At 39.0% G+C, this 72089-nt stretch overlaps 1 protein-coding gene across 1 annotated transcript; it reads right to left on the bottom strand.

Annotated features, from left to right (window-relative positions):
* Positions 1 to 53403: 53403 nt before the first annotated feature.
* Positions 53404 to 71201, bottom strand: NMBR (neuromedin B receptor). The gene is made up of 3 exons (XM_054196164.1): positions 70786 to 71201; positions 56491 to 56839; positions 53404 to 53805 (listed from the first exon to the last, which is right to left on the bottom strand). The coding sequence occupies exons 1-3, from the start codon at positions 71199 to 71201 to the stop codon at positions 53404 to 53406; spliced, it is 1167 nt and encodes a 388-aa protein (XP_054052139.1).
* Positions 71202 to 72089: the final 888 nt, after the last annotated feature.

Raw genomic sequence — 72089 nt, 5'->3', positions numbered from 1 at the left:
TGGCAAGCTTCAATACTGAAAGAAACTACCTGCTGGTTACCTACTGGAAGAGATTAGCTGCTGTTGATTTAGATCTTTCCCAAACAGATGCTATTTCTTCTTTTTTTCAATTAACATTTCCCTGTTTTATTTTTTTTTTAATCTCATGACAATATCTGTAAAACATTTACTCTGTTCTCAACCTGATAGATTCAGGACCTCTATTTTTACCTCTTCTCTGAAACGCTTTTGGATTTAGTTACAATTATGTTATTACTTCAACTCCAGCAAAGGCTTTAGCTTTAAAAAAGATTGCAGAAAGATAAACTTAAAGCTGAGTGAAATCATACTGTCAGGGGTCATGTCTGTAACCAAATCTTTAATCTCAACTAATTGACTACTTTACGGTCATAATTAATGGCACAATGGGTGAGGAAAAGGAACAGTAAAAGAAAAATAGATAATATCTATCTGTACAATGAAATGGATATCCTAAAGGCAATTTAACCATATGCTACTTGCTATGTAGAGAAGCAGTGAAGTATGCTTTGTTTAAATATGTATTTTGTAAGAAAAAGCTCTGTGAAGCATTGAAGTTTCGGGGATGCTACAGTTTATGGGGAACCGATGATTTAAGACCCTTGTCTTAGATTTCTAGAATGACACTTGAAAGATGCTTGTGATCTTATTCTGTGGCAATAAGGCTCAAAACAATACATTGCTGAAGTTCCACCCCCCGGTGCTTCATTCGTGATAGGACAGATTAAGCACCGAGGGCAGAGATAACAATCAAGAGTTCTGTCATTGGAAGTCATTATATGTCAAATAGAGGCACAATTCCCTACAGATCTCTGCTCATACTTATGGGAAAGCCACAGTGTATGTTTTTCAGATGGTTTCCATTAATACTAGCACAGGGGAGCACGGATCTGTTTGCCATGCTTGTCTCATTTTCTTTGCAGCACGAAGCTCCTGTGATAGATGCAGCATAACATTTTCCTGCCTGCACAATGTCTGACCAATTGCTCGGGATGCTTTGTGCAAAACTGCCGTGTCAGATGACAAGGCAGCCTCCACACCATTTTCTCTAAACAAGAAGTTATCTATCAGTGCACAATTGCTAGATGTAGCTACAACACTGAAATACACTCCTAGTAGTTTCCAAGAAAAATGTATAGATCAGGAGTAACTGAATATGCTCATTAGGCATCATGAGACTGTTAGCAATTACATATGGCATTGTAGTTTTCAAACAGATGCAACATTCAGTAAAGAACAGAGTAAGACAATGCATTAAAATAGATCACACATCATCTTAAGATAAACATGCTCCACTTTCAAAGAGCTGCACAGAATTTTAATGAGGCAGCTGCCACCGCAGTGGGATCATGTGGTAAGGAGCCGTTTGACAGTCTCTGGGAAGAGGCAGGAGTGTTATTAAGTCATTTTTTTTACCGTGATCACTGTCTTTTACTGCATCTATTGGGAGCCAAGTGAGGAAATTTTTGACTAATATAGAAAAGAACTCAATGAATTTACAAGTCAGAGAGATTATAAAATTATTGCTGGAAAAGTGTTGGGTCTGGGAAGTAGATTATGGAAACTGCTTTAACTGGGAGTCTTCATACTGGGATTACTACAGTTTTTTTAATTTTGACATCTCTTTTCCTCCCTTCCGTTGCAGTCAGCAGACAACACCCATTTTCTCAAGTTCTTTCCTCCTTTTTCAGCAGAGTCCTGACACCAGGTTCGTTCAGCCTGAGAGGGGCCAGTTCTGAACCGGCTCTCCCAAGCAGGTCTCCCAGGCTCCCTGGTCCCCATTTTCCCTCTGTGTGTCCCTCTGTGACCACTCCCTGATTGTTGCTGTAGCCTCTGCCCAGCAGTCAGCAAGAGCACCTTCCTACCCTCACTGGCACGTTGGAAGGGTCTTGCTCAGTATAGCAAGGGTAAGGCATTTCCAAACTTAGAAAGTTATTTTCCTTCCCTAGTTTGAGGTCCTTTTCTGACTGCAACGACACAGAGTAATAGTGTCCCTGCATCATTTTTACATGAGGAGCTGCGTGGCTGCTCTGCACAGTGGTGGGCTTTGCAAGGTCTCTGCAGAAGGGTGGTGTCTCCCCATAGTTAAAATGAGGCGACCAGCTGAATTTATGAGAGAAACAAAAAGCATAGAGGAATTAATAATCTTACGGACTATGACAGAACTTAATTTATTATTAATGCAACTCTTTTAGCCTGAAGTTAATCCTTATATTTTAGGAGATAGTTAGAATTCTATCAAGGGGAAAAAAATAACCATGGGGACTTCAGGTATGTCACTCTGCCTGTGGACTCATAACTCATAGGATTTTTAATTTGGTGTCTCTCTGCTTTCCTCTCAGCTGGGAATAGAAGTTGGTAAATTAATCTTCTTTTTACTACACAAAGTTCTTTTGGCAGGATTATAGATATAGATATATATATATATAAAAATATATATATTTTTCTGTTAAGTTCTTCATACAACCTCTACTGCTGTATGCTGTTTGTATACATACAACCTATAACTGTGCCTACTGTTTTATTTCAAGCCCTACTTAGAAAAAGATTACTTTCAAACGTAGCTAACATTATTGGATTATAAAAATAATGGAGTCTTTTATTTTGGCCTCTATAGGAACTGTTTTAATTGAAAAACACTTCTGTTATCAATGGTCTCTGAAGTCACTTGTGTGAAGCTTTCAAATATAAGCATCTTAAAAGCTTTAAAACACTGTCTTTTACTTAATCAGTAAAGGATTAGAAATATATTTTTATCATTACTATTGATAAAGAAAGATTTAATTAAATCCCTGCAACTGTTGTAAAGGAAGATTTTCACTTTAATTCCTGTGAAAAGTGTTTCGGGAGAATTGGGATAAGTAAGATTGCCCGGGATTACTGTAGTAGTCTCAGGACAACAATCAGGTATTTTATCTCCTGACTAAGAATAAATATAACTGCAAACTACTCCTAAATGGACAGAAAATTTCATTGACAGTGAAAAATATATAAGAAAAATGTTTCAAACATTTAACCTACTTTGGTATTGCTTGGCTCCAGCTATAGGAACATGTGACTAATTCAAAATATTTAATATTTGGATATCAAAGTTTTCACTGCTGTGGGCATGTCACCATGCTAGGCAGCCAGCGTGCTTCTGAGAACATTACTACAAGCACATCTGCATTCAGTAAGTAAAATCTTTTCAAAATCTGGCCCCAAATTTAAGATTTCTAGCTGCGTCTGAGAAGTTCAATTCCTGTTGAATTTCAGTAGGATCTGGGCGCCAAATTCTTTAACTTCTTTTCCTTGTTTCCACAGCTTTAAAGTGATGACAATTTTTAGCACTTGCACTCTCTTTTTGTTTGTTTCTGGTCTGGTATTAAGGAAGGGGGTTTTTTTCATGGTACTCTTTAATGTAGGCAAGTCCTTGTGAGATTTACCAGGCTTCAGTTAATAATCATTATTCTACTACTACATGCAACATGTAAACAAGGCAGCTCTTGATTTTTAGGTCATAATACTTGCAGTCTCACAACTGAAACACCAGCAGTTCATAGGAGAAAAATGGATTAACATTAGCTGGGGGTAACTTGGATCAGTGGTATCTTTACACAGGATAAAACACCAGATGGGTATTATTACTGATTGCATAGTGCTATGAAATTTACTCCGGGAGAAACAAATTACCATCAGTCTCAGTTAAGCCAAAGTACATGCATTTCAACATACCTGAACATCCATAACAATTTCTCTGTGTTCTGGAGCACCAATACTCCAATGTCCATTTTTTATGTAAAACTGTAAATGTAAAATACATTCAACCTTCCCCAAAAAAGTCATCCAAGGGACAGACTAAGATATTTTTATTGATGCCCTTATCAAAATCTACAGTCCCCTAATGCTTCAGAAGGTTAGAGAAGGTTCAAAAGGCTTGAGAAGCAGAATAGAATATACAATGTCCACTCACAAACTTCCTCAAAATAAGCTTTGGGAATACCTTGGCTCAGTTTCAGGTATTCAGGCTTTTACAAATAAGAAAAAAAGATTTACTTTACACTGAACTTCTTCAGCACTCCTGTATTGGTATGTACATTAACATCAAAAACTTTGAAGAATATTTATCTCCAGCTACTTCATCTCAACATCTGTGTTCATTTTGAAATAATATAGAAATGCTCCAAGCGTAAAGTAACAGTAGTGTATTACCAGTGTAATATAAGCAGTGCAATATAAACAGCCATTTTAGCTATTTTTAGATAATACATTTTTCCTTTCCTTTCCAGATACGAAAAATTCTGCATAAAACATTAAGTACTTTTAAATTATTTCTGTTCTCCTCTGCATAGTTCTAAATATGATGAAGAACAGACTTTCAAAGAGACTGAGTGAAATACCTCAGTTTAATCAGAGCTCAAGAAAGCCATTTGTGTTAAGTTCCTTTTCCCATTTTTTGTTCATTTACACTCACTCATTGCATTTTATTTCAGATGAGGTTTTAATGCTTTTGGCAGGGCAGCTTACAAAGCCCAGGGAACAGAAAGTGTTGAAAATAAAGCAGCTACGGCTGTGTAACAAGTTTCTTGAAGAGATTAGAACATGGAAGGACGTGCTGGTGTGGTGGGTTGACCCTGGCTGTATGCCAGGTGCCCAGCAAAGCCACTCTATCACTTCACCTCCTCAACTGCACAGGGGAGAGAAAATATAACGAAAGTCTCGTGGGTCAAGATAAGGACAGGGAGAGATTACTCAGCAATTACCATCACAGGAAAACAGACTCAACTTGGGGAAATTGGTATGATTTATTACCAAGCAAAAACAGAGTAGGATAATGACAAATAAAACCAAATCTTAAAAGCACGTTTCCCTCACCCCTCCCTTCTTCCCCTGCTCTACCCCCTCCCCCAGAGCGGCACAGGGGGAAAGGGAATGGGGGTTGCAGGCAGTTGATCACACGTTGTCTCTGCCACTCCTTCCTCCTCAGGGGGAGGACTCCTCACACTCTTCCCGTGCTTCAGCGTGGGGTCCCTCCTAGCAAAGACAGTCCTCCACAAAGTTCTCCAATGTGAGTCCTTCCCACAGGCTGCAGTTCGTCATGAACTGCTCCAGCGTGGGTCCCCCATGGGGTCACAAGTCCTGCCAGCAAACCTGCTCCTGCGTGGGCTCCTCCCGCCACATGTCCTGCCAGGAGCCTGTTCCAGTGCAGGCTTCCCACGGGGTCACAGCCTCACTGTTTCATTACTTCTAAAGCTTTTGGTCATCTTCTCCAACAGAAATACATCTAAAATGAATAAATAAAAAGTAATATCCTTCTGCAGCAGCAGTAGCCTCAGTGCTGCACAAACTATCAGAATTAAATTCTCTGTGGTCAAACTCCTTTGACCCAACTGATTCAACCTGAGAGGCATTAAGCTTCATGCTCTCCTCCTTGCCAAGGACACTGTCCTCATTTGTTACAGACATTTGTATGTAGAAGAATGCAAATAGAGATAATATCATGTCCTTTACTCTGAGTCAAGAGTAACACTTAGGGCAGAAAGGGCATCTTTCTAGCTACGGAGATACAGCTGCACAAATAAACACTGCTCTTGCACAGTGTGCTCAGGGTCCATTCTGTACCCAACAGCAGACATGGGATGACATGCCAGAGTACTTGCCACAAGAAGATTTGCACAAAAGAGACACCAGTCTGGCTCTTGCTCTGGTTTCTCTGCATGTTTTCAGATCCACCTTATTAACAACATCCAGAAAGTATCCATGAATGCATCTTTTGCCCTCCCACCTGAAAGAGAATGGTATAAAACTTACAGGGAATGTAGTTTACTGTGTCTGGATACATGCTGTGAAGGAAAGACAGAGAGCAGGGATAACATACCTGATTCTTCCTTTTCTTGCAATGTGAGCCAAATGAAAATCAGGCTTGTTGTGTTTTGAGGAAGGAACTCTCTAAAAATGAATATTCCTAATGTTTCAGGATAAAAGTGTTCACTCCACATCCAGGGAGAATTACTATGATAGTTATTACCAGTTATATTTTTATTACAGATTTGGAAGTAGCAATTAAAATAAGAAAAATATAACAATAGGCAAACACAAGCAGCACTGTTTCAGACTAATACCATGTATACATAGGCAAACACTTAATTAGTAGATATCTATAGTACACTGCAGATTTATTGCTTGAAAGGAGAAAAAAAAGCCAGAGTATCTGAATAAGGAATCAGTAGGCATAACAACAGTAAATAGAAAGGTGTGGGGTGTTTAAAAAATATTTCAGATTTGTACTTGGAAAGAAGCAAGGAGATTTTGTTTTATGCTGAATGTTGAAGTACTTTTCATTATATTAATAATTAAGGAAAGCTTTGATCCCCTATGTGGATGGTGGAGAAATAAGGGCACCCAGACAGGTTATCCAGAGTAGCAAAAGCATTGGCTGAGGAGACAGCAAGTTTGCTGATGCCTATTTTTAGTGAAGTCTGGAATACTGGGCAACTTTCTGGCCAGAATTAGGAGTTTATTCAGCAGTTCTGATCCAGATTGACCCATGAATTACTTCCATCTGGGCCAGTGCTTTTTCTCAGGAAAGGAAAGAGAACTCAGGCTGTCAAGCATCATTAGGTTCCCAAGCAGCCAACACTCCCCAGGTAACTACATGCCAAACTTCAAGAGCGACACAATGTGCTGCTGCTGTCTAAAGGGGACTTGGTCTTGGGGGTGACGACTGCTGGTATGGGATTCTCTACAGAGAAAACCCAGATCCAGCCCTTGCAGCAGCTGAAGCTGGAATAGGCAATATTTATGAGCTCTTTTCAAGCATTGTGCAGTCAGTCTGTAAGCCTGTTGGTCCAGCCATCAAGCCTGTAAAAGATCCAAGAATTCAAATTATCTCATAAAGAGTTAGAGAGAAAGTATATGATGAACACGAGTCAGCACAATCTTATGGAAACAAGATTTTGTCAAACAAATGTGATATCTTTCGAAGACATTTCACTTACAGTGGATAAAGGCATAATAGAGTTACAATATAGGTTGAAGCAAGACATTAATCTGAGTGCTGTGCAACAGTCTGATTAAAAAATGAGGAGTAGACACAGCAATCTGAAGCGTAAACTTAATGGATTAAAATTTATACATTTAATGGATGACAAAATGCCATTCTCAAGGGGGAATCTTCATAAAATAGATGTTTTTCTAGCATTTACAGAGTATGATAATAGACTGAAAGCTCTCAGTACCTCAGTGATGAGAACCACATAAAGGCAATTCAACAATATTTGCAGATGACACAGAGCTGACAAAGTGGTAAATACTGACAAGGAGATAGCAACCAGAGATTGCTATAAATTGCTTGGCAAACAAAACTTGCTTAAGCACAACGTTTCGGTATAGCAAATGCAAAGTAATAGATTTATAACAGGAACAGTATTCTGTGTCCTAGAAAGCAGCATACTGTTAACATGTAGCATTACTTCTGCAAAATCAGAACTTCAATGAGACAACAGTAGAGTAATATATCTACTTGTGGTTCCCATAAACTTAGAAGGGTGGTAGAAATGAGATAATGCTGAGAACAGCCTAGAAAAATTAATGAAAAATTGGAGGAAGTACATATGTCTTTAAAATTAAAAAGGAAGATGACGATATTTGTTTACAATGTGTATATTTCTTTATAGGGGGAAACTACCAGTAACTAAACAGCTCTAGTGAAGAAAGGCATAATAAAACCAATGATTGAAAAAAACAAATTAAAATTAAAAATTAAGCATTACTTCCTGTGACTGTGATTAAACCATGAAAATCATATACCAAGGGTAATACTGCAACTTCTGTCTCTTGTTATCCTTAGACAAGACTGTCTGTTGTTTAAGAAAAGTTCTAGCTAAATATAGTGGGATGAACTCAGCATGGGGGTAACTTTTTTAACAAGTCAGCCTCATTCAAAAAAACAGCAATTCAGGTAATCTATTGTCCCTTCTGCAATAAATGATGAGCATCTTAAGATCTCAAGGTCATTCTGCACAAAATTGTTTCTTTTTGCTTTTCAGTGTGGAATTTTACCCTTCCTTTGTGGTAGATCTCATCTTAGTTCCTGTCCAGTGCACAAGGCATACAGTGCAGCCTTTCCCTCAATATTGTATAGTTAAATTTTTAATGCCTGGTCTGGTGCTGATGCCTCCTTCTACTACTCCATTTAGTTTACTATTGAAAGGAGAACCGGTCCTTGAAAATGCCTGCACTGAAACACTTGTCCCTCCCAGGACAATCTGGTTATGTTTCATGACTTTGTGTTTAAAGCTGGTGAGGAGCTTGATACAACCTACAGATGCATTTCACCTTTTCTTATCAGTTGTCTTCTTTAGCCTGACCATTATTATGCTAGCAACCCATAGTTATCAGCTCCAGCACTGGTTGCTCACTTTAATCAGCTCTAGTGTTTGGTTTGTCCTGGTTTGAGCGACACAGGACTGATTTCTCTTGTAATGCCTGGGAAAACTGCACTTTTAGGATCCCAGTGTTTTCAAGCTCACCAGGTGCAGGGATGAGGAGGAGCGAGACCTGGGCTCTTGACCCACGCTGGTCAACAGGATTATTTCATACCATCGTCACACTCAATATAAATTAGAAAGTTTGCTATGAAGTGCTCTCTCTCTGTCTCCCTTGATGGCGGCAGTCCAGAGAACTTCTTGCCCTGTTGCCGGACTGCTGAGCCCTTCCCCTCCTCCCGAAGCGGTAGTGCTCGCAGCATCTGACGTTTGCTGTTCGCTGCTGGGAGTGGACAGCTTCCTACTGAGTATATTCCTTCTGTATTTTATATTGGTAACAGGATCAATACTGGTTCTTTAATATTATTAATGTTAATTATTTAGTCTTATCCTATTAAATTTATTTGTATTTCAACCTTCATGTTTCCTTGTTTTTCACCAATTACCTTTACCGGATGGAGAAGGGTCATCAGGTCATCAAATAATTGTCTAAACAACGATAAATCACTGTGAGTTCCTCAAACCATAACAATAGTACCTGCTATCCTGACGCTGGTTGTTCTGCATGTTGCTTGAGCATCTGGGAGAGCTCTCCTTCAAAAGCATGCAAGCAGATCATGATGTGGAACTGATCCCTCCTAAAGCCAGATAGTGAAGGAGGTGCTAGGGACCATTCACACTAAAATTTGCCATCACCCTGCAGTGTTGTTTTTTTGCCTTAAATAGACCTTCTTGCCTTTTCATAGGTTCAGTGAGTAGGTATGTCTACATCTCACTATATTGAGCAGTAGAGTAACGTTGCCTTCAATAATCCCGGCAATTCAATGATCAGTATGCACTAATAACATTTCAGTGTGCACATTTTGTAAAACTGCACGTGTATTGCATCTTCCCACTGGAATTTTGTGAACCATGTTTGTTTTCACCACCACACTGCAAAACTCTCATTGAATGGTTACAGTATAAAACTAGATCAAAGAAATCTTGTTGTGTTGTATGTATTTTCAAAAAGGCATATTTTTTTTTTAATTGCTGAATATCTTGATTTATGTGTATGTTTCTTGTCTGTCCTGAGAACCAAGATGAAGGGGGAAATGTGAAATAGAAAATATGGAAATATGGGGGATTTTAGACACTCGATGGACAAAAAATAAGTATAAAAAAAAATGGCCTTGTTAATTTTTATTAACCTGCTCAAATGGCAATAGATATTTGTTTAACCCTACTTATCATCATACAAGTCCTCTTTCTTCTGCTAAAATGATATACCTCAGTTCTTCTACCTCAGAGGTTTTTTTGCTCTTCATACGTATATGAACCATTTAATTCAAAATCATCTGATTTTTTTATGAAGGTATAACAGATTATTTCAGGGCTTTTTCAATTTCTTCCTTTTGATATTGAAATAATTTCATTGAGTTACATTTTAAATGAGAATGATAGACAGAAAGAGTGTACTATCTGATCCGTGATGGAAACTGACTTTACAGCTGAATTTACATTTTGGCATTCTGATGTGCTGAAGATACTATGGAAACCTGGAAAATATTGGTATCCTTCCCATGAATTTCCGTATGGAAAGTTATACAGCCTGTGGTGCTTTTTTCAAGTTTCAAGGGAATCACACTACAACTTTATGCTTTTTTTAAATAATACTGATAGATGTTTGCATTTGATTGTTACTTTTCTCCTATTCAGCACATGTAGATTTAACTGTAGTTCAGTCTGGAAGCTCTAGTAGAGCAGTGACTGTTTCTACATCTCCACTTCTCTCTTTCTCAGCGCAATGGGACCTTGGCGTACTGCCAAGGTGCACCAATACACCATAAGACCTCAATGATTTGGCTACGGTAATACATACAGTAAGGATATACTGGCTCACTGGAATATTTGATTATCTACTTTGGTTGAGTTCAGTAGTTTAGTAACTAAATGATCTGTGATAGTGATCCATACTGGCATTGCTTTCCACAAGTGGCTTTATTACTTTGCCACTCTCAGTTTATAATGATATATATGGCTAAATTGGTGGAGTAAGAAATACGATGTTATAATTACTTTTTAAAATTAACCTTTCAAGTTGAATTGGTATAAAAAAAGGATAAAGCATAAGTGGTTTTAGGTCTCATATGTAGTTAATTAATTAGCTATTCAATACATCAGCAATGCTTTTGTTCAAGAAAAAAATAAGGAAATTATTATAACACTGTATATAGAAATACAGAGTCAGCTGAAAGCTAATGAAAAGCGTTCTCACTGATGCCTAGTGGCATAGTCTTTATAATTTCATGTTGTGGCCTAGGTTTATTGGAGCAATACTTTATGTAACCATTGCAATCTGCAAGAACTTCTTTGAAGATCCATTTAGTGCAATGAAAGGTCATCTTCACTTCTATTTTCTGCCTGTGGTTTAAATAGATGTGCATAGATCCCTGTGAAGCTCTGAGAATTGCAAGCTAACATGGGAAACGGCTGCAAGACTGACATTATTGTGCCTTTTAAAGTTTTAAAAAAGTCCCCTCCTTGACATCAACAAACATTCTGGCTGTGCTTGTGTTAGTCAAAAGCTAAGCAGATGTTGCTTTCTGTACTGGGGCCAAGGATTATATTCCCAGCATATGAGGCAGATACTTGTCAGAGGTAGGTAGCAATTTTTAAGCAGAACTGGAACTTCTTAATGAGATATTGGCCAAACAGAAAATCTGTTGGGAATGCGATGTTGGACTATGTATTTATTTGCAGTTGTTATTTGAAGTAAATTCTTATCTAGAAGTAAAATTTGCTTAAAATCTATTTAAAATAAACCCAGCTAGATAGCTGCAGAACAACTCCATTATTAGGTTAAAACTACAAAATTTAGCTGTTCCATTAAACTGTCTGGGTCACTCAGGAAATCATGTGCATCACTCTCAACAAAATGAAAATAAATGCACTATCAGTAATTGTATCTGTGTTAATTAAAAGATTAGAGAAAAATTGTGTAATCATGATGACACATGCAATGAAATCATTCTAACTGCCCAAAATTTATACAAGTCCATGTTGTGGAAGACAATCAAAATGGAAATGAAGAGGTTTGTAGTATTCATGGATTATTAAACGCAGTGATTCTTTCAGATGTCCAAATAAGTGACTAAGAAAAAACAGCAAAAACCTTAGCTCTGGTCTGGATACAGTATATATTTGTGTAGTACCTGCTAACCTGTCATCACGCATCTGCAAGTACATAGCCTCTAGCCTGAAGCATTTTTGTGTGCGTGCTGCTGTACCATGCTACACAAGAAGAGAAGAGAGACAAATTTACTGCCTTAGATGATTTCTACTCAATATCTTCACTGCTCTCTCGGAAGTCACGTTCCAAGGACAGTTTTCAAACTATCTTTTGCTAGAATTATCACAGAAATTTAATCTTACCAAACAATATCTTACAAAAATTGAAGGTGATCTATACGATCTTAGTTTATCCTATGTGTATTAGGGCACAATCGATCATTTATAGATTTGTCATTTATGTATTATATCATCTCACTTAATTTTTTTTTCTTCAGGACTCTTGGCTCATTCAATACTCTAACTAAAGACTTCAGTAGCCTTATAAGGTATGAAAAGGATTTATAACATAAGAAAATACATTGAGTATGTTCTTTGCCACCTACAATAATTATTCTGAAAATTGTATTCATTCAGTCAAAATGGGGACCTATATTACACAGTACATTACTGTCATTCAAAATTTGGAATGACAACATACAGTTTGGCTGCTTTCCAGAGGCAAGGCCAGACGAAGCAGAAATATCTTACTCAGCTCACATACATGTAAGGTGGATCTCAGCAAAGTTGACGGATCTACTGTTCATTGTACAAGGATTTATTTTTCTAAAAGGCAGTTCTACCCGTGAAATCACATTGTGTGCTGTTCTAAGTCATGGAACTAACTCAGGCATACTGAATTGCCAAAAAACCTTTAAAAAATTCTCAGAAAAGTGATACTTCCTGTATCAAGGAAGTATCACAAGACAGTTTTGCCACCACAACTCGACTGCATAATTTGTGGTAGTGGGGGAGAGCATCTGTCATTCACTTCAGTGGCCACCCTGGGCCAAACCATGACACCAGTCATCTTGTAAAAAAGATCTCCTCAGTGGATTCCATTATGGAAAAAGGTACAGTGATAACTTCATATACTCAAAGGCAAAGAATAATGTGTTTTGCAGTGATCTCTCAGCTGCTTTTCAACCCTGAGGTGAGGAGTAAGCAGTATATTCCTACATCTGGACAGCAGACACAGCATGTTCTATAAGAGGCCTCTCGAACTGAACAGCTTCACTCAAAGAAAGAGCTCAGAGGGGATATTCAGCAAAGTAATTATAAAGAAACTGAGGAAAAATAAGAAATACAGGGGCTTTTTTTTGTTGTTTCATAAAAACAGATTGTCTCTCCTGCCCTTCCCTCTTACTAACAGTGCAGCGTGCCTTTAACTCCAGAGAGGTGTGAAGAGAAGTCTGCTTCACCTTGGCACAGCACTGGGATGCTCTGGCTCTACCCCAGGCTCTTCTCCGACAGTGTTACAATGCTGCCTTTCTTTCACCCAGAGAATAACTCATTTTTGCTATGAAACAATGGTGTTTTATAACAGCGTGATTCAGAAACAGCGGAAATGTGTTTGGGACAGTTAGGAAAACCACACTGAAAAGAGGAGCCCTTTAATCCTGAAAAAGAGTATAGAAACAACAGATTTTACTTGTCGTGATTTAGAACACTGTTGCATACTTCTTGTGCAACATAACGTTACAGTGAAGGAGGAGACTTGAAAGGATTGTGAGGTTGGTTGCCAAGCTAGAGAGCACCGCTGAGAAGTGAATTAACGTTAAGGGGAGAAATCACATAAACCTTGCGAACAGACCACGCTAATTGCATAGACAGCAAATGACACACTCGTTTGCAGATTAAGGATGTACGTAGCAGCCACCTTACTGTGCCAGTCTGAGTCTATGCAGGGAGAGAAAGCCAGAGCAGGGTCTCTGCGGTCTCAGTGTGGCTCTCCCACTGGAGATGCCTGGGGGTGCAGCCCTCCAGCGGTCGCTTACATGTTACATCTCTGCAATGACTGGACCAAATCCCACCTCTCTGCCATTTATAGCTGAACTACAAGTTGCTCGCTCCACTGTCTCCATTCCCTCTATGTATTTCATGTCCAGTATCAAACTAGACCTGTTTAATGGCATCCACATTAAAGTTACCAACGTACCATCTTTCCTTTAGTTGCTGTTATTGGTTAGCAGTAATTTCACAAAAGGTGGCCATGGTTGTTTCGGTAGAGGATAAAACCTATTGATTATGGAGAGAAATCACCATTGTCAACTGCCTTATTTGTTTGGGGTTTTTTTGATAGAGCAGTTCTGCTAAAAAGTTTTGCAAGCGTAACCCAGAAAAAGCAGTTCAGTCTTTAGAGTTTTTCACAACAGTTGGGGAAGAATTAAAAATAAGTTAGTGGAAGCTGTCAGGCAGAAGTGCCGTGTGTGCCAGGAAAGACAGGGGGCTTGGAATAACTCCAATTTTGTCTAGGTGCTATTTGAACTAAAATGTGCTCTTCTAATCCATTTTGCCAATCTGCGTAGATTTACAAACGAAGTAACAATGGATATTTAAACTGTTTTCAGGGGTGTTTGTTTTGGTTTGGTTTTTTGTAGAAATCCTAACGAGCTGGCTTCATGGAAAAAAGTGGGAGAAAGGAAACTTCTCTACAAATAGTACTGTACTGAATGCTGCTACTGACTGCGATCCAAGAATCTATGAGGATTAGAGACTCAAGCCAACAACCACAAGAGAATTGTGTTTTTGGCTCAGGAGATGGAGCAGTTAGGGCTCCTTAATATAGTAAGCACAATGAATAGGTAGGTCAGTGCATTAATCTGCGTGGTATGTCTGAGATAAGCCATGTGGGTTTATGGATTTGCCAAGCTGCAACAGTGGGAGGATAGATGGAGTGAATAGAGGGGCAAGTGTATGAGTTGGAGACAGATAGTCTGGAATAGCAGCTTAAGGTCAAAATAACTCTGGAGGGAAAGAGGTTGTCTACAGCTGTCAGGTCAAGAGTGGACCTGCTTCCTCAAGTGACCTGTTTTTCATGCTGATGACATGTCTATAGGTCAGGATTAAAATGTTCACCCTGTGCTCATGAAGAGTGGCAGATAGCTGGTCCCTGGCAAGCCAAGCTCACTCATATCCACAGAAAAAAAAAATCTACTGAAGTTTGTGCCAGACCATTGCTTATGCGTAAATGTGTGAATGACTGGAGAGTCTAGACTTGAGACCAAGATCAAATATGTGCTAAGTGATAAACTTGGAGTTTCCTGGGCATGTACCTGAAAAATCTGGTGGGTTTCCAATTGTTAATTTTAATGACTGGGGACTTGATGTGCATTTGTGGGAAAAAACAACAACAACAAAAATAGAACAAGTCCCAGACAGTTCCTGTTGCAAGCAGCTACAGCAATAACCCTTTTGGTGAATGGATTGAGTTCCATCGTAAAACATTTGAAGACTTTGTATCTCTATACCAAAATGAAGGTCAACTTCTTTGGCAATTAGAAACCTTCTGCTGTTTTACAACATAAACTCATTGGCCAATACATACAAATCACGTGTTGTCTTCAGTGACATGTAGATTGGTGTAGGTTCTGTATTTTTCAGAAATATTTTGATTTACTCTAAGTTAGTGTCTTGTTTTATGAAGCAAATTTAGAAGCATTGCAGCTGTATTTTATTGATCATTATGCCTTTTTTAATCTCTACAGGAAAAGTCATGTAGCTAATTCTATTATTCAGATTTCTACTACTCTGATGAAGATTTGCACTTTTTTTCTGGTTAGTTTTTTTTTTTTCCCCTGTTGTTTGTTACTCTTTCATGCATTAATGTTTCTTGCATATCTGATTTTCCTCTTCTCAGGTATCGACATAAGTTTCCAACTTCTTACTTTAGTAGAACTCCCCTATAATCATGTCAGATCTGAAAGGATCTTGTTCCAGCACTCACGCAGTGTTCATTGCTTAGGGTAGTTCCCACTGTGAACATAGTCCAGTGTTGAACACCAAAACCTCCCTCATACTCCTGATACTTAAACCATCCCATCATTCTTTACCACTTTCATTGCCTGTCTTTAACTACAAGAGAATACCACCAAAGATCACCTGAATCTCTGTCTGGGAATAGTGACCCTGTATCTAATTGAATAGGAACCTTGAAACAACATTTCTCATATGGCTGATAGGAAAAAAACATGGTAGTAAGGTAAAAAATAAAATGCTAGTTAGCCCCCTGCTCCCTTCCCCCCCCAAAAAAAAAGTCAGTGAAGCAGGCAGACAGCCGAATCCAAGGATACCATATGGAAACTATGAAATAAAAGAAAACATTTTTTTTAAAACACATACAGGAAGAAGAATGGAAAGAGCAGGACAGAAGGCTAATACCAATGTCAGGAACAGGCAGATTTATGGGAAGAAACATAGGTCTATTACCAGAGGAGGTCCAGGAAGGAAGTATTTCAGCCAGGGGCAAGAACACCTATTTATGACAGGGAATGAAGAATTCACTCATTGTAATAAATTTCAAGACAAATATTCTTCCAAGGCTCCTATTTAATTTGAACAAGACTGACAATTCCCAGACAGAGATTCAGGTGGTCGTCAGTGATATTGTTTAATTAACCCTTCAAGGAATTCCTGAGAGAAGTAAGAAACAGGATTTTTGTGCCTGACTGCCAATGCTACCTGGAAGCCACCTGTTGTTGCCAAAGTACTTTATACAGCGGACATCCGTATCATCATTCCCTATGCATATGATGAGAGACTATGTGAGATTATAGCTGCAGAAATCCAAATCATAGTTTTTTCATGCTCCCTTGATATACCTTCTGTGTGATCTTTATACTTAATAATGCTGATGAAAATGAATCAGGTTTCTACTGGTTTTGAATTTGCGCTATGAAGAATACAAACTCATTTTCTCTCCTTTTCATGAGACACCCAAACATAATGTAACATCCGCCTCCTCCTCAGATAGCTTTCTCTCCAGAAATCAAATTATATCCATTTTTTACTGATTACATTTCTAAACTCGGCACCCTAATATGACCATTATGCATGCTATTCTATTTGCTCTTAACTCTGCCAAAAGCAACAAGTATCAGTTCGTGTAATGTGTGACATGAACTGTTAATTAGGCTCAGATGTTCAGCTTTAGTTTTCCATTTTGAAGCTATTAGGAACACGCTAATTGTAACACAGCAGGTAAATAATAATCTGAAACTCTATTTCACAGCAATTACAAGGAAGCCAAGATAAATTTGTGAGTTACAACCGGATTTAAAAAGTATAGTGGGTTTAATGACTGCTTATACACATTACAAATTTTGACTGTTCTTAATAGTCAAACACTTATTAATCCTAGTACAAGTTGTACAACAAAAGAGTGCATTTTGATGAGAAGACAGGGAGATCTATAAAGTTACAACATTTTCCAGTTCCACATATACAGGACAGGGTAACAAGTTTTCATCTTTGGTACAAGATGGAAGTATCCCACAGATGACACTCGCAGTTCTCTGGTGCCATGCAAGCACAGCTGTGACAATAGCTGGTGGAGCACCCGCTGGAAGGAAGAAATCATATGCAGAGGTTTGACCACCTGGTGACAGTTCTGGAAATGTGTTAGGAAATATCAAGATGACTCAATATCAGCACCTGTCGGAGTACTGATTGCTCTCATAGCAAAGTGCTGCAGTAAGACTGTGGCACTGATGTGGAGTACCACTGCTCGCTACTGGCTCTAGCAAATACAGTAACCAGCACATTCAGAAGTAGCTATGTCCTTCTTAAGACTGAGCATTAAAGCTGTTTTTGAATTAGTTGTAAACTGAAACTTCCTGACTTTTTTTTTTTTTTTTCATTTTACCATCTAAATTCTGCCCAAGCTCCCAGTTTTTTCCTACGAGATTGTTTTAAGGAAAAGAGACACAGCTGTAATGGTTTGGGTAACTGCAATAATTTAAACTCTCTTTTATTACAAACCAGCCTTGGCCCTGAACCAATATCCTTACAAGATAAGCTGTTATCACTACAGATGAGGACATTTGTATCTCACCATACCTGAACAATATGTCCTGCAGCAAAAAAAAAACCAGGCAAATCTGTAGCATGCAGACGTTCCCTCAGGTCCATTACAAACAGAGGATGGTAAAGCAGAGGAAATATTAAAAACAAACAGAAAAACAAACCCCGCCCCCCAAACTAAGAAATGTTTCATAAGAGGCATCGTATGAACTAAATACCAACTTTTCCTGAAGGATTCATTTTTGGGTAGCTTGGACTCTTTGAGGTACCTTCTGACAGTTTATGATACGTTACTGACTATTGCCTGTACCTACCAATTTTTCATCATTCCCACTAAATTTTATGTTGTCTTTGATGAATATCATTGGCCAGACAGCCCAGGCATGATAAGAAACTATCTCAGTACTAGACCATCTTTAAATATATAGTGGGCTGGCTAAGGGCTGGCAGGGCCAGGAGTGAAACATTTAGAAAGATGTGACCAAGGGATATAAAGCTCTTTGTGGGGGTGGACCTCAATATACCTTAATTAACAGCCACACCTCTGACATTACCCATGTCCCAGAGTGAAATATAACTCAACATGTTAAGAAACAGGAATTACTTCTCATTTGTGATGTCTGACCTTTGAAAGGAGATTTGGAACAGGTTTTGAGGTTTTTTTATTTCCTGAAAATTTTGGAGTGTAACATTTGCAAATGTTACTTATTTATTCCTTATTTACTCCTGTATATGAGGTAAGTGTTAACACATTTTCTCTGATTATCTATATGTAAATGTCCTTTTGAATTGCTCTGAAACTACAACTAATTCTCAGTTTTCCTTGTGATGTGGATCTTACAGGGGCGGTTTCTTTGAGTCAGTATCCCTAATACGCCTCTTGCCTTGCAATACCCAGCAAAGCAAAACTTCCCAAGTGTGCTCAGAATTTTTTCTCTGCTAACAGATACAAAGTGAAACATTTGCCTTATCAGTCAAATTCAGCAAAGGTAATTTCTTTCTGCTTCTTGAAATGGTTTCTCAATAAAGAGTTGTAGTTCACATAAGTGCAATATGGAGTAAAGCACAAAGCGCTCACAGCTACATAGGATTGTCAGCATTATCCAACTCTGTTGACATGGTTGAACTGAAATCAGATACTCTGACCTCGTCCTTGATGGTTTGATACATTTCCCCATGTGTAGGCATTTAAAATGCAACTGGAGGCCTGGTACAAGACCTTTCCATGTCTGCTCAGTGTGACCCAACGCTCTGCACCTTAGTACCTTCAGTCAGGATTCCTGACTTAATTTATCCCCCATTCCCATCAGTTTTCTGAAGATCGGCTCCAGGACACCTCTGTAGCAGAAAGTGGGATCGGGTAAATGGAAATACGTTAAACTATCCCTTCCTTTCCCATTCTTTTGCAATAGTATTGGTAGCGAGATGCAAGTGCAGGTCAACATCACTGCTTTTGCCAGAGGATGTTGCCCTCAGTCTAATACTTTCATTAGAAAATATGTTTGAAGATTAGATCCTCTTTATTAAATCTGTTCCTTCACTCATAAAATTATTACAATACATTAAACATGTTTTAAGAAAAGAAATATTGAAAAGACTCTCTTAAAATTTGTATCAATGAAATTCTGAGAGAAAATAGCGTGAAACAGGTGACACAGGAGTTGTAAAAGTGTAACAGGGCAGAGATAATGGAAGTGAAGTATATAATAAAAGGAGGGAGCCTTTTTCCCCTCTCCTGCAAGTGATAGAGCAACTAAAAGGAAGTAACAGAGCCTGAAAATCACAGACCAAGAGCATGAAAAATGGAAACAGACAGAGGAAATTATTAATTTCCTGTACAACCAGAACAATGTTTTCAAGATACACAGTAGGTTTACAAATGAAAACAACAAAGGGAGATAAAGTTTCTAGAGACCACTTTTTTCTTGAAATACCAAATAGCACAAATTCTCTGTATCTTCTGAGATAAAACATTTCAAGAAAAAACTTTGTGATTGGGCTAAATTTAGCAAATATATTTCCTTGTTCTTTTTTTGTACAATTAAGTAGCTCTGTAATGTACAACAACATTTAGACCAGAAGATATATCATACTAACAGCTTTTCATGTGGATACTGAGAACAGACAGCTAGAATGCTCTTTGCATAAAATTATGTGTGCTTCTTTATGGTAGTTATGTTATTTGCATTAAATAGCAAGTTAAGGATACATTATATTAAATTATATAGGACATTATTAACACATGAATAAAACATGCTTTTGGTAAGGTATAGTATAGCAACACTTTTGAGGGGTAAGTGTCCCTAAAATTTAATGTAAGAAAAGTGCACTCTGAGGAGCAGAACACAGTGGGCCAACATACACTGCTACAGCTCTACTCACATCAGTGACACTGACTTACATCAAGTGAGGGTTTGGAATGAAACACTCCCTTTTCCCGTTAACAGTCACCAAGTAAAGCAGATGTAGATAAGATTTAGGGCCACTAAGTGATGCGGTGCAAGACAGCTGATCGGTGGCCCTTTAATCTCCTGCAGCTTGCGAGCAGCTCCAGAGCAGCTCCCACTCCACGGCAAAGTCACACAACTAGCAATGAGATTCTGGTGACAAAAGATTGCCAAGTAGCACAAATTCTCAGCTTTGGGAGCAGCTGAGCCAAGGACAGGCTAATGAGTCTGATATCAGTGAATGCCTTGACGCCCACAGGGACCTGCAGGCACACTCTGTAGAACCCGTGAAAAACATAGGTCTTTTAGTTCTTGGCTTTGATTTTAGGGTCAGAGTAAATTGCCACCGGAGTGTAATGGACAGAGACTCAGGTCAGTGGGACAGAGACTCAAGGCAGACAATTTGTTCAAGTTTTAGATTTTAATTCTCTAGCAACACTGGAAAACTTACAAAAGACACTCTAACCTTTATATTCAAGAACTGAGCACTCAGTCAGTATCAGCTAAAATCAATATTTCTCCTTCTTGCTAGGACTTTGTCAGAGATAAGACTGCAACTAGTGCAAAAGAGGATAGGAAGTGTAGGGTTTCTTTTTCTATTTCATTGTACTTCAGTACTTCTGAATGTTAACTTATTTTGATGAACAACTAGAAATTTTAAAAGCAGTTGCAAATTAATTTCCTGCCCACAGCGTAATGGCAGATAATTCATACAGACTGTAGAACCTCCTACTAGTCATGCTTGACAAGCAAGACATGATGAGTTTCTTCTGCTTCATTTCCCCTACAATTTTGGCATGAAAATGAGGGAAAGATATGATGTGATTGCAATGTGTATACAAGAAAAGAACAGGGAGGGACTGAAATTTTTCTACTTAATTACAAACCACAGACTGACATAATGCTGAATTTTTGCCTATTGTAGATTTTTTTAAAAAAATAAATTGAAAATATTTTCTGTTTAAAAGGAATAAAGAACATAGAAATAAAGACATAAAGAATATATAGATGACCATTTTCTCTTTACTTGGGATAGAAGGGATATCATCTATCCCTTATACTGATTACACTGTAATGACACTGAGCTGTCTTCTTCAAAGGATGCGTTGGCCCTAAACTCACCCTGTCTGGAGTACTGGAGCCTTAACCTGTGTGTAATATTACAAGTTCATTATAGAACCAAACAATCTGTCCCAAAGAATATTGTGAATTTTAAGCTAGACTGCCACTCAGTCCCAGCAGATTCTTGAGTTTACTTCATAAAGATAACAAGATACGAAGTTCAAGCACTACTATTTTTCTGTGGAACACCTTAGCCACTAAAGATTTTTACTCATGCATAAATGCAAAGATTTTTGCATTATTTATTTAACTACCAGCTCTGAGGGTGTTTGAACATCATCAGTGGTGAAAGCCACTGGAAATCAATGAGATACTCTGGGAGTTCATTAAGCTAATAATTCTATTTAGTATAATTATGTAATGGAAAGATGACACAAATACTTTGCACAAACAGAACAATGTGTAGGGATTACAATTATTTGGCTTAGTAATTAAACCTCCCATTTGGCCTCTTTGCTACAAGTTTAATTTTATAAATTCATCATGCATGCCATTCTATGAGTCATGAAGTAGTTAAACTGATAGACTATATATAAGTTTCATGTCCCAGTGGAGAACCTTACTGGGATTTTCCTGTGTATTTGGAGGTTTGGTTTTGTTTGCTGAAAATGCTCTGAAACAGTGGTAGTTAGTCAAATTCAAAGCCAGCAGAACTCCAGGGGTTTGATTCAAAGGTCATTAAAATCAGTAGGAAGTTTTAATGAGTATCATGGTTTAAGACCAAGTGACAGGACGAAGGTTGAATGGATTTGGATACCAAATCACTAAACATATGCAATTGTTTGAATTGCCCAACTTCCATGTTCGGTGGGAGAGTCAGTGCATTCCAGGAGGGAAGTGAAAGGGGGAGTTAGTGTAGTGGACATCATCGTGCCACAAGCTTCCAAAAGAGAGTAAAGCTAACCTTTGATACAAATGTGTTTGGGCTTAAGGACATGAAACACATTAATAGAAATATGAGTGTCACAAATCTTCTGATCTCTCCGGTGGGTTCAATCAAATATGTTCCTAGGACTGAGAACTTGAATCACTACGCTCAACCCCATTCCTGCCTTTACTTTGAAATGCACAACTTTCACATCTTCCATTCTTAAATTTGGAAAAGTATGTTTTGGAAAAAATCAAACTAGTTTTCAGTGCTCTGCAGACACAATCCCTGTTGCACAAATTATTTTTTTAGAAACCTTCCTTTTCTCCCTCTTTTCTTGCTAAGTGTGCTTGTAAAGACTGCAAAAAAAACCAGTATCTTGGCAAGTGCGTCTGAACTCAGTACTCTTACATTTTGATTAAGGATTTGGTCCATGTCTTTTTTAATAGACAGAAACTCACTAAAGATTAAATTCTATCTACTCATAATCCATTATGACCTATTGACAATGGAAACTCACTTTAGTTGTGTAGTTAAGCTATGCTCATGATGCCTGGAACTGCCAAAGAATTGTGGTGAATCCAGTAATTTATTTTTAATCATTTCTGTGCTGTAAATTTTTAGGTGAATATCAGATATAAAACTTCAGATGTGCACTTGAACATGCTATGCCTGATGACAGCTCATAAAAAATTATAACTATTACTTATTAAATATTTTTTCTGTATAAAGAAAACAGGACCTCTTACAGCATCTAAGTAAGCAGGTTAAATATACAACTACTTCACAAATTTTCATAAATGTATATTGAGTCTGGACTTGACATCTACTTCTTTATATTGACGACATTTTTCACCAATACAAAAGCTACTTGTATGAGAAAGGTAAGTATAATTTACAAGACTTCACTCTAAAATCTGTGATATAAAAGATTCTTTTTATGCTCAGTAAGGAACAGGTGAAAGAATTTTGTTCTACAAATTTGAAAAATGATTCTTATAAATCTGTTTTATGGCGTTAATGTTGTATAATATCTTACTATGTAATACAATGGTAAAGAAAAATTAAATGACCGGTCTATATCTTGACAGTATAATCTACATTCATCTTGCAGAACATTCCTAACTACTGAATTATAACTTGTGAGCATTAATTTATACACACGTGCTTTACATTTAAAAGGCAAAATTGAACCTCTTGTTACTTGGGTCACATACATAGATTTTCTGAAAGCACAGAATTTCAATCTCTAAGACACAATTTGTTCAGTAGCATTAACACTCAATAAGAGCCCTGTGGTACTTTCCTGAAAGAGAGTACTTTTTGGTCTACACAATGGTTTAACTCATGACTCTCGCTTACCTGCAACACTACAGTTGGATGAGACTGTAAAGTGAGAGATGTCAGAACGGTATTAAATGCAAAAAGGTTTGATAACTTGATGAAGTAATTTTAGTTCTGGAAAAAAGTGTAATAAAACTGTGTTTATTGTTCGGAATGATAACTCTTAATATTCCTTGAGTATGAAAAAAATGGGAATGCTCTCTTTTTTTCTCTTTGCACAACTTTAATAAGATGAAGGCTCTTCAAGAAAAAGTAGAGTTCACATTGTTTCTCCTATAGAACGTAAATGTACGCCACTCTGATAGAAACCTAATAAAAACAGGACACCACAAGCGTGGCTCATGTTTAAGGTTTTATTGTACAGTTCCCGTTAACAACTGCCAAGTAAATGACTCTTTACACACACCAAATGCAAAATTCTTCTAATTTTGTCTCTATTTTCAGTAAGAGTATCTCTATACTTTTTGGTTAGTCACTAGTGGCATGAGTGTTATGAATCCACAAAAAAAGCAATTCCCTAGAGTGAGGAAGTTGTAGGACACATAGTCTCACACTATGAACAGAGATGTGAGTCATTGCGAGGGAAAATATAAAAGTGCTTACAGGAAAATTAGCACCATGAAAGTTCTCCTTTAATTTACCAAACAAGGTGTGAAAGTGGAAACAGAAGACAACTAAGGCGAATAGAGCACAAATATTTTTTTCCAAGCCTATATTTGCACCCCATAGTCAACACGGCTCCATAAGAGATTCTGAATAAAGTCAGGAAATAATAGAAGTAAGAAGGAAGCAGTCAAAAAACTTAGGAAATCTTAAAAATATTCAGGGCCTAGTGCTTTGTTTGTAATATTATATATGGGTATATTTATTTGTATATATTGTACATATTATAATTTATACAAAAAGTGTACACGTATAACATACACAAACATGCACGTTTATACCCACATATGCATATAATTTGATTATATTACATCATATATAACAAACTACAAATAAATAATATGCTATAATGTAACATATGGACAGATAGAGAGAGAGAGGGTCATACATATATATGCTGCATTTGGAACATTTGATGTCTTGGCCTTCGTTTTGGTTTGACCGTCTATGAAATCTTGATCAAAGACTTTTATTTGGAAAAGACTTGGCCCTGTATAGAATCCCTATTTCTGGGGATTTTGTGATGTTTTTATAATGTTGAGAGAGACTTTTCTATTTTCATAACTTCTATGCACACTCTCTTTGGCAAACGAGGAACATTTTTGGCATAGCTTCAAAAAATAATTTTAATTAACATTATCACTGGTGATAATCTTTAGTTACTTGGCACACAAGCAAGGAGTAAAATGGTGTGCACTTTGAAACTGCCAATACCAAAATGAGAGACACCAGGCAGACTACTGGCATCAAAGGGTTTCCAAAACAAGAGCACTTACAGTAATTTTAACTGTCTCCAAGAGGCTAAAATTCTAGTAGCTGAATCCAGAATAATGAGCTTCTGCTGGCCCTTAGTGCTTTGGCTTCAGAGACCTTTGATTTGTTAAAATGCGCATACAGTAAGAGGAAAAAGGGAACCTTTTAAAAAATTGCAATAATTCAAAAGCTTTCTGTGTGTTCAGATAGATGCATATATGCTTCACTCCCAAGCCTCTGCGCCAAATTTCTGCCAGGAGCAGCTTGTTGCCATAGAGAAAACACAAGACATAAGCTGGTGAACCAGTTGACAGAGTGACCTATGTACATCTGTTCATCTCTGGAGACTGGATTGCCTGTATCAACTGGGGACAAATGAGGTCGAACATAGTTATCCAATGTTAGTGTCTGCCAAAACCCAACACAATTTGGCTAATTCTTTCCTCCTGATATAATTATCTGTTTAGCACAAGAGTTACCATATTCATTATAATTCTGGACATCTCCTCAATCCATATTAATTATATGGATAATATTATTTAAAACACAGAGCGCACAGAGTCACTTTGCCAGTCAGGGAAGCACATTAGCCTCAGGCTAATTGCTCAAGCATATTATTGTGCTTCTGTATGTATCATTTAGATCCTGTTCACAACAGAAATAATCACTAACTTGGCCTAAACTGTCCTTTCAGTAGAAGTTCCTAGGCATGCTCAAAAGAGGGAAGTTTCTCCCATGTGGATAAAGAAAAAGGTTTTATTCATCTTCAGGTACCTGTAATTGCAATAGTCATTCCCTCAGCAGTGTCGGTGCCCTTTTGTCATAAGATGGAGGCATGATAAGAACAAAAGAGGAAACCAGCATGCACACAGATTTAACGGGATCTTGCTTCATAAACCATTTGTAAGTCTAAGTAGCAAATGTATTCTACTGCATAAGACAGGATAAATGGCAAGTGATAAGGCAGTTACAATGAAAAAAGTGCAAAGCTAATTATATCAGTCAGAATTGATAGAAAAATAAGCACCGAAAAATGTGGATATATTTAGTTGTTTTTTGTTGACAATCAACCGAAGCCACTAAGTTCATGAATTTTAGCCTTGCAGAGAGGATTAATCTAGATGTGTTTTGCAGAGGACTAGTAGAGCATTTACTCTTATGAAAGAAAAAAAAAAGATGTACAGTACCCAGCTGTTACATCTGGATACTCTAACAAAATATAAAGCAAATAGAGGTAAGTAGTCATCATTCTTGGTACGGTAAATTTAATTTAAAAAAATGTAAACCTGTTCTGGCAACAATTCTTTCCATTCCAGATGTGGCAATCAGAACCTCTGCTTAGTAAAAATTTCACATTAAGACATCATGACTAAGTTGACTTGGCTTACCAAATGGGTCAGTAGTAAAGAAAAATGTATTGTGTCTGCTTTAGAAATCAATCCGGCTGTATGGGGGAAAGCGTGGGACTCTGGAATAGGCAAATTAACACTAGCAGATTCACTGAAATCAGATCGAATCAGATTTAATTCAGGACACATTTTCAGTGCAAAGATGTGTTAGGAACAAGATGTATAGCCATTTCCACCAGCAGATTTTTAATTTTGTAAACTGTCTGTGCCTTGTCACCAGTCACAAATGAAAATGGTTTCTCTCTTCTTAGACTACTCCATACCATCCTAACCGTACCTCCCCAAACACACCAGGTAATCTGCACAAATTAGCTGCTCTGCTTGGAAGAACTATCCTTTCCTTTGGGGTATGACAGAGCCTGGTGGTGTCTCTGCTTGCACTTCACGTTCCCCTTGGTTAAATGACCATTCAGCACAGGAGAAGGCTCCTTCTGAAATGTTCTTAAAAACACGTTCAGGATCCTTTGAAGTCTCTAGCAGTCCTTCTGCTGACTTCAAACAGCTTGGGAGTGGCTCTGTCATGGATAAACAGGCAGGAAAAATAAGGCAAGCAAGGAAAATTAGCTTACAAAAATAACGTCTGTTCTGATCTGAAAAGAAAAAACATATATTACAGAGCACATGATAAAGACAAGGCATTCTCATGTAAAAGCTACATCATAAACAATCCATTTTACTTGTATGGGCATTTAAGAGGGAAATTTCAGCATAATTATCAAGATAGTAGGTGGTATATTACTGAAGCTAATGCTTCCACATAGTACACTGCTGAGGTAAAATTTTCCAGAAGACTTTCTTGCCAACAGATCCCTCGGACTATTGCTACCATTACTCAGTCCACCACAGCTACTCCCGGAAGCTGTGTTCACCTAAGGCTGCCTCTGAGCTAACATGCCCCACCTGGAGACAGCAGCACCTCCTGCCCCTGCAAGCCATTTCTGCCCCACCGCGTGGACTTGTGTCCAATGTTAAATTAGGGACTTTCTGTCTCGGTCTCCATTTGTACTGCGGGCATGCTCTCAGACATCCTGAGCATTAATATTCGATGCTATCTACTGCTGCTGAAGATGCTAAATTAGTCAGGAGGTTTCATCACAACCACGCACACATGCTAGGTACTCCTGGCTGCTGCCGGTCTGCTGAGGAGACTTGCCCATTGCAAAATGACTGCCCTTCTTGTACAAAACCTCAGTAAATAAAGCAATTAGGTAACCTTCTGCGTGAAGGAATATTTGCTTGACTAGGACTGTTTTCTAATCCTAGGCTGTCGTTTTGATAATCAGCGCCTCAGGATGTTGTAATTTTGCTTAAAAAATAAAATAAATAAAATTCCAAGGCTGATCTAAAAGCATTATCTGAGGGAATAAAGGCTAACTCTGCATTGCAAATATTTTGATTAGCAAGCCACAGTCACAGAATTACAGTGCTATAAGCAAGGTCCTGATGTCAGCTACAGTGTTCTGACTGTCCATCTGCTCAGTTTTTGGTTCTAAAAATTACATTTTACTGCATTTTGGAGCAGAAATTAGGAACAGTGGGGTTTATTGTCACTCTCCAGATTATATTAGATATCACAGCTGGTTTTGAATGGATACGTGAAACAGCCTCACCCCATCTGCCTCAATGTGTTTTAGAAATGTATCAATTGAACTGGCAAGTGCTATTGGTAGTTCAGACATAAAAGAGTTTTGCTAAGTATTCTCTCCGTATAGCTTTTTTATCCTTCTAAGATAAATCCTTCTCTGTGCAAGCTTACTGTCAGGAAACTACCCTGAGAGTTCAGGAGAAAGAGAGGAAAGAGAAAGGGATTGCAGGAGATGTACAGAAGTCCATTTTCCCTTTCCACCACTACTCTTTTCCTTACACGTATCCCTTATTTCTGTTCCATGCACTGCTGCTATATATACAGTATATTGGTTTAAAAGATAAACCTGGAAATGCAAAACCTGAAAACGGGGAAAAACTAGCAATTTCTTTGACTTCTAATGTACCTTGAATTTCTCTCAGTTATTCTCATATTAACCTCAGTAATTCGAATTTGGCCAACATGTTTTCCCAGAAATAATTCAAACTTGATTTGAAGACCTTAATCAATAATAACTGTGATAACAAAAATAATGTTCTTGTTAATACTTACTGCTTATCTTGGTAGTTTGTATAATTGAGTAATTATGGCTTTTGTAAAAATGCACTTAATTTCTCATCTAAATTATTCAGTTTTAATTTCAGATCTTTGACTTTCATCACATTTTATTATTTAGTGATCTGAAAAAAATTTTTGTGAAGCTAGTCTTTTTCCTCCTGAAGATACTTTTATAACCGAATCACATTTCCTCTCACTCTTCCTTTCTAAACAAAGTGAACCCTTTTATTCTTTAAAAGAAAGCCATGTGTTACAGACCTTGCATCACTTTTAGTCCTTGCAGCTCCCTATGTGCAATTTTTCATCATCCTTCTAAAAATGTGGATAGCCATAGGATTTGGTATGTTTCTTCTGTAGGAAAAAAGCCACTTGGAGAGCTAAAGTCATGTTTCTATTCCCTCCCTCTATAAATAAGGGTGGCGTGAGACTCTGTGCTACAACATAACATTGTGATTTTATTCTTGGTGACTTACCTCTTTGGAAAATGCATTTTGCCATTACAGAAGTACAGCAGCCAAATTTCTGTATTTGGGTCTGGCAATGTTTATGCATCCGTTTCTTTGGAAATGGATGTACCAAAACTTGTAAGTATAACTATCTGGCCTTCATTATTTGCCACTCAGTGGCACCTTTGTGTAATGTGTACATTGGTATTAATTTTTTATTTTTAAAAAAATCTGGTTCTTGATTACTGATGAAAATATTGAGTCATGCTACACTGAAAACCGCTCCTTGAAAGTCCTCAATGGAATCTCCAGCACTAGAAACTCCATTCACCTATTATTTCTTATTAATGACAAGGTTTGAGAGCTCTAGGCCAGCTCTCATCTCATTGCCATGTGCATAAATGCCAGTTTTGAAGGTCATTCAAAGGTCATAAAGTACAAATCAAACTGCTTATCAAAGACTTTATGTTTTATAGAGCCTTTATTAACTAAACTCATTATCTCAATTTAAAATGATGATATATATTGTAAAACAGCTATGCCATGTGTTGGGGATTTTTTTTCACTTTCTGCAGGGGTGGTTTGTTTTTTCCCCATAGGAAGTTACAGTGGCCGCCATTAATAATATTCTCTCTACTTCTTTATGGATTAAATCCAGTTCTGTTAAGCAGATTGTGACTCTCCAAGCAAAATAATGTCTGGTCTGCAGGAGGAGCAAAACAGCATTTGATGCTGGTGTCATGACAGGCTGCCTACAGGAAAAGATCAGGATTGTCGATTGGTGTAATATAAGCAATAACAGCCAGCATGGCAGATTATCTTTCTAATTCACTGAACCTCCAGGAACTGGGGAAGTTACCACCAAACATCCTACACACTGCACAAAGCCTTGTGTTTCACAAGGCACCCTTCTAGTTACTAAAATTTGTTATACCAGTAGAAATGCAATCCAGAGATTTCAATTTCACTTATCTGTGACCTTTATCCCTGAATTTGTACGAACTCTGAATCCAAACGCAAAACTTGAAGTATCATCACATCTTTGCTTGCAAACTTTGAACACCAGTGATTTTGTTCTTTAATTTTGTCTCAACCCTATCAGTCAATTACAGGTTTTGAATGTATATGTTTACTTGTGTTGCCATGGTTCCCTTTGTTATGCTGTGCAAAAGCCCTTGAAAATAATTTGCGTTTTGCTGAGAGAAATCTGTCTTTCACTTCTTCTCACCAGGAGATTATTCTTTGCTCTATTTCAGTCTCTTGCTGAGAACATTTTCTTAAAATCTCAGAGAATTATGGCCTTATATGAGATGGCAATAACAAAAAAAAAATTACAAGTTTATGTATTATGTAAAAAAATACATTTTTAAAACAAACACGCTTCTGTATCAAAATGCTGTGTTGAAATTTAACAAAGATTATTTCATCAAGTTAACAAAACCAAGAAGAATCAAACAGAACTCAGGGCACTACTTAACAGCAGTTTATTATAAAGGTGTATAAAAAAAGAACACCTCAAACTCAGTTTTCTCCTATTTTTTTTCTTTAGAGATAGAAACAAGAATAAAGGAACTAAGGTAGTGGAAAAGGTGCAATGAAATACAGAAACTTTTTAATTTATTTTATTTTTGTATTTCACTATTAGAAAAAAGTCAGTCAGATACCAAAGAAAACCCTCAAATACTTTAGGTTTTCACACCAAAATTGTGCAAAAAGCAAAAATAGGTTGCTTTTTCTATGCTAATTTTGTAAGACAGCATTTTGTGTTACTATCTGATGTACTTAATACTGATATAAACTAACTGAAGTGCTTAATTCATGGATTAGAGAATAACACTTGCAAAATGTCTACATCTTCTGAACTGATTGTATTTTTATATATATATATATAAAAGAACAGACACTGTAATTGCAAAAAGAGGTGGTGCTTTGAGGTGCTATTGAAAATAGAGGAATACAATTTTGCTACAGAGCACTGTGTCAGTCTAGTATGAAAGCGCTGCACCCCAGGAGTATAAATTGTGCTTGCTGCCAGGATCCAGGTGAGGATGCAAAGGCATCTATATATGGTGAGGATATATCACTTGCTCCTCCTCACAGGAGCAGAGAGAGGACCAAATTTGGAACTTGAGCCCATAGGACGCTCTGAGTTTTCTGTTCATACAGCCACACATACTGGAGTGCTGTTGCTAGTGTAACTTAAGGCAATTTACAGACACAAAACTATGGCAAATGTCAGCTTGACGTACTAGTAATTCCAGTAACGGTAGAGGTGCAAATGGGACTAAACCTCTGTCTTTGAGCTGGACCAAGGTTGAGCCTCATATTGCTAAGGCTTCATTCCAGTTAATCAGTGGATGTACCATTATTTATTTGCCGCAATGTCTGTGTGGTTCTTTTTTTACTTCAAGGGCTTTTATAATTTAGCATATGAGAACTTAGTCAAAAGTAGTACATAACTGTGGCTACGTGTACGTATTGAATAAAAGCATAGCTTCTCCGTTTTATGCTGTCTAAAACAGGAGGCAGATATATAGACGTTCAGACATGGAATTAACAGAATTGACTGACACGCTCTAAGGAATTGCATTCACTTTTTAATGTTTAATCATATTTTGACTGTGCAAATTAACATGCCTGCACTTTAGCATATATTAGGTGTAGTTTGTAATAAGTTACTTTCAGAGAAGGAACTATATTTGGTGAAAATAATACTTTAGGTAAGATTCTGTTACTATGTTTCATACATACAAATCTCCACTACTGTATTAGCCCAAAATACTGCCCCACAAATGAGGAACATTTTTACAACTACAGATTTCAAGCCATGTTGAAGCCACACCTCTTCCATTCACACTCTAATCCCTAAATGTGCCAGCACATACTGCAGTTGCACCTAAAGTGATGGGAGTAACAGTAGGAGGAAGAAGATGTGAGATAACCATTCTCTTTTGCTTTTCACAGAAGAAAGGAAGAGTTTAAACTCCCTGCCTTAATGAAACATGGAGTTTGGAGCGACAGGTGCCCACTTCCACTGCACGCCCCTTCCCTCCTCCTTCCTCTTCTGGGGCGAGTGAAGCAAGGACCAGGTAGTCACAAGGTAAAATGACAGCGCTGTTCCAGGTGTTAACAGGTCCTCATGCTAGCATGTGGAGCTGCAACTTTTGTCAAAGGGGAGGTAAAAGTTATTTCCTACAGGCCATCATGCAGAAGAAAGTAAACAGGATGCCGCAGGGATCTCCCCAAAGGAAGGGCTGAATTACTAAATGGTACTTTTTAACAATAGGGAGAAATGAAACAATTCTAAACATAATTTGGGAGATAATAGTGCATTCCAAAATGTTCAAAATGTTAAAAATAATCCTTGATAGCTTCTGCCTAGTACCTTTGAAGCTGCTTATTATTCCAGGCCTAGCCATCAGAAGATAGTGCTATCTTCAGACACAAAATGAGAAAAGCTGATAACTAAATCAGCCATGTGAGATATTGAAATTAATTTCCAAGGCTAGACTTCGGTTCATAACACCTGCAAGCCCTACAGTATTAGAAAGCCTTGCTAGACAGTTGTGCCTAAGACCAATTCTCTTCTCAGAAAGAAAACCAGCGAGCACATGTTCATGAGATGAACTTTACACAAGCATCAGTAAAAGCAAACATCCACTTTAGCTTCATGTTAAAGGGCATTCTTCTTCAAAAGCTCAGTCAGATGCCTGATCACAGCTAGCAATTATTCAAGCAGATAAGTCAAGATTTTGTCATTAGTAGAGACAGTAATAGAACTGCACTGATTAATGTAATTAAGTGTAATCCAGCATGCAGTCTTGCAGTCTGAGTGAGTTGGCATTAGGTATTATTCACAGTTTTATTTTGTAAGAAGCCGCACACAAACATATTCCCTAAAAAAGATTAGAAGGTATTTTGCTGCTGAAGGTACTGACTCCCAGTGGGATAAAAAACATAGTTGTTTTCATTATAGAGACAAACACAAATGCTGAACGTATTGGATAGAAGTAATACTATTTTCATTGGTGCCCCTAACATATTCTAGCATAAGTGTCTCAGAAAGTCACAGATTTTAAGAACAGAGCAGAAAGAGCACTCAAATAATTTGTTTTATCTTCATATTTAACATGGTGATGTGAGCAAAGCCTGCTTTTTAAAAGATAACAAGACTTGAGAATAAAAGAAGATAAGCCATATGCCTTAAAAAAAACACGGCAAATAATTTTTCCTCTTTCCTATGCTAAGCGGGCAGAATATTTATATTTTATTTTGATATAATCTAGGCACTAGTACAGACAAGTTCATTTCCGACCTCATTTAGGTGGCATTAGATGTGTGCCACCGTGAAACCAACTGGAAACTGGCTGGCCTGGGACATGAACACCACGGGATGCAGTGTTTCCCTGTGCAGTTACCATTTGGATCCTTACAAATGTTGTTTAGGTTTAATGTAAGATGACAAATGTATGTGAAGTCCATGATGGCTTCCCTTTTACCGTCCGAGACACAGAAAATAATGATTGATTCAGATAATTTCCTGTGCCTTAATTTTCTTTTCTCCTGAACATGCAGCTCCTCAGAATCCCATTTCCATGATCTCAGATTCGTTGTGCAAATAGCCAGCAGCAGATTTGTACAAGGAGATATAAGGTTTTACAGGATACAATTGTATCTGCAACTACAATGAAAGAAGCCCTGAGGAATGGAAGGACATTCAACAGGACACTCCTCTGTCAGTGCAGTGAGGTGTTTTCAGTTTAAAGCTTTTTTTCTTTGCAAAGGTATGTCTCCTCTGGGAGACCTGCCTGGGGCTGTGACACGGGGTGACACACTTCCCATGGCATGTAAAAATGTTTAATGGCTTAGACTCTGCTCCTAGCTGCACTTCAGCTACTCATAAGAGTGACTTCTAGAAAATTAAAATGAAAACTACTTTGCAATCATCCAGTGTGAAAACCAAACTACATCATGATAAGATTATTTTTTTAAATTTCCTCTGAACTATCTTCTTTTTTTCAGTTAAATGCTAGAAGATAGAAGAGGAGCCTAAGCCAACATTTTAATGAATATAACTCAGAAAGCTAACACTAATTTCCTAAGGAGTGACAAAGGGCTCAGAGGGTTTTTTTTTTTAGTGACACTTCTCTGACTTAATCCTTTATTAGAAAAAAATGAATGAGACACAATTGTGACAAAGGTCATGTAAATCAGCACTTTAGGACAGGAACCAGCTATTCTAGTTACTTCAGAGGAGAAAATAAGTTACTGTCTTTTTAAATATACAGAAGAAATAGGAAAGTGAAAGTTTAGGAGGAAAGCTCAATAATGCCAGCGTATCAAACATCAGGTCAATGGTACTCATTGGAAAGGCAAATTATGGAATCACAATAAGTAGAATTATCCTTTTATTTGAAGCTAGACTTCATAACTCTCTATCAGAGACAAGATATCGCTGATTAAACTTGCAGTTATAGAGAACTGTCTGAGCAGGCCTTTAAAATTCTTTTCAAGTCATGTTATTTAAGTCTTCTCCTGTCCAGCTCTCCTTTCACCCCAAGAGAGAAACAGTACTGTTTCAGCCTGGGAAAAGTCTATGTTTGAGATTTCCTGACAATACAAATCATTCTGGAAGCTAGGAAAGTTCATTAAATTTATTTAAGCAAATCATTCTTCCTTGTGATTTAACCTTATGCCTGAATTCCCGCAAAATGATACAAATCAATTATCTGCGACGGAGCTACAATGAATAGGTAAAATAGATAAAACAGATTTTTAAAAATGAATTTATTTTCCTTTCATTACAATGATCATCTGTTTCACTCGCTATCTTTTTCTGGCTATTCTTGCCCTTTCTTTCTTCTTTTTCTGTTCACTCCTGGCTACAATAATTGTAGTGAGTAATAGCAACATTATCTTTCAAAAACAACATGGTGTCTATGTGATGAATAAGATGGTTAAAAAAGTGATTGCAGCAACCATTTTTGAGCATTTGCAGAATAAAATAACGTACCTTCTAGAGGACTGTGCTGTGTTACCAATGCACATAAATGATTAGACACGCAGAAATGTTGTTGAACTAATATGTGGGAGATAAAACAGAAAAAGGGATTAGACTAATATTTACGGTGCCAGTGATTAGGATTGGCCTTCTTCCCAGCCAAAGAAATCAAACGCCTTTAATATTATTAAGAACCAATATTGTGCTGAAAAGGTAATACGTTTTGTTAACTGATCAAAGCAGATCTACATATTCAGACCTAAATGAAAGATATTTCATTTATAATCATCCCCTCTTTTCCCTAATTGCATATCCATTAATTCAGCTCGCTCTTATCACATTACTGAAAATGAGCCTGACCATCTTTCTATCATCATTTGCAAGCAATTCGGTGAGGAAAGAATGCCTAAATTCTCTTCTTTGAGTTACTGGTTCCTTGGGCCTTGCTCCCATCAGGAGGAAAAGGTATTTTCACAGTGTGGCAGCTGAAACAGAGCAACCAATCCTAGTGAAGGAAAAGTGACCTTCTAGCTGTCGCATGACTTAGCAGAATGTAGTAAAGAATGATAGGAAACCAAGCATATACCCTGAGCTGATATCCTGGTAAGAACTACTCACGTGACACCTATGTTATCCCACGCTTTTCAGCCGCCATCATTAACAACTGGAGGTTTTGCCTTAGGTCATAATCAAGTGTCCACCATAGTAAATAAATCAAATAGCTAGAGTGAAATAGAGCAAGAAAATGTATTTTCTCTGTTACTAGAAGATGAAGTCCATGTCCCAAGAAGGCAGCAAGGGTTCCTTGCAAAATCATTAATACACCTCTGGGATAAGTAAGTAAGGATCCTTAGTTCTGTCAACCAGCTACTTACCTTCTCTTCAGAATGGTTCTACCTGCGTATTATCTCTATGAGACTGTCATGGTCAATGACACCACCCTCCAGCTTTGGACTGAATGGTTTCAACACAGCAGATACACAGAAAACAATATCCTATCGACACTTGGTAGCTAGAAATTTTCATTATCACAGTAGTTACGCCATCGTTTGTATAACCTGTTATTTAATTAGTGAACTGAATTTTGCTGAACCTTGAAAATAATTCTGTCTTTGTCATACTTTTAGCTTAAGCAACAGAAAACAACCGTTGTTGGGTTGTTGTTAGTATATGCTACATACTTTAGTAATAATTATTTCCTGACACTTATGTTTAGCATAATTTTTTTCCTCTAGCACAGAAAAGTGTTTATTCAGGGAAAGATGACTAGAAGCTATAAGGTATCATTTATGGCTTCCTGCTGCTAGGAGCTGATCTCAGCTGGCCTTGAGGTTGTATCAGGTAAGAATTGGGAGGACACAACTACACTGCCTTTCTGTGCTGGACCCTTCCTTCACTGCAAATGGCAGTGACAGGGATACGACCTAGAGAAGCTTTAAACTAATTTTTCATTTGAAGCAGCTTTCTTCTAATTTGTACTGCCTCAAAAAATTAACTGAAATAGAAAAGAGACCCTGCAACACACTGTCTGAAGGTTATTAGCTAGCAATTAGCTAGCTGCCTGGCAAGTGTTTTTTAGGCAGACACACGTACAAGGCCAACCAATTTGTTCTATCTAAATAACCGGTGACTTTGCAACTTGCAGTGATAGTGAGCAGCTTCCAGTGAGCCAGGATCTGGAGCTTTCAGCAAAGGCACACAAGGCTTACATCCAATTCATTATTTGAACCTGCCTCTCCAAGGGGAATTCTCAGATAGATACAGTTTGTTTGTGTCATGTAAGCTGTTGCAGAAAATACATGGATATTCCCTGGAGTATGGATCCTGGAGGATTTGAACCTGGTGGTTTTCGCTGGTCGTGTACTTGGAGAAGCCAATATCCCTGATGCTAGAAACAACATTCTTAATTACCTTAGGGTAATTAAGGAATAGTGATTTGGGCTCAGTCTGCAAGTTTCCTCCCTTCCTACACTTTCCTTAAAGGACAAGATCTTTTCTCCAGCAACTTCCATGGTTTCCCTCTGGTCCCTTGAATTTCTTTCTCTTTGACATTTATGTGTCTGCATTCTACCATAAAATGGTCCCCTCACTCCTTCCAGGAGTTACTTTCTAACAGCAGTCTGCTTGCCTGACCCATCTGGCCATGCAGAAATTTTATTTCCTGACGTTATCCAGTGGCTTTCAGGAGAGGAAGCCTCCAGAGAGTGCCACAGGAGCCAGGCAGCATCGCCTAGAAATAAGCAACCTTCCTCCTTGCTTCTCAGCTAGACTTTTTTCCACAGAAAACAATATACAGCAAATTGAAAACAAATAAAGCTGTTACAGCAGCTGCCAGAAGAAGTCCCACAGGTGCTGCAGAGTTTTATCACTGAGCCATCATCTCTTAGCGCAGCTGTCTTCCTTGAAGCTATGAGAGCTTCTGTACGGCCAAGAGGTACGTGTGACAGCAGCCTACTGACAAACATACTGAGTAGCTTCACCTTCCCCTCACCCAGCTCCCTGCTTCCCAGGTTCCTGCTGCCTCTTCCCCCCGCAGTGCCTTATATCCAAGCCCAAGTCACTGCTTGGTCTCATCCACCCATCCCAGCCTTTCCTGTGTGTCTTCTCACATACCCATTACCATAGGACAGCCTCTTGACATCCCCTACTCTCCACAGCTAGTCTGTTTTCTAACACGTACTCTGCTCTAGGTAATGCTGGCAAACAAATTAATCATTTTCTCCCTCCTCTTCCCATTTGCTCTCATTTACTCAAAAGCCAAGGCAGTCATGAGCAGATTGTCACCTTTGTTCCAATGGATAAGTCTTGTTTCAAATTTAGGATCCACCATTCACTACAGCATATGGAAACTACTAGTGGTCCACATTCTGCTAGGATTACTGGCTTCCCTGGCAGATAAATGGGACTCAGATGGAAGACAGGATATCAGCATATCCTGTGCGTGTTAATCAGAAGTCTATCTGGAGAATTACCAAACTTAAACTCATTGTGAATCCCCAGAGAAAGCAGTAGGTTGGTAGGGCATACTAATAAATAAGATTTAGAGGTTGAAACTCACCTCATAGGTTTCAACTCCTTGTCTGCTTACCTCATTAGTACTCATTCTGATGCTTTCCTGATTTTTAAAACTTGGCACTCAAGGAATATTTCCTCTCAAGACCATCCTTTTGTGTGTGGCTTGCAGAATTTCAGCCACTTCATGAGTGGTGGACTGAGCCGTTGCTACTTACAGTCAGTCGCATTGCTGTAGGCACACCAAAAGAACATCCCTTTGCCCAAGGAAGAGAATTTTTCTCTTTTTGCAAGGTTGATTTTTCAGCTCCATTTTTTCCTCACAAGAAGCTTAAGTCTTCTTGGTGCTTATATTGATGAAACATCATCAGCATAACAAAATAGTTGGCTTTAAGCACACAGCTAGAGGATTAATTATTTGAGGGAGAAATATATAGTTGGATACCTATTTGGTCAATTCCAAACACACAACTCCTTTGGAAATCCTGCATCAAAACAGATTATATTTTATGCAGAGCCGGAATACCTGCCAAGAACTAGTACAAGGTAACAACCCTGCTTAAAAGTACTATGTTGAAAACTTCTGAACAAATGAGGTTTGAGGTTGCCTATTATGAAACAGTATTCTGGGCAAGTGAGCTGGCAAAAGTTTGAAGGGCCAGTCATTAGGCAATTAAGTAACCTCAAATTCCATTCAGCTGTGTCAACAAAGAGCCTAATCCATTGTGGCTTTCTACCAAAACGTGAAATTCACACCCTTGGAGAGAAAAGCCTTGATTAGAAAAGCTACCACAGTACGCACTAATCAACACTCTTCTTGGCAGTCATTAGAGATATGCCGACAGCTGAAAGAACATGAAGTCTGGGAATCAGGCAGCTGCTGACAGTTTTTGGAAAAAGGAGGTCCACCTGAGATGAATTATTTATTATATGGTCTAGGTACTGAATATTGCCGTTAGGGGAGAAGCATAGTGTTTGACTAAGACTAGTGATTAGGCTTCAGATTTTTTTCCCCTTTTTTTTCACATAATAATGAACTTTGTGCATAGTCTTATCTTTTTTAACAGCTGGATGAAACAGTTTTAGAGAGAGGGAATGAGGAATCAAGAAACACACTTTTTGTCAGTTTTATCAAAAATACTTTCAAATGGGAGCTAAGATGCATAGTTGAGACCAGCATTGCTCGTTCTAAGTGAGATTGTATTTATCATGCTGAGACAGGGGGAAAAAGAAAAAAGTAAAATATTTCACACCAGAAAAGAAAAGTAAACTAATGTCTATATAATTTAATGATATATCTACTTGTCTGCTGAGTACAGGAGACATTAAGTCTGAGTTTATAAAATAAAGCATGAAATGGGTAAAATTCAGGCTCTCAAACCCCACAGTCAGTCACGAATGGTAAACCATGGAGGGTCATAGAGTATACAAAAAGTGAACATTTTATATCTCAACATTTACAGAGAAGAATAAGAACTACGAAGTAGATATTTTGAGTAGAATGTAAAGAAAACATTTGTCTAACATTGAACCCAGACTTCAGAAACAGATAATGTGATATTATTTTTATTAGCATTGGTTTCATTATGCTAATGCCTAAAACACCAATGAAGAGTCGGCACCTTCAAAGGTACTGCATAGACAGATATTTACAGGATAAATAGATAAGCCAGTGAAATAAGAGGAAATGAAATGGAGGACCATTCATCTTAAAACACATCGTGGCCAGGAAAAGACTGCACCACTTTGATTGTCATGTCTGTGTTCATCATGCTGGACCAGTGGAACATCTCAGCAGTGACATACACTGTAACACACCTAAACCTGCCTGAGGCTGGATACATGACTAAGAGAGTGCAGTTATACAAACACATAGAGCCAAAGCATAAATATTTAAAATTAACATCTCTTACTAGATTTACTGCTGATCATAATTTTAGCAGGACAATCCATTTCATGTTAAATCTTATCGGTACTTGTGTGTGTGTGTGGTGTGTGTATGTGTGTGGTGTGTGTGTTTGTGTGTGTTAAGGGCATGTTTGGACTCTTGTCATGGGCCATGATTCTGTTTTCCTGCACTGTACCCAGAGATAGGAAAGGAAGCCTGTCAATGTCAGGTGTCTATGTATAAGGGAGTTAAGGGAGATGTAGCATACCCATCAGCAGTTTCCATTCTATGCATAAGACAAGATATAGATGTTTGTAGGGAGTGTAAAGGCTACTCAGCCTGCCCACACAGCCCTGGGAGGGCCCAGAGAACCACTGTGTTGCTGTCTTCAAACCTTGAGTGCCCTGAGCACAAGCTGCCCCTCATGCCAGAGTGCCCAGATGGTGGCCACAATGGGATATGTACTGTGTTTCCCAGTTTTTCCAAGACTGTTTTTTTTGGAGCAAAGTCAGGCTGGCTCGGTCAGCACAAAAGGTGTGTTCATGCAACAGAAGCGTGACACTTCACAGTCTTTTGTGGGGCCTCAGAACCAGGCAGTTTTTGAATTTAAACACCAGAAAGAAGATATGGAGATAGCTTTTGCTCTCTCCAATAGTTTGGGAATTATTCCAGATGTGATCTGCCCTTAAAATTTCCTTTATCTGCTTGGGATAAGGTAGCAGCGTCCTATTTCAGTAAGGCTTTTAAAGCAAATATAAGATCTCTTCTGTCAATACAGAATTCTGGGGTTTACTTTTAAAAGTAAATAATAGTATTTCATGGTCCTTTTACCTACCTTCTCAGCTACTTTCCTCTCTCTCTGCTGTACTTCTAATGAAGTGTTCATCCACATCACAGTAAGAGTCCTACCACAAAGGCCTGCCATTCTTTTTAAGATAACCACAAAAAAGAGAAGTTTCTTTTTTACTAAGACTCCATATATGTGGCAATTGTTTTAGAGACCAGCCTCATTGATGTTGTATTTTTTCTTCCTGAAAGAATATGTCTGTATTACTAGACACTTTCCAATTTTCAGGTCTCAATGAATGCCCTACCTATATCCCAGCTTCATATCAGCACAAGACCCTGGCACATGCTACATTCCCCAGCACATCACAGACAGTAGTCTGTAGACAGCTTAAGTAATTTGCCTTCCTAAGCACCATAAACTTTCTGTAGGTAAAGTTAGCACTGCGTAGTCTGTGAAGTCTCATATATTACCTCTTAAGACTTAAAGGCTGGTCTCAGATGTCTCTTTTCCCCACTCCATAAAACTATAATCTTATGAGGACCATTGATTTCTCAAGTTAATGTTCCATCTTCAACTCCCACCATGGCGAAAGTGGTTTTATTTTGTTATTTGCACCATGGAGTTTTTCCAGAAGGAACAACACTAACACTGCCACAGGAATGGGGAAGGAAAAGAAAAGCAAAATGTTATTTATCACCATAACCTGGGGGCGTAAAAACAGACTGAGAATATCACATTACTCCTTTTTTCTTTTAAGGCATTTCTATCATGATATTATTATATGAAAGATTAATTTCTGGCTTTGGGGTTTTTTTTCTTTCTCTTGTGGAGCTGAAAAACTCACTGAATTTAAATAGGAAAAGAAAAAAATATCTCTCTTAACTGCTATAGCACAAACTGCAGCATGTGAAATTATCCAGATGTTTCTCATGGTGCAAACTATCAGAATACCTGATAGAACAGAAAATCCTTGTGTGTCCATGATGCTGCACACACAATTAGAAGTGACAGCTTAAAGGGAGCAAGAGAAGCTCCACCTCTGTCCGAAATCTCTGATGAGGGATGTATTGCCAGATTCCTACTCTTTGTTCATGCCACACTGTACCTGTGCATCTTCCTATAGAAAGGGCTCTGCTACCAGGAAGATGTATGAATACCTATATGGCATTGACCTGTTCTAGTCCCCCATACCCTGAGAAAATACATGACGTCCTTGAAGTACATGTCTGCTTCCCCCTGGACGGTAAGTCCCAGGATGAAACCAACTCAGGTTTCCAGAGTAATGTCTCCTGCTTTGGGAAACCTTAGGAGCTTCTTCCTTGGTACCTTCCTATTCTCTTCCCTGTTATTTCCCCATCCTGTCAGAGGAACTCCTCCTTCTGGGTGAACATATTACTGTAGTGTCCAGGTAAGAGCATGTGTAATGCCCAATTTGTTGTGCATGATGAGTAGCTATTGAGTTGGGGACTGATCAGAATTGATCAAGCTGTCTTTTCGAGCCAGGGAAGGGGGCTATTGTTTAGGGCAGTCAGTGAAGCAGGCACTATAGTCATGGTACAGCGTTCTCTGAGATACTCGATCACTTCTGCTTTCAGCATTGGTCTTACAGAGGTTATGCCTTTCTCTCCTGGCAGAACACCATTATTTGCAGATTATGGGGTTCTGTTGTTGAGTCTTGAAAAACAGGAAGGATTTCCACGTTTATTTTGCAACAGTTATGATGATTATGATGAGAAAGAATGACCATGTGCAGAACCCAGAGTGTGCTCATTTGTGACTGCCCAACAAACACCTTCTTTTTAGATGCATGACTGTATAAGCATCGGGGCATTCAGGCTGTACATTACTCTATATGAGGACATAGACATCTAAAGTGCAACACACTCCGTAGAAGGTTAAGTACACATCTGTACTAGGAGGAGTGGACTGCAATTAAAATGAGCACCAATTCTGGAAGATGTGTCTAGCTTATATTTACTTACAGCCAGATGAAGCACACTGTTAATATTTACATTAAATTTATTTACATTAAATTGGTATTTAATATCTTCATTGATTTATCTAAAGACTGATACCAGTCTGGTTTCATGGGGTTTTGTCACGTCCATCTTCCTGATGAGTCCTGTGCTGTCAGCTGCCCCCAACTCTGACAAATGCCATGAGGCAACACACTCTCTGAAGGGTACAGAAGTCCTCAGCAGACCTACATGAGTCTCTACTCAACAGTATCAAGTATGTAAATTATTCTGGTTCTCTGCTATGTATTTATGGCTTGTGAGGGTTTTGTATCTTTCTAAACCTATTTGCCTCTTAGCAAAGAAAGCGCAAAACAGATGCACTGCAAAATCAGCATCCTCCCATTGTTTACAACACCCATAGTGTTTTCTACTCACTTGTCACACTTCATTTGTGATATTTCTGAAAACACAGGAGAATTAAAGTCACAGACTTGACATTTTATCTTGTTCTTTATGAGCATTGTGCACAGTCACTGATCCAACACGATTTATGAAAGACGATTTACAAAAAAAAGAAAGATTTTAATCTATTTGACATGACTCAAGAGTGTACTCAAGGGCTATATCTTCTGTGTCCATTTTTGCTTCAGTAAGAAGAGAAATGGCTTTTGCATTAAAATTTTCACTTGGTTCTGCCATTGTGCAAGCTCTGGGAACATGCTGAAGGGTTCTGATGTGCCATGGCTTCACTTGTGCAGTGTCGGATATAAGACTTTGTCAGAAGATATCTTTATTTTCACTTGATAGACTGATGGAATAGTCATTTTTACTTTCTGCCTTTCAGTCAAATTACTGTGCTGTGCTTGTTCATATCAATATCTTTCACATGAAATAAAAGTCGTATGTAATTTAGTTAAATATAAAGGGGAATTTGTGGTAAAAGTTCTCTGTAGAGGGGACAGATCCTTTAAAACTTGACCTTTTGCACATACCACTGCTGCATGGGGACTGTCAAACAGTTTCCCAGATTTAAAAGTAATGCCAGAGAGTTTGAATTGGGCAATTTGGGTTCTTCTGCTCCTCAAAACCAGAAAATCTCTGTCATTAAGTACAAATTCTGATTTTTCTTTGCTTTTTGCTCAGATTCAAACAGGACTGTCATTATTCTTAACTGATTTTAAGTTACTTTTTTCACATAAAATGTGACTCATTAAAGAAAAAAGTGTTGAGATTTTTCATATGAATTCTTTTCTTGGGAAGAATTTTCATTTTGCAGACAATCCTAGTGAAAACCATCACTCGGGACACCTGAGTTTGGTTTTCAGTTCTTCTTTGTTGGGTTTTGTTTCTGTGGGAGTTATAGAGGCTAAATGAGATGAATAAATGGATTTTTACCAGGCTTATTACAATGTTCTCAGCTTGAAAAATAAAGCTTTTAAGATTTAATTTTTAGCAGCCTTTCTCCAAAAGTAAAATTTAATTAGAACCCAGTTATACTGAAAGTGAAGTAGTGCTGAGGTAGTGCAATGAATAGTCTGTCCCATATGTCCCATATGCTTATTTATAATCCATAAGCACTTTGAAGAGCTACCTTATTGTCCTCTCTATATTAATGTATTCCCTATCAATATAGGAATTGTATGGCTGGTTTGCATATATTTGAGAAGATTTTTAAATAAAGTAATATAAGAATATTTATTTTACTGTATATTTACTATGGCTTTACGCTGCCAAGAATAAACATGCATGAATTCATGTGAAATTTCAGAACCTTAAAGTTCCTGTTGGAAAGGGAAAGAGTAAAGTAAGTGAATCTCTTGGAAACATCAGTATAACCTTAATTCTTTAGTACAGAAAACCCTTGCTAGAAAATACAGAGTAAGGTTTCCTACTTATACCCACTTACACCAATATGAGCCCAAAATAATGTTTCTGAACTCGTGATTTGTAGTTATTCCAGACTTAAAATGAGGTCTAACAAACTTCTCTAAGTTATATGGCTAACCATAACATAAAAGTTAAACAAACAAACAAACAAGCAAACAAACAAACAAAACACACAGAGATATTTTGCCAGACCATTTTCTTACCCTCCACCATTTTTCTCTCAGTGAATTCCTGACACTTTTAAAGGGCTTGTATCTGAGATTACTAATTACATGACCAGAACTTAGAGCAGAAAGCATCTTCACACTCTCTCTAGCTAAGGGACAACATAAGGTACAAGAAAATCAGCAGGGTAAAAAACAGTAAAGGAACCAGCTAGTCTGAGGAAATGGCGATTTTTGACTCATGCTCTAACTAATTTTTGGTCAAATTTCAAGTCAGAAATAGCTGCAATTTCTTATCTTTTAATGTCTAATGGGATATGTTAATGATTAAATGATAATTGGTTACTTACACAACTAGCACTTCCTACAAGATAATTTTGATGTGGACTTAAACTAGCTTGTTAAGATCAAGATATTTTCCCCAGAGGTCGTCTTGCATTTTCAAAATGGTTTCTGTAAGGTAGCAACCTACTTTTTAAAAATACAATTTTCTGTTTGAGCAGTATGATGATCAGGTTTTGCAGGCTAGCCAAACGGCAGGAAGACACCAAGTTAGTGTACTAAATAAGTGTTCTGTTAAGACCTAAAAAAACTTTTTCTTTTTTGTAACCGAAAGCTCCTCTTACTTCCTCTTATTTTCTTATGTACAAGAGGCTTAAAAATACTTTTATTGTATCTATTTTCTCCTGTTACACAGTCTGATTGCAGATCTGACAACACCGTGGGAATTGCCAGCAGTTCTGCTTGTTGGCAGCTAAATGTTGCTGAATGCTGATACCGAAATGATACCTAAATTCAGTGTTAAATGTCACTGAATGCTGTCACTGTATGCTGATACATCACCACATAACTTCTCAGATTACACTTGCATCCACAACCCAAGCACTGCCACAGAAAGCTGATGGGTGTTGCTAAGAGAAGGCAGGACTCTACGACCTCCCATGCTATCGTTGATTTGCAGCTTTCAATGCTTGATTACATGCTGTTGAAAGGTGGAGAAATCTATAGCAATGTGCTCTTTTTTTAAACCCAATTCAGGCTGCTACTGTCATTATAAAGTCATCATAAGACATCTTTACATCTTTGAAAAGGAGTTGAGAAGTGGATTAACTTCCGAGCACGTACTTGCCCATTTGGGACACTCGCAGCATGTGATCATCAGCTCACTGGACCTCCCGTACATACTGTGTAAAGGACCATTTCCTCTCCTCCGCACGTAGTCTCTGTTCTCTATTGCATTTGTGGGCAAAAGAGCCAAACCGTGAATTTGCATCTGCTCAGGTTTTAATAATATTATTCAGAAATGCATCTTTATTAGTTGCTTTTCTGGTCAGGCGCTGCTAAATCCTGTTCAGGTATAAGCTGATTTGAAGCTTTGATGTTTAATTGAAATGTGTTCTTGAGCCTGCTGTTAGTATTGGCCAGTATGCTGGAAAATGCAGCCTGATTTCTTGTGATACAAGCTGTCAGGGTGACCCAACCACTTTGTTTCAATAAAGGCTAAACCCACAAAAACACTCTTGCTCTGTAAACATCACATAGAAGATTCAAGAAAATCATAGTAAAAGGTCTTCATTTAAGTAGCAAAGCAAAGCTCTCCAAAGTTAGGAAATGCTGGATATACAGTGACCCTTGCTATCTGTAGCTCCCGCCCTGCGCAATGAATAAAGAGAAGTCCTGTGGGATTGGAAGAGTTCGTGGTCCTACAAGTAACAACAACCTCAATGATGTCTCACCCAAAAAAACAAGTGAGAGGCACTCACTTTTTTAGCTCACATTTTAGCTTTCCCTTCTTTGTCAGTGCTCAGGTCCAGCAACTGAGCCAGGCTATTAGAGCAACCACTGATATAATGTTAAATTGAGGCACAGGAGACTATAAAGATGCCCGGCGGTTCAAAGGTGGTTTAGGACAGTGTCATTCCTTCACTGAGTGGAGCACTGCTGCAGTCCCTGGGCTTTCTTTGTTGAATCTATAGGAACATGGTCATGATGAAACATGGCGCACGCATCTGTCTGCCTGGAGAGGCAATGAACGCAAACAGTGTCTAGACATGGGAGAAGCATTTAACTGAGACAGTGCACAGTAATATTTGCCATTGCTGGCATTCTCTCCTACGGATACTTCCCCTGCCGCTGACGGCTCCATTCCCTGCAGCTACAGGATCAGATCGGAGAAGCTGCTGTAGGCTCACGAGCCCACCCAAATATGTGCTGTGCTTTTCTGAAATGGCTGCACTGTTACAGAAATTAGATAACTCTGCTCCCGGACCAGCAAAGCCTATGGGGGCTTGGGCAGCATTTAGTTTCAGATATTGCGATGCTTGAAGGTAAGGGTACTTTGCCATTTTAGAACTGGCAATGCTTTTAGATCATATTGATTTTATTTCATTGTCTTGAGATCATCTACCCTTAGCTCTAAGTATAACTCCAGACTCCCACAGCTCTTGAAATACAGAAATAGTCCTAGGCTATGCATAACATAAGGTTGGAATGCACCCTCCAGCTCAGCCCGGGCAAAAGGCTGTGCACAGCCGTGCAGAGCTCTGCAAAAAGGCTGTACATGCTGCTGGGAATAGGGGTGCTCTGACAACAACGGTCATGGCACTCAGGCAAGGGCTAGTTGTCCAGGCCAGGTGCTGCAGAGTTTCAGCAATAGGAGACAAATCTTGGGATGTGCTTACAGGTTTCATGTAAGTCTGGGGTTTGCAGCGAGAGGAATGACAGTTGCAATGCATGGACAGAAGGCACAAGGGGCTCTCAGGCACTTACCTTTTATGCCTAAAATATATATGATGTTTTTATTAGTAGTTCAGATGGACCAGAGTCAGCTATATAAAGCACAGCTAGCTTTCCAAAGATGTTCACCTGTGGTGGAGCTGATTGGACAAGCATCTATAGGGTACATCTGAAACACCTCTTTCTCATCCTTTTCCTGTCTCTCCCTTTCCAATCCCCAGATACTGTGAGAAGGTGGCTGCTACTTGCCACGGGCATGAAATGAGAAGATGCTGAGAGGACAGAAATGAGAAGGGCCTTATGTGACAGGCAGGTAAGTACTACCTGGTACAAATGCTGGAAGGGCTGTCTGCTATAGAGCAAGGTGTTGCAAAATTGTTAATGTCAACAAGGATATATTGGCTCAGATGCCATGGAGATGGGACCCTCCAGCTTTACGGTAGCTAAGGCAGCAGTTGCAGCCCACCCACACGCTAGGTCTGCTGGAGGTAGACTGCTGGAGATGGATGGGAAACACAGTCTGTAGGCACTGGGAAGCAGTAATAGACAGGTTCATGGAGAAGCTCAAAATCCGGAAGGGTTAAAAACAGCTATGCTACGGTACCATCTCTCTTGGGAGAGAGAGAGCATTAATACCTTCTTGTGTTCACTGGATAGAAGTGTCTTTTCTGAATCAAACATGCACTGCAAAGTGAATTTGTAGTGCACTGAGACAGAAACGACACAGAGCTTCTGACTCACAAATTACTCCCCCCGTTTTAAGAATGAAGTAATAAAATCTCTCTCCTCATAGATTAAAAACAATTCACCAGATTAGTTAAGCATGGCCATGTATTAGATCTTCTTGGTTTGAAATCAATGCTATAGAAATTTACTAACTGTATGATGTTGTAATACAAAATCCAAACTTCTTTAATTTGCCTTCTATACTGACAATCCTCAACTATACTCTCTAAAAGAAAAAAGAACATATTCATCTCCAGTATATTGCTATTTTCCTGTTGACTTAGGTCATAAAAGTCATTAATAGATGTTTGTTAAAAGCAAACACAATTCTTCTACGTTGTTGCTAGTCACTAAGACAGCAATAGTATTATTGGGAGTCAGAAACAATTAGAAATTAAGGCAACTTTTCAAAATTGAATTAGACAATTTTCTAAATTAAGTGAGAAATCAAAAGCAGGTGTGTCTAAGCAACCTGCACCATACTTTTGGTGCCAACCCACCAGTTTAATGGCTGCAAAATGTGTCATAATGTAAATACACAGAGCCAAATACTTCAGTCAGACTTCCCCCTTCCCTCCTCTGGAGCAGGACCAACCCCAGAAGTGTCTGAATGTACTTGTGAATTGTACTTGGTTCTACCGCTGTTGTATATTTCTATGGCTTGAAATATAAAACTTCTTTGGGAAGCTACAGCTCTTGAGCTATAGCATGCACATTTTCAGATGTCTTTCTCATCCAGATCCCAAGGGACCCCTGCCCTACTAAAACGTCTATGTTTTCAGACCCTGTTTGCCAAAATGCAGTCATGCTGGCAATCTTTGAGCCAGCAAAGACCATTTGAAGACACACCTTTTTGGTCTGTCCTTGTTCTCATTCTTCCTCCTCCCATACCCGCTTCTGGCACAGCGGACGGGGCCCCTCTAGCCTCACACAGGCAGAAGGACGAGAATATTCATCACGGTACCAGAAAGAAGCAAGAAGCCAGCAGCAGGTAACAGCAAGCGTCTGTGTAGAGCCCTGTGATTGTTACAAGTACTGCAAATATGTAGGTGGGTTTTCAAAGGCATCTGGTGATTTTGTGAGGTTGAGTTGTGATTTCATTGAAAAGTTGACTATTGTGCAACAGACTCTTATTTTAGAAATAAGTGAAGAAAGAAACGGGTACTGGAAATCAACACTGCAAATCTTCAACTTAATGTAAAACTGTTTAAATTATGAGAAAGCCTTTTTCTCTCTTACTCCTAAATTGACTCTTCCTGTGCTTATATTTCTGTGAGTCTCTTTTGTCTGAGTTAAGAAAAATATCCATGGGGCAGGTGTGTTGTGAAAAGTAAAGACATTGTTCTGTATTGTAACCAAAGTGTCTTTGTTGAAGACAACTATCACTTCACACTGTAATGCTAAATGAGGTACTTCAAGTCTGTTGAGAATTCAAACATACTGACACTTCAGGATTCAGCATTGTAACGTTTCTTTTACAGGCAGAGTGGGGTGACAAGATGCTATCAGACTTATTTTGTGCTAGTTCTAGTCTTGAAAATAAGAAGTCTTACACAGAGGAAGCAGTAATTACCTCTATTCTCTCATTTTTCAGAGACTGTGAGAAGAGACGGTAGTTTTCTCAATAGTTGCAAAAATATTATTGAAAGAAACCAACTCAAAAGTCAGAAGAGTGATAGAAAAGAACTGATGTTTCTGAAATAAGTTTTCACAACAGAAAAAAAAATAATCAAATGGCATTTTAACAATCATTTTGGCATAGATCTCAATGTAGTACTTGAAAAGTTGACACACTCTCATTTACAGATTCTCTTTGTTTCTTTGACTACAGAGTTCAAAGAAAATACTTCATATAATGGATTCTACAATCATTTTTTTTAATTGTTAGCAAGCAGTGTTGTTTGGAAATAGCATCATACGTACAGCTGTACTTGTATACAATGTGAACAGTAACAGACACTTCCAAAATGTGCATATTGGGTTAGCAACATAAAGCTCCGCACAGATTAACTAATTCCCTTGCACCATGCTACAAGAATTTGAGAGGAGGCATATACAATTTAGGTTACTTACACAAAACAGGCTTTGAGTATTAGGCCTGGGAAATAACGAACCAAAATTGTGCAGATTTCCTGACAAGAGGGAGTTATTGTCTACCTGGGAATACTTTCCCACACAACGAAAAAGAACAGGCTGTAGCTTGCACTTCTGCCAGAAGGCAGGCTCATGCTGTCCATACCACACATAGCAATTTAAGACACTGGGAGAAGAGCGTAAATCAAACACAAGCATCACATCTACTATAAATTAGATTATTATTTTTCCAGTAGGGTACCTGTATCATCTGGTAATGTCCACATCAGACAAATGCCTTCAGGAAATAGAAAATACAATGGATTTAGAAGGCCTCTGAAATGTTATGCCGTGTAGAGAGATTGCCAAACAAAATGAGAAGCAGGGAACCAGAAAAAAAAAAAGCAGAAATAAAAGGGCAACTTGATCACAGTCAATGATGACCATTGAGAACTGAGAAAGGAAGGCCTTAAGTTTTGTGTTTTGTGGGTGTAAAATATCCAGGAGTAAAAATTTTTCAAGACTGATCAGAGCAGAGGAATCTAAAACTCTGGCTGGCATCCAGGAGGAATTGGTGGCATAAAATTAAAGAGGAGTTCTGAGAACTTGTGGGCTCACATGGAATTAAGGCATGGAGGGGTAGAAGAGGAGACGAAATGGAGAAAAAAGGGGATGAGGCAGCTTTAGGCAGTTATGGATGACAACTTCCTAAACAATTACAGATAGGTTTACAAGATCATGGCAATCTGCTCCTTTGTGTTAAGTCTTCCAAGGAGCCACTGAAGCCACAGGGCTACTGCAGTCAGCTAGGGCAGGCATGATGGAGCTAGTCCACGCTGAACTTCACAAATTTTGTCATTTGAATGCCACACACAACTTTACATTACATACTATAGGTCTCACCAGCTGGACCACGCTGACTGACATTCAGACCGCAAATCTGCTGCTTAAATCTGCTGTTGAGTGCTAACAACTGGGGATTTTTTTCAGGTAATTAGCTAAAATCATGTACCGATTCTATCAATGTAACTTCTTGCTTTAAAAATCGGGGTAAGGTTCTAGCCTTGAAGGTACGTGAACTGGGAAAGAAATTTTGAACTTCAGCTGGTTACACAGAGTTACAAATAGAACTAAATTAAGAGCAAGTGCATCAATAAGGACAAAAGGAACTATAAACTGCTACGCGGTATTATCACTTCAGATCTTGAAATTATAAAACTAGCAACTAATTCTAAAATCCAATCTAAATTTCTAGTGTACTTTCTATTGTTCACCTTAGAGAAGTCACTGCAGAAGTACAGGCTACAGTGTTGTGACAGAGACAGATCTGTGCTGGAGCAGTTCCACTCAATTTGCAAGAAAGAGCTATTTAAAATTACATTTGTCTCATGACCTGGCCAGAAAAAACTACTTCCACAAGGTGCCATTGTCTGCAACCACTGCCCCTTCTCCTAAGGAAGGACACAGTGAGTATCTCCTCTCTAGAGCTCAGACCCTGCCCCGGTTAACCTCTCACCTGGCTTGGGGAATGGTTAGTCTCACAGCAGACAGCTGTGTAAGGGGGAAATCAACTGTGATCCCATCAGCTCTTTCAGCAAAAGCTGGTGCAGCCCTGGAACAGATTAGAAACTTTTATATGGGTGGCCTTACATAAGTTTTCACAGCAACAAGCTTCAGTCATTGTGTCTATTTGACTACCTGTGTTGACACGTGAACTGATTTTTAAAAAGAAAAAAAAAAATGGAAAGGAAAAAAGAGTCAAAAAAAATGAAACAAAATGAGGCATCGTAAAGCTGAACTACTTTCTTTCTTGTGGTCTTTGCAAGCCTTGTATAAATTATCCCCCGCAGTGGAGTGTGAATGAAAAGAGAGAGCAGTAAGCCCTTCTAGTAAATTTATTCTGGACAGGATAGCATTTGGCAGCTACAGCCTCACCCACCATTCCCTGCTGTTTTAATCCCAGCTCTGCACTGGTCATGTATGCTGAAAATGTTCTCCTGGGAATACTGACAAAGACCTGTGCACTGTCCGTGGCACTGGGATGTCTCAAAAAGAAAACCCAAAGCATTTGATAATACTTTTAGTCAGCCCAGATAGGATTTTCAGAAGTGCACTGACTTTATGCACAAGAGCCTTCAGGAAAAGAAAAAGTGTCTTTTAAAATTGAGATTTTCAACAGTACTTAGGCTCTGTTTAGACTGGTAAACAGTGTGTGCAAGAGGAGTAGTAGATATAGGCAGTAAAACAGCTGGTACTGAGCCTCAAGTGCCAGCTACCTGTATATCAATCATCACTGGGGAGTTATTTTATACTGGTCCCATGGGCTGGATGACCATTAGTGATCAGAGTATGTTAGGCGTGTTCCTGCGCGGCATCCTTCATATTTGGCTTTTTTCTGTTAGTAATATGGGTTCTGCACTCAGAGACTGCCCTGAGCCAAAGGAAGCCTTGCCACAGATCCTCTCTGAAAAAGCCACTCAGAACTTCACTTCTTTGAATGTTCAGTCATCCCATTACACTTAGCATCCTTCTTAGCTGTGTACTGATATCAGCAAGATCAGTTAGTATCAGTTAGTATTAGCAAATATAAAGCATGTAGACACTCTAAAGCAAAGATATCATAAACTTAACAAATCAGAGAAATGAGCTTTCAGACACTAAGTTCTAGAAAACCTGCACATTGCCCACAACATTTTTCTTTTGAGAAATTTGGTTAACAAATCATGAAAAGAATGTCATTTTAGCGGATAAACTGCTGACCTCAACAGCAAACAGAATCCCAAAAAAAGTAATTTCTCATCTGTACACCTGCCAAAGTGAAAAATGAGGTGGATTTAAATGAGGTAAATATCTGACACTTGATACTTGAATATTTTTTTGTCTGGCATTAGAATTTATGCACCACAATGGCTCCTTAACTGGTTCAAAAAATGCCTACCACTCTTAATGAACAATGCTTGTACACACAGCACAGCTAAAATCATGCAAAATCTATTAGAGTAAGACACAAGCCTGGATCAATATTCAGTTAAAAATACATATTTTTCAGGTCCAAAAATCTATACTTTTTAAAGCAATGTGAGATCAGCTACACTAATATTCACACCATTATTTTTCTTTCTTATATGTTAAGCATACGTTAGCATTTCCTTTAAAGTACAATACAAAGCCAGTCAGTTTTGTTTTCTCAATAAAGCATACTCTTCACTTCTACCTAAAAGTAAGACTAGGTGTGAAATAACCTCAGATTGGCCAGACTTTAACAGATCCTCTGTTCTGAGGACTCAGATGGTCTAAGCGTGTGATAGCCAAAAATGAGTTACAAACTGCAAAGAAAAAGTTCAAATTTGTTCACCAGTCAAAAATCACACCTATTACATCATAATGACATTTCCTGTTTCAAGTTGTGCCCGTTCAGTTGTGTCATGCTAGTCACTGTGTTCCTGGTATTGCTTTTCAGGGAACTCATTTGAATGGCAGAAGAGTTGCGCAAGTAGCTGGCAGATCTCTCTTGCTGAGCTTTCTTCCTGCAGCAAAGCTGGTTGTTGAAATGTCTTCTAAAACTCTCACTGAGAAAATACAGTGCAAATGGGTTGACACAAGAGTTGCAGAAGCTTAGCACTCGGGCCACTAAGGTAACCACCATATGTCCTGTCGACGGATCAATCTCGTTGTAATTAAACGATCGGTACATGTATAGCACGTGGTTAGGAAACCAGCAGATAGCAAAGAAGCCAACGAAAACTAGGACAATTTTTGCCAGGCGTTTCCGAGTTTCCATCTAAAAAGATGAAGAGAACCCAAATGAACAACAACAAAGAGAACTACTCCACATGACAGACTTAATTAAAACATGTAGCATTTTATTTTATGTTAGCTTTAACAACAATCATAAGTAAGGCCAGTAAAAATGCTTCCTTCAGGGCCTGAATTACATTTTCTATCTCATTTACTTTCCTTTCCCCCTTTCAGTTTACTTTCAGTGAAAGATCCTATCTGTTTGCAGTTACAGAAGGTTGCTCTTTCTATATGACCTACGCAGCATGAGTGATTCATGACCCAAGTAAACATTGGCTTTTAGCCTGAAAGCACGCACCAAAGGATGCCATGAAACATAACCTTTTCTGAAGAGATCTCAGCGCTTGGCTTGAAAGTTAGCTTTAGTTAGAAAGCTATTTAGAAACCATTGGCTTTGAAATGGAGAGGCATTTTGAATGAAATGTAGAGAGATTGCTAGGGTGTTAGCTATACAACGGTACTTACATCCCCATATTTTGCCTGAACTGCCTTAGCTTGCACCTCGCTCCTTGACAAATCACCAAAACTGCATTGCACAGTCTGAAGCACTGTAATTCCAGGGTAAGGTAAAAGGTTCAGTTAATCTTCAAAGATGACATGAAAGAAATATACCTTAATTGCAGTGCTAAAGTATAATTGGATTACAAAGTAGATATTGAGAGTGGCTGAAAAGTTGACAGGATACAGCCTACACAGTGATTCCACACTGAGAGAGGGAGAGAAACTGGCCAGGTAGAAGGCACCAAAAGGGAACCAGAATCTTTCTGCATTTTCCTCCCAAAAGATTTATTATGTATGTCAAGCACGAAAATTTGCAGAGGCAGGAAAGTTTTCTGGCTTTGCTCTATTTTCTGTCAATTTTAAACTGAAAAAATCAAGGGGATTTATTCTAACAGTGTTTCAAAATCTGTGAAATAAATCTGTAAGTAGTTTTCTTGGCTCCATCTAAACCAAAACCAGTGGAGAATTCACAAAAGATGCGAAAACTCTACCATTCCAATTTGGTAGGATTTGCACTTAGACAAATTGCAAAGGCAGACAAAAACATACGGAGGTATAGGATGAATACTACACTTCTGTGCTATGGCCTAAAGAAATGTGAGTTGATAGTGACAGTATGAATTTACTTCCTCTTGCTGGGAGTTATGTAAGTACATCGGAATTTTCTATTCTTCAGAGCCTCATAGATTGACAAAAAGAAAAAAAAAAACTACGTAGTATGAAAAAATATGTTCTTACTTTGAAAATACATGTGGGTTCAGAAATGTGATATAAATTATATATTGTTTCCACCCTGAGGGTTCAGCCAAAGGCTTTATATATTTCACAGGAAAATAAAATAATACATGAAGTGCTAATATGTATGCATTTTTGAGAAGAAACAGGCTAGAGTAGAAATGAAGTGCTGAGCAAAAAGGACATGAGGGAATGTGGTCTTTCTTTTTAGAAGAATATGCACATGCTACTTATGCAAGGAGATTTCAGTGAGTATAAAGGTATTTTCTAAAATATTAACAGAGAAAAACCTTCCGAATTGTTTTAATGGGCACAATTATTTTCCTCTATCAATATTAATGCTTTTGTAAAGTAGCTGAGGCACTTTTTCTGCAAGAGCTGTTGTTTGTGTATATAAATGTTCCTGCTAATGAACAGCCTGTTGCTATCGTACTGCTTCCTATGCCTTACAGGGAAGCTGGCTTTGTCCGGCATTTCAAAATGCTTTGTCTCAAAGTTATACAGAACCTATACCAAAAGTTTGATAGAAGCTATAATAGAAAGAGTATTAGAAAAGTGCAAGTTCAGGATTGTATCCGAGAAAGATCTACTGAGAAAGCCAAAAAAGAATCAGCTGATGCTCTGTGTTCATATTTTCATCACTCCTCAGTCTGAGAAGAAACTTACAGAATCACAGAATGGTAGGGGTTGGAAGGGACCTCTGGAGATCACCTAGTCCAGCCCCCCTGCCAGAGCAGGGTCACCTAGAGCAGGTTGCACAGGAACGCGTCCAGGCGGGTTTTGAATGTCTCCAGAGTTGGAGACTCCACCACCTCTCTGGGCAGCCTGTTCCAGTGCTCTGCCACCCTCAAAGGAAAGAAGTTCCTCCTCATGTTTAGGTGGAACTTCCTATGCTCAAGTTTGTGCCCATTACCCCTTGTCCTGTCAATGGGCACACTTAGATCCCCTAAGGATCCGAGAAAAATTTTCCCTGCCTATGTCAGGTTTTTCATTTCCAAGCACCAGTGAAACAGGGAGAATTCTCAAAAAGTTCATGTAAGATTTCTTCCCAAAATGGCTGCCTATAGAGACAGGTGAAGCCACCAGCATTAACTACAAAAACATTGTTCCCCAGTAAGAATGCAAGCAATGGTTACAGTAACAACACATACAAACACACATACCAATCCCATTTCTTGTTAGGAATATGCATTGATGGTATTGAATTTATATTTTTCCTTCCTCATATTCATTTACACACTGGGTTTAATGCTGAGTAATAGTGAAAACAAGGAGATTTTTGAGATAATCCTCAGCTTAATTCATGCATGTGGAAACTGAACTAATCCTCTACGAAATCCAACAATTTGGATAGTGTAGTTCCTGTACTTTAATTTATAAGCGTATACAGCACACAAATCTTTCATCAGGATGTAAAAAGCAAAATGCTTACCTGTCTTTTGGAATGTTCACTGTATTCTCCAGGGATGTTGTGAGCACTTTTTATTAAACTCTTTGCAATATGATAGTAGTAGATACTAATAATTGCCAGAGGGATAAGAAAATACACAAGGAAAATCATCACAGAATGGATCTTCGGGTGCATGTCGTCCGTCATGGGGTATGGTATGCATGCTGTGAAAGTGGCATTGTCCGTGTCATTGATGTGGGCCAGTTCGGAGAACACTGCTTCAGGAACTGCTAGGAGCATGGAGACTACCCAGATGGCAATGGCTTTCACACAGGTCCATAGCACTGCACTGGAGGTCTGGATGTCCATGGGATTTACAATTGCTTTGTACCTGAAATTGATCAAAATGCAGAGGCAAATTAAAAGGTATCTTTTCAAATGCAACGTGCGATTCATAAGGCCACTGCATACCTTTGATTAAAATAATGTCATATTTTGTTCTTATTTGAAATGTCAATGGGTTTGTAATCTTTCTTAGATTTGTATTCTTTCTTAGATTTGTATTCTCTAGATCTCTAGCTTCATCTGCATATACACCCACCAGAGATGGCAAAAGGAGCCCCGGATACAACCTGTAGCTGTAGGTGCCTGTTCTGTGCCGGCCTGGTGAGAACACAGAAGCAGCCCTGACTCCACTCTTTCTTTCCCCAAATCCTCCCAGCAAACCCACAAATGCACATTCTACCTAAATACTTCCACCTCACTCTCATACCAGCACAGGCACACTAGAGTTTTTCCTCCTCGTCTCCCAGAGCCCAGGACTCCCTCCTGCCCACCACCATGGGCTTTCCTACTCTCAGGCTCCACCAGCCCCCTGGGAGCGTGGGGCAATAACCAGCATTAACCACCTCTTGCCAAACCAGCACCAACCACTGCTACGGAGGCTCTTGCCTTTCCACCCCAGCACCTTTCTGCACACTGATATGCTGTCCTGACGCTAACGCCTAGAATATAAGCATCTTCATAAAGTCGGGCAGGAATGATTCCCAATGGCCTATGCAGAACTATTAAACTCTTAAAAAGAGTAAACATTTCCACATAAACAATTGGAGGCCGCTGCTCTATACCGTGTTTTGGGAAACTGTCTCATAATACATAGTTACATATAAACCTTTGCAGAATTGATAATTTCATAACCATTATAATGAAAACAGGAAGTATTGCAGAGAATGTAAATATCACACTACAGCAAAGTAAAATAAATGAATAGAAGTAGCCTCTGGTTAGGAATTATTTTGTTAAAAAGAAAAAAAAAATCGTTGCAGAAGGTGATACAAAGTGAAACTTACCACAAGAAAAGGTCAGGTTTAGAAGGACAGATATACTTTGAGAAAAATGTTTCAAGGATACCCAAATGTTTTGCTTAGAGTTTTAATTTATTTTGAAAACATTTATTTTCAAAATGTATGTGAATTATAGAATCGTAGAATCACAGAATCATTCAGGTTGGAAAAGACCTTTAAGATCATCGAGTCTAACCGTTAGCCTAACAATGCCAAGTCCACCACTAAACTATGTCCCTAAGCAGCACATGTTTTAATGTTTTTAATAAAAACTGAACATTGAACAAAACGTTTCAGTTTGTCCAAGTTGTAATTTTGAAGTTTGCTTTATCTGATGTTCTTTTTTTTTTTTTTCTTCCTTGATTTTTTGTGTCTAGTTTTGATCTGATTTGAGATGGGCAGGGGTTTTTTTGGAAATTGCAGAGGTTTTGAGGAATGGAAAAATGATTTTTCTGTAACATCTAAAGTGTAATAGGAAGAAGGGATTTAGGAGATATTCATGCTCCAGGTACATAACTTTATTCATGTTAGGTTCTTTCTAGTCAGTGGAGATGTTCTTTCAAAGGGTGAATCAAGTTTAAGTGCATTAAATCACCCTCTGAGGTGTCTATTTTTCTCTGTTAGCTATACAATGAGCTTCGAGTGAGAAGAACTGTAACTTAGATGTCTCTACTTGGTGATAAAAATCCTTATGTATGCATGTAGATACATATACATGCATATACAAATATAAACATGCCTGGGTATTAACAGGCGTCAAAATACATACCTGGGGTTAGGTTATGGCTAAATATAACAGAGTTGCTGAAGGGAATGCTGAGAACGGAGCTGTGATCCCAAATACCCTTTATGGCTGATTTGCAGGTCCCAATAGGTACGTCATAACCTCTCAAAACCTTGAGCAGATGTTTGAGGAACTGCGGATAAAAGCCATATCCCCACGCAGCAAGAAGTGAGTTTGCTGGAAACCGACAGTGGAAATGGCTATGCCATGAAAATGTCTGGAGCAGAGCACTGCCTTGATACCCTAGCAAATGTTTTCTTCAGAGAATATTTGAGTTGAAATGTGCCTTGAAGTCCTCTTTCTCAGGACAGTGATAAATTGTCTTATCACTAAATAATTAAAAATAATGGCTATTTATGTTGATATCCTCTCTGAATTCAGGGAGAGGATTTTTACTGTGTCTTCACCCTTATTATGGAGTAGAAAATTAAACTCAGTAAACTGTCTTTACTAATTTATGTTTACCATTTCTTCTAACACATAATGAGAAACTCCCTGGACACCAACGTGTAAAGAAATCCTTTATGCTGCCATGGGAAGGGTAGAAGATTTTGCACAAAGCATGAATGCTCCCAAGCACAAACTGTGACCTTATTATTCAATAATTTGCTTCCTATTGCTGTCTGCCTTGATTTCATTAGATAAAGACAGACCTTCTATTTCATTTCATTCAGCTGAGGTGACGTCAAGTCCTTACATCTGCTCATTTCTTTAAGACTCTATATTGCTGGGGAAGAGCTGGTTTGGGGACTTTGTGGGGCAGGGAGGGGGGAATTGAGTAAAAATTACATTTTGTACTACGGATTTTTTTTCCTCTCTTTTCCCACTGCAGTGTTTTAAAATATTTTGACCACAGCCCTATCACCCAAGACAGTCACCATGTCATGCACAATTCATTGTTTTCGCAAAGCCTGATTTGATTAATATCTAAATGGGAGATCTTTTCGGAAGCTTTTACATTAGCAGAAAATGTGGCATATATTTGTGCCTTGGCACGTATTGCTGTTTCAGCAAATAGCATGCTTTCCCCTGAGCTACGACTGACTCCAAGTTGGAAGGCATTGGAGCAGAGCGCCCTTTTTCACAAAAACAGCTGGGATCAGCCCAAAAAACCACTTCTTTAATCCTATCAAAATTCTACTTGCTACTTCAGCTGATTGCAAGGTGGCACTCTTCTTTCTAGGACTCAGCCCTGCACAGTACTCAGCATCAATGGGAAGGAAAAGGCACTAAAAGTGCTTCACAAAATCTGTCATCTTGTTTATACCTCTGAAAAGAAATAGAGTAAAAAGAGACAGGCTACAGATAAAATCAAATGTAAACTGAGTGAAATTAGAAGTGTTGCCAAAATGAACACCCAGCCTCTTCCTTTGTATAAAACCAGTGTAAGGCTAAAACATACAACCAACCCTTCGAATGACAAAGTGCATATTTCCTGTCAGTAAAAGAACACTGGTGAATCAGAGTAAAGGGGCAAATTATTTAGTCAAATTTGTAAGCAAAATTCATCTTTTCTGTTACTTCCCTGATGAAAAAAAGAAAATTATAGGTTGCCATGAAGACCAGGAAATAATTATAAATTGCATTTGGTTTTAATTAAAAGCCCTCATGTAAATTCTGTCTTCCTACGTCCTCTATCATTATCACTGCTGACAAAGGCACCCCAACTCAGGAAATACTTTCATAACAAGTTTCCTTTCTTTAAAGCTGTGGTTTCTGCCAACAGAAACAAGCACAAAGGTGCCCGTTCTGCAGATATTGGTTTTGGTTTTATAGTGTATTTTCATTATAAAGCAATCTCCTCCCTTCCATACAACCCAAAAAATTGACGAAAGAAAGAACACCCTCTTCCTCCAGAGTTATAACCTGCTGTTACCTTATAAACTCCAGTATAGCTTATCTGGTCCTCCCAGCCTTTGTTTTCAAAGGCCTTTGTAAATGTATTTCTCAGCTCACAATTGGTATGGGAAGCTCTGCTCCTGTCTCTGCTGAGTCTCCAATGCTATTCCCCTCCCACACACTTGATTTCAAAAGAAGCTGATTCGTGATTAGTCCTAAGCTGCCCCTCCATTGCAGTGCTACCTCTTTGTCTAGAGTAATTTGTTGTGATGCCCTTCAAAAACAAATTAAAGAGAAAAACCAAAATGACCAGAAAATACTTAGGCAGCCATTGGACTATGATTACAGCCTACCATTCTAAGCAGAATTGTCTCAATATTCCCTTGCACTTCTGTTCCTGTATCTTGTGTTGCATCTACTTAAGAACCTTTTTGGTCATGCACTTCCTTCTTGTTCCTGTTCATATAGCACCTACCACAAACAGGACCCTAATTTATCACCCAGTTTCCTACATGCCATCACAATGCAAATAGATAAATATAATAATGAAGTATCATAAAACAAGCAAAGGCCTAATTCAGGCAAGGCAACTCCATACTACTTGATTTAATTTGCATTTAATCCTGGATCTGGAGGGGTTGGTATCATTGGCTTTATCATAAGCGTCTGTTTTAAGTGGTGTTACTGTGTCACAGTACTGCATTTCCTGCAAACTGGAGTCATTTATTAAAACCATTTCTATGCTAGCATTTTATTGTGTCATTGCATGAAGATTTCAAACACAAAAAGACAGCATTTAGCCTCACAATATAGAAGGATCAAAATATATCTGAATAGGAAACATGGCTGTGTGGTCAATATTTGTTAAAAATACTAATATCGTGTCCTGGTGTAGTCTACTCCACTGAAGTGGAATGAAATTTTGAATGGGGCCAAATCCCTTTTCCTTGTATAGGCGGCACTATTGACTCAGTTCCAGTTGTATCATCAAGAGGAGAACAATTTATCTAGCTGAGAACAATGTGGAATCTTTTGATGTCCAGTGTTGTGGAAACTTCTTTCACAACACACAAATAGTCTGATTTGCATTTATTGTATTTTATTCCTCTAAATTCATTCAATTTAAAGTAGATTTCTTCTTTCTTTATATAGTTAGTCACAACATTTTTGTTCTATGCTTCTGTCTTATGCAGAAAACTGCATTTACCAGGAACGAGCATCTCAGATGTCAGATAGCTGAATATAATGAACTAGCAGACCATGTGTAAACAGAAGTAACTGAATGTTGATGGTATGTGTTCTGTGTTTCTCAGGGGGGAAATCCTAAGATTTTCCAAAGTGGAAAAAGTTTTCCACTCTATAGAAATATGCTCTGTTGAGCCAAAAACTATCAATAAGGCTTCAACAAAAAAGTTTTAGTCTTTTGGAATGTGATTTCTCCTCCCTAAAAAGAATAAAAAGAAAATTTTCCTAGGGTTTGGTTTTTTTTCCCCACAGGAAATATATAACCTGTCCTGTCTACCCAGCATTTCAGAGGAGAAAATTTCTTTTTCTTTTTCATTTTTAATTCTCTTGCTACTTTTTCTCTTGCTGTTCATCTCACATTAGCTAACTGTATTTCTTACAAGCTAGTACAAATCTTGCAATGGCAACTCACTGCCTGCAATCTGGCTTTTTAGTTCTACTTGCCTAAGCCCATTTACTTATAACTGCACTAGTTAAAAGTACCATAATTAATTTGTTCAATTCTCCTCCTGAGAGCAATAATAGTAAATTGTTTCACTGACTGCTATTCAGAAGCATTCATTTATGTCAGTATTCCCAGTAGATTTATATATAAGTTGGATAATGCCAAGAGTCACTGATGAACATATTTTTACATATTTTAGGACAGACAAATATGTCCGGGAAGGGAAGGGAAGGGAAGGGAAGGGAAGGGAAGGGATGGGGAAGGGATGGGGAAGGGGATCAGGAGCTAAATCTAACAAAAAATGTATGCTAAGTGTATATTAGCAAACTAAACAGTGCCAGTCTCTATTCTTCAACCTGGAGGCCAGTTGGCATTGGCTGGACAACCGTGACCATCCCATTAAACTCTTTAACCTCCCAATACAAGACCACCACATCAAAACAACACTTCTGTTCATAACCTTTAGTGATTTAATGTTTAATGTGTTTAATGCTGAATCATGCCTAGAAATTGTTTAGGAGAGTATTTATTGAATCAGGTCAAAACCATACCGTGGGCTGCTCTAATAACAATTTCACAAGTGGTTGACGTCCCATGCTCAGGCCTATGTTTTGGCACTGCTGAATATGTTTTTGTGCATACATATATGAAACATATATGAGTGAATATATATGTGTATATGAACACATGTGCATAGCAAAAACCACACATTTTCAGGTGCCTGGTCCCAAGAACACCACCCATAAGCCTTGTGCAATGGCTGGCCTATCCCAGCCCACTGTGCCCCTTCTTTCTTGACTTTTAAATTATGCAAGTCGCTGTATTTCCCCTGGTGTGCATGCCTGGAGCTCCCCTGACCAGACCGACTCAGTTTGCACGTAGGCTTCATTTGGATCCTGAAACTAAGCACTGCAAAGCTGAGGAGCCTGATCTCAAAGCTGTGTTTAAGTAATGGCTGGAGCACACTGAAGTCATTAGCCTTCACAAAGCACTTGTGGCAAAGGCAGCTCTTGTACCTTCATCGCCAAGAAAAAAATAAAGCATTCATTCAGCCTGGTCATTGCCCAGGCCTGCTAGACAGTGGCTCAAAATTAACATTTCATCAGTGAAGAGAGAATCTTATTCTTACTGGGCTGCGTCGTAACACTTGGATGTAGCATTTCCCACCGGGAAGTAAAAAGAAGTTCAGCATGAGTATTCACTTTGCTTTTATTGCCTTTCTGGAGCTTTTACATCATTCCCACACTAATTTGGAATTCTGGATTTTGCATTCTGCTCAGGATGGGTGGACAGGAGGAGGGAAAGTCAACACTTAGGTTAGAGGGTAAGCATTGCAATATGTAGCCTAGACGAGTTTATGTACTGTTTGACTTTGTTCCCTAGTGCTCTGCTCTCCATTAGTCGTATTACTTCTTCCTCACTATAATCCTATTGTAAGAAAAAATCTTAGAAAACCACACCTAGTCTTGTCTTATTCTTTCAGAGCTCGTATTTTGAACCTTGAAGGGCCAAAGGAGTTTCAGGAAAGAGAAACATTTCCTCAAATGGCCTTGATCCAAACCCCATTGATATCCCTGCCTTTAGACTGATGAGACAGAAATGCATGCTTGTCTGCATATCTGCCATATATTTACTGCATGTCTTCCAGCAATTATATCCATGCATGTTTGAATGAAGAAGATTTCATAAAATCATCACTGCTAGAGCAGAAGGTCAATAAAAATATCATTTACAGAAACTAAAGTGCCTGGAAGCAGAAATACCGAGTGTAAAATATGCTCAGTGACAGTTTACCTTTATAAAATTGTTGCTGTTACAAAATCATTCCTCCCATTTCCTTTATGAAATCAGTAATAGTCCATGCCATGGCAGACAACATAACTATTGAGAACATTACGTGGTCAGATGATTTTCAGAAATGTTTCAAGCCGGGAAGAATTAAATAACCAAACCTCGGTTAATGTATCTGGAAGAGACTTAGATTTTGCCATTTGAGAATCTACAGCCAAAATCTCTAATTTCTAAATTCAAAAATCTGCAACTTCATTTATTTGCTTCAGTATAAATTTTAGTGGCCAGACCAGCCCAAACCATGACAATTATCATCTTAGAACGCTTCACTCTGTCACCTTCAAACTTGTTTCCTGTTCAATTTCATTTGCAACTTCCGTTGTAATTTTGCACTTAAATCATGTTATGGGGACAGACAAACAAAATAAACATATGAAGATTTACGTTCAGGCCTGCTTGGTAAGAATTCAGTTGGATCTGCTATTTAGCAGCTTTTTTGCCTGCCACAGGCACAGGCTTTTACTGAACAGATCAAAGAAACAGGAAACAGGAGGAACAGTTTTGTAAGTTTCTTAGGGTTTAGGTTACAACCTACGAAAGGCTATCGGACGCGGGCATTTGCTTTAATCAAAGCAAAGTTGGCTGCTGCCAGCACAACACAGGCATTGCATCTATCACTGGCTAAGGCAAGCACCGCAGCCATTTCTCACTTCACCATCCTCAGGACTAAGCTGTTTCCTTATGAGTTGACGAGCACGCACAGGACACACGGACAAAGGCAGGAGTTTAACAGAGGCACGTGTCTGTATGAAGATAGAGAAAAATTTGCCTAACTTGGCAGTGAAATGTTATTTGCTGAGAAATCACTTTCATCTGTGGAAAGATGGCCACAAGAGGAACTTCTCCAACAGCTGATTTGAATTCCTGGACTTGGGCAAATTTACCCTAAAATAGATAATCCCTTCATCTACTCCAGACATACAATTCCTCCTGTGGGGTTTTTTCCCCATCCTTTTTTTCTTTCTGGAGTGTTTTCCATCATATTCCTTTTAGCTGTAGGAATGATTACAAACGAACTAGAACATTTTGGGGTGGGGACAGGTGAGAACAGGATTCACTGTTTCACTTGGCAAAAAGGATTGCTCCTGACAAAATATGTCAGAGTTTCATCAAGACAAGCTTTCTGGCAAGCTTTATTTTGTGAGTCAAGTTTGCACATACAAAGTAAAGGATGAGCTGAAAAAAACATGAGAGACAAAGCCTGCCCAATCTCTCTTAAATTTCTTTTACTTTGCCTGCTATCACATAATTATAACCACATTGCTACAGCCTACAGTGAGAGAAACATCTAGACCATCATTTCTTTTAAAGTACTTCAGTAAGTCACTCATTCAATAGATTTACCTCAAGTGTTAGGGTTTCTAAGATATATACATATAGATTTCATAGTTCTACTGGTTCCATATAATTTTGTTTTCCCATCTACTATATACAGTAAAGGCATTGTTTTTCTTTTATACAGGCAGTCTTTCATTTTACTTTTGATTATTTTTTCTTTGTTCTTTGGTTAATTATAGGTAATTTTCAGGATGTCATTTAATACTACTTTCTTTGTCAAGGCTCTTTAGTCCCTGAATGACAGCTATCAAAGCTCAAAAGGAAATCATGTCCACTTCCCTGCTTCACCTACTCCACTACATGTAATAAGAAACGAGGATTTTAGAGGTCTCCAATCACTGTATTTCAGCCTGAATCAGCACCTGACGTAACAAGAGAAGAAGCTTTAAATAAATTCTGAAGAAAAGTAAATAAGACATTTTTATTAAGGGTCACCTTAATAATGAAAAATCCTAAAGTAGTCACTAGGGCACCTTTTCACACTTGTGAATGTCTTCAAAACATTTCCTGAGTTTCCAAAAAAGTAGGAGACAGTAGGCACGCAACTGAGCCAGAATGGCTGTTATCAGTTGTAGTTAGAAGTCAGCACATAGATATAAACCTGCACAAAACGTTTTTGACTCTTTTTACACTTTTTAAAATACAGATTGCAATCTTCAAAAATCAAAGTAAATAAATAAAGAAGTAAAACAAACAAACAAAAAAAGGATCAAACAGTTTAGCTATGCAAATCTATAGACTATATTTTAAGCATCTCAGTTAGGCACTGTATTTAGTTATTTCAGTATGAATGTAAATTTTTGAAGTCCTTTGTTATTAAGAATTATTAAAAGGAATGGCACTAATGAAAAATAACTTTGTTACCTGGTTAAGCAAGTATTTGTCTCAGCAATGGTGTCTTTCTGTCACATTTTTAGGAAGAATACAAAGAAGATGCTATTTCAATTGTAGTAGGGCCAGTTGTTCCATTGCTTAGCTTCACTGTCTTCATTAGAGTGCAGCAGGACTGTATGTGAGCTAACACATTTAAACCCTTCACTAGAAAGAAAATTCAATCTAGAATAAGTAGCAGAATTAAATTTAATCCTATTTCTACAGATCACACAAAAAAATCAGGCATAAATGATGGCCACAGAGAAAAGGAAAGACTATGCGAGACAAATCTAAAGTTGTTTTAAGGGGCTGCCATTTATTCCTTCAGACCCCAGGTCTCTTGGCATTTTGTGGGTACAATTGCTTTTCATCAGCATACATAATAATGCCGTGATGGTCAGAGATGCACGCTGTGGCATCTGTTGCCCCCTGAGCTTCTCCAGCCACCTCTCCACAACATAGTTTATCCAACCCTCTGGCTCTGAAAGGCATCTCGGAAACACCTTTCTGTACTTGTGCTCCACTTCCTTACCCTAAATTCCTTCCCAGGCACAAAATGACAAGTTCTCTCACCCTGAGAAGAGAGTGAGGAGCCCCATGGGCCTAGTTTGCATTCTGAGATAACTGCATGGCCCACCATGGAGGTAAATTGGAAAAACCCTCCCTGAAGCAGTGAACAAGTTCATGGGATGGTTCAAGTCAGGCATAGTTCAAGTCAGATTCATCCCTGGCTTCTGCCTTTTCTACAGCGAGGAGATGCTGGCACCTTTTCTTCATGTGTGCCATGCTGCAGTCCCTCTGGCTACACTTCTCTCACCTCTTTATTTTTACCCTCCTTATCCAAGACTACACCAAGTCCTGGGACTTTCTCATCAACATCCATTAGCCATGGCCAAAACATTCCATGGCATGCAGTCCATGGCCCCTGGAAAAGCAAGCTCGACAGGGGACCCGTTTTTAATTCCTTGTCCCGTCAAGAGTGCACTCTAAGAAGTGCACCCCTGGCCATCATGCACCAGCTCTGCGGGCACTTTCAAGGTGTGCTGGGTGCTATTGGGGGTGTTCTGCCTTATGGCCTACCTAGTTCCTTTTTTTTGTTGTTTTGTACGTTTGTGTCCCTCACCCCCTTTCCTTTTTTCATTTGTCATCCACTGAAATTATTAGGTTTTCTCTTTCTGTAATCCACCCTCTGTTTTCTCTTGGTTTTTTAAACCAGAGAAGCATTAAGGTTTCTAGAGGCGGTCCAGTTTCTCCACAATAGAGGAAAATCAATAGGAGCAGTGGCCATGAGGGGCAGGGGTGCTGTCCCTGTGCATCTCCTGCCTGGCAGTGAGAGGCGCCGGCTGGCTCAGCACCACTGGTCCTGTGCTGTCCTGTCCTCTGCACCCCAGAGGAGAGAGAGATTGAACCCTCCTCTGATGCCAACACTCTGTGCAACCAGTGGCACCACTGCTGCCACCGTCCCCACCACTGCTGCTGACATCCCACCCCTCTCTGCCCCAAAATGTGTGGGGTTGCAGCAGGGCACCGCCGCCCACCCCTGGCAGCCAGACCCACAGCAGCTCCAGGGTGGGAAGGGCTGTTTGATGGGACCAGCTGCTGTTCTGGGGATGGGGATGGGCAGATCTTGGGCAGATCCGCTGTGTGCTGCCAATTTCAATCTGCACGTGTACTCTAGGGAAGTCTGGGAAGCACTGTTACAAATTACATATCATGTTTGTACGCACACAAAAAAAAAAAAAAAAAAAAGACACAAAAAACCTACAAACCAAAACTCAAATAATGTCAGTACTAGATAATGAAGCTTCCAGATAGAAGGTGCACATTTGTCACACTGAAAGCACTAGTGATGCTGAGAGGGACTTCTGTGACAAAAAGCCATATGAAAAAAAGCAACTTTGGAAAAGATATATATGCAATGAACACTACTTTTTCTTCCTTATAGCTTCAGTTTGTAAGTAACGATCATTCAGAGTTTATTGCTTCTGTAGCTGTTGTTGTTAAATGTATCATATATGTGTAATTTGCCATGCAAAATTTCCACATAAACAATAAGTGCTAATTACACTGTGGAAACCAAGGCAACCTCCCTTATCCTAATTAATGTAGGCACATTATAAAGAACTCTAAAAACATATTTAGAATATATTTATAAATATTTATAAATATGTTCCTTAGTGTAATCAGTGTCTGGAGTTCTATACAGTCCTGTAGTAATAGGGAGTAAAAAGCAGGAAAAGCTTTAATGATCATATATTAAAACATACTTCAAGTATTACCTCTGAAAGAAGGGGTCGCTGAGAAGACATTGTATACCAGACCAAAAAGGCTCTGGATTATACTGGAGCCTTTTTAGCGATATCACTGCTTCCACACTGCTAACATGCAATGCTAGATTTGCTTATCTGGAGAAAACACTGCCCCCAGCCAGGCCTCACCTCCTCAGCACCTCTTAGGTGCAGGATGCTGCCACCACTTCTGATCTGCCAGAGTAATTACACGTACAGTTTCCCCTTCCCTGTAACGGAATCTAGTCGAGATGACAGACATCAGGATCTGGCTACAAATCAGTGTGACAAAAACCTCTCCACACTAGTGACACCCCTTTGGTTCAATTCAAGTGTCATACAAAAAAGTAGACCTGAGTCGAACCTGAACTCCACTGAGAGTCCAGCCAGCGTCACTCAGAGGTGACTTGGGTCCCTAGCAGATAAGGCATGGGTCTCTGAAGCCAGTGGGTGCTCTTCTGACTGAAAAAGAGATGGGTTTTGTTCTCAGTAACTGAAAATATAACTACTATAATATATATATTATAGTAGTTATAGATATATATATTCTATATATATATTCCATATATATAGAAAATATAAGAGGGTAAAGAAACAGGGTATTCTTACTATAGCCATTTCTGATATTTGTAAATACTGTGGACTCCAAAATGCTGTAGAAACCTATTTATTATGAGCTTATGTGGTCACAGCACACCATCTGTAGCTGTTTTCTAGGATGTGTAATTCTAAATGCGTTCAGTGTAAACAGATTCAGCATTATTACTTCTTGAATCTTTACTGATATTAAAAGAAGGCTATAAAATTATATGGAAAAAGCAAAAAAATGAATGCTCCAAAGCTATATGAAAAGTAAATGACTCCTTAAACATTAAATGACCAGCATTCCCTCACATTATAATTCACTAGAGATATGATCTCCTCTGCAAATAACTTCTTCCCTTTTCAAATAAAATACTACAATTTCACTTTTAAACAGTGGAAATAGAGCAGAAAGAAAACTGCAAGGTTTGCTTGACTCTGCAAAGACAGTTTTTAACATACTCTTTAACTGAGGTAATCAGGGAGTTACAGGAGTTCACTTTATGATTGTCAAGCTCTTCTTCAAAAATATAGTCCATTTTCATATGCTACAAAGTCTTTATACACAAGTATTTTAGGTCCTAATTCAAACACCACTGAAATTGATGGCCACTGAAGACTACTCTCAGGTGGAATCAAATGATTTACTGAATTGGCTAAAAAAAAAGAAATAAATTGCAGTTATACTCTTAAAAAAAAAAAAAGATTAAAAGTTTTAAAGAAATGTTATTAGAAGTGTGAAGATACATTACTGAACTCAAGCCTTTACATCATGCACCAATGTAATGCTCTTGTTTGACTTAAAATCCAACAAAAGAAAATGGAGTATTTCCTATGGAGAAGGAATTAAACATTTTCATTTTTGGCTGGAAAAAAAGAAAGGGTTTAGCTAAGGGAAAGAAGATAATTTCATTTAATTAAAAGTTGCCAATTACCCTGCAAGATTTTGTCTTTCAGAGCCTGAAGCACAGTCCACAGCCACACAGTTGCTATAAATCCCTTAAGTATCCATTTATACAAGTTGAAAGGAAAAGTTTGGGGTCCAGCTTTTTGTTTCTTCCTAATTTGACAAGTACTAGAGATGGCAGCGTTTCTTTCTAGTTTGTTTTGGGGGCTTTTTTTTTTTTTCTTCTTTTTCTATAAATTCAAAAGAAGCCAAAATGAGTAGTTTGAACCAAAAGTTTAAGACTAACAATCACAACAAAACAGTTTGGTACCTCTGAATTCCTAGAGGCTGAACTAGTTCCGGCAGTCACCTCTGGTAACCTGCTCTTCTACTAGGGCACAAACACACACACACACACGCACTTACTTTCTCAGCAGAAAGAAACAAATCTATTAAAAACACCTCTGTGCTTGACTTGGTTTAAGCTGCTCGCTGCCTGTTCACATATCCCTGTGGTTTGTCATAGATTATATTTAGGGTCTAAAACCTATTCCAATACATGGGTTGTTACAGGACCATCCTGGAGGTGCAGAAGCCGGGACTAAACCCTGTTCTTGCAGCTGGCACCCTGGAAGTTGGAGGCCCAGGCTCACCCATCTTCAGAAACCCTTTAACTTAAGTTAGTACCAACCAGACTTGCCACCAGTCAGTGAGGAAAGAAGTATGGGCAGCTCACAAGTTGGAATAAGGGGATGGCAAATGAGGGATAACTTATCAGAGGGGTGCTTCACCTTTCATGCCAGCTCTGGCTAGCCTCAGCCCAAGCTGCAGAGACCTGCGAAGGGGCAGCCCAGCTTTCCTACCTGTCGGCACTGAGGGTGGTGAGGGTGAAGACAGAGACACCAACAGAAGTGAGCTGAATAGCAGGGATGAGTTTGCAGCCCACCTCCCCAAAGAGCCACTCCTCGGAGAAATACCGGGAGGCGTCCACGGGCACACAGGTCACTAGCAGCAGCAGATCGCCAGCAGCGAGGCTAGAGATGAAGATGTTGGGCACGCTCCTCATGGCACTGTTGGAGATGAAGATCTTCATGAGGGTGATGTTGCCCAGCAAGCCCACAGTGATGATGAGCAAGTAAAGCGAAGGGATCACACAACGGATAATGAACATGGCTGTACCCCGTGATGGGGGCATCAGAGCTGTGTCTGGCACCAGCTGGGAGCTTCCATTTCCCCCGAGGGACATTGCTGTGAGCTCGGATGGCAGCTCTGCCTCCATCCTCCAGCTTCGTGCAGACCGGAAGTCTTCAATGCAAAGTGCGGTGGGAACCACTGGAAAGCTTCACCTCTCTGCGAGTCAGCTAACTTTCTCCCCCTTCCCTCCTGCCTTTCTTCTCCCTCTTTTTCTCTGCCGAGGTTTCTCCCCTCAAAAAAGCAGAGGAAGCGCTGTCCGCCGCGGGGGTGGGGGGGTAAAAAAATCCCTCTCAGCCCTTTGCACAAACCCTCTCCCGGGGGCAGGAGGGCGAGATCCCCAGCCTCGGGGGGCATCAGCGGCCATCGGGACCGCAGCCTGCCCTCGCTCGCCCCCGGCAGCGCCCTCGGGGGGGTCCGGCCGCCTCCCCGCGCCCTCCGGTGCCGCTGCCGGGCGGGCGCTGCCGCGGGGCCGCCGGCGCTGTCCAGCGGCGCCGGTGCTGCTCGGCCCGCGGCTGCGGGCGGCGCCGGAGCCGGAGCCGGAGCAGAACCGGGGGCGAGGAGCAGAGCAAGCTCCGCTCCTCACTCCGCAGCCCCGATTTATACCTGGCGCTGGGAGGAGCCTCTCCCGCCTCTCCTTCTGCAAGCGCTTGTGTCTTCGCCCCAGCCCCGAGAAGCCCGGGCGGCTCTTGCGCGGAGGGGAGGCGCGGAGCGCGGAGCCGCCGCCGTCCCGCGGGGTCCCAGCCGCTGAGAGCCATGAGGGCGGCTGGGGGCGGGGGTAGGGGGTTGAGGGGGGTTTCTCCTCCCGCCGCTGCCCTCCGCAAGCAGCCCCCCGAGAGGCGCTGCCCGGCAAACCGGAAAGCTGTCCCCCACGTCGGGCGGAAGGTGGGCTCGCCTCCGGGAAACCCCCGGGTTCCAGCGTCTTACCCAGGTGAAGGGTGAGAAATACCCTTTGAAATACAGGGTGACAGGGAGC

Source organism: Rissa tridactyla, chromosome 3 (genome assembly GCF_028500815.1).
Source record: "Rissa tridactyla isolate bRisTri1 chromosome 3, bRisTri1.patW.cur.20221130, whole genome shotgun sequence".
Taxonomy (NCBI): domain Eukaryota; kingdom Metazoa; phylum Chordata; class Aves; order Charadriiformes; family Laridae; genus Rissa; species Rissa tridactyla.
This window is presented reverse-complemented; position numbering and strand designations above follow the sequence as displayed.

Excerpts from the sequence above, each read along its gene's own strand:
- NMBR (XM_054196164.1), bottom strand. The coding sequence starts at position 71,201 with ATGGAGGCAGAGCTGCCATCCGAGCTCACAGCAATGTCCCTCGGGGGA. Across the intron at positions 56,840-70,785 it reads ACCACCCTCAGTGCCGACAG|GTACAAAGCAATTGTAAATC; the intron begins GTAGGAAAGCTG and ends GATCAATTTCAG. Across the intron at positions 53,806-56,490 it reads GTGAACATTCCAAAAGACAG|ATGGAAACTCGGAAACGCCT; the intron begins GTAAGCATTTTG and ends TCATCTTTTTAG.